Genomic DNA, 71871 nt, shown 5'->3' with positions numbered 1-71871 from the left:
AAACCAAGAGACTCAGAACCCAAAGTCCAGGTGACAAACAAGCTGTTGTCTATTTTTTGTTGTTGTCAGTATCCAAAAGTGCTCTTCTGTCAGCAAGGTAGCTGTGATTTATTTAGGGGACAGAACAGGGTATCTACAAACCATTTCCTGATACGGGCAGATAAGATGAAAGAACACAATGGGTCAGGTCAAGGTTGTTAGGAGGGCGAGGTCTGGGGTGAATGGCTGCCCCGAGCCCCACCTACGTCTTTACCAGCCACTGCAGCGCTGGGGAACCTGGGTCTGTAGAAAACCATGGTCAGACTGTTTCCTCAAGGAAAGGCAGAAGTTCAGATATTTACATGAAACCTTCTGCTCTGGTTAATAGTGGACACAAACTTAAAGGTCATTGCCTGAGCCAACAGGTCTACAAACTGGATCCCACCCACAAGCTTCCTGTCTGAAGCCTCCGAGCCCCCACCCCTAAGTCCTCAAGGACAGAGTTGTCAAGGATTTCTCCAAGGGAGAATCAGCTTACACGTTTGATTCTTATCTCCAGACTTGGGGAAAGTCGACAGTGCCGGACTGATCCTGATCGAGAGTGCAGCGAGCCACACCTCCTTCCTCTCTCCCTGCCAGGTAGAAGGTTAGTCCCGTGAAATGCCTCCCCCACACCCACCATTTCCAGCCCCCGCTCTGCTTATTTTGTGGGACACGGCATGAGTAAGAGGACCCTCTCTGCCACTTTCGCTGACCTGGAGCAGGTGACTTCCGGCATGGTGCTGTGAAATGCATTCTTCCCTCTCACCCCCATCCTATAACATGTCCAGTATGGAACAGACTGCAACTGTGCAACCAAAATGCAGAGTACTGGCCCTTCCCAGCCCTCCCAGACTTGGAGCCAAGCCTGGGGACGTGCAGCTGTATTTACTCTTCTTAGCTGTCCTGCAGGGAGGGAGGGACCAGAGGACCACACAAAATCCACAACCTCACAAAACTGCAAGCATTCCTGCAGTCCACAACCCACACAGGAAGCGTGGATTCTTATTTTCAGAGTCATCATTGCACACTGGGATGGCATTTCAGGGAGGTGAAACGCAACCAAACCTACACACCAGTTCAGACGGTAAGGAAGAATGCTTTTCCTGAAAATGGGGCACACTGTCCCGGAGAACACCGACATCCTAAACCCCGAGGCTTCCTTCCTGCCCAGGCTCAGATCTGAATGGCCGCTGGCTGCCTCGCAGTGGAGATTAAATTCAACCTTGGCAGCTGAAGAGAAATCTCTACCGCTGACCTTGCCAGGACCTCCAAGGAGCCACGGGGTCATGCAGCAAGGACCTCCTCCAGGGAGAGACCTCAGCACAGGACCTGCCCCCTCCTCATCTACTGTTTGTTTTAACATGGGGGTGGATTTTCCAACTTTGTCTTCTGGGAAACCATAGACCTATTCCCAATCAACAGTCAGGTTATGTCAACCCCAGCTCTTCCAGGGACACCCACCACCCACTTCAGAGATAAAAATCCGCACACACCACACTCTGCCAAGCTGGTCTACCATGAATGACAGCTGCCTGAACATGTGTGGCTCCCCTACCCCCCACTCCAGTGCAGGCTGTGGGCCAGTCCCCTAGCAGTTTAGCTGTGTTTCCTGACAACACAGGACAGGGAAATGCACCCTCACGCCCTAGCCTTGCCAGCCCCTCCCTGTTAACAGCACAGGGCCTTTGAAACTTCAACCCACACTCGGAGCCCAAGCCCTGTCCCACGGTGTTTTGTTCTTGTTTTCATTAGGCAGACTTCAGCGTTCTTCCATTTGTTGTGGCTTAAAACATTTTTTAAAGCTTTGCTTTCATTTAGACTTTAATGTCCCTGGCTTGTGAGAGCATTTGACAATTATTCGTGTTCTTCAAAGGGGAATTTCTTAAAGTTTAGAGGAATGAGGAGCATGGAGAGAAAGAATGACTAACTTGTTCTAGTTAATTATCTTCTCTCCAAACACATTCCTCGATTGATCGATCGATCAACTGCTGATCTGGGCTCTTTTGCCTGTGGGTGAATCATCTCTCTCCTTACCGATTCCCCTTCCCTTTGCTGACAGCATCTTTTTAAACAAGAAAATCCTTGAATATTTTAAGAGATGACAGAGAGGACTGGCACTGTGGCATAGTGGGCCAAGCCTGCGCCCGCAGCACCAACATCCCATATGGGCACCGTGTCCCAGCTGCTCTTCCAATCCAGCTCTCTGCAATGGGCTGAGACAGCAGCGGAGGATGGCCCAAGTGCTTGGGCCGCTGTACCTGTGTGGGAGACCCAGAAAAGGCTCCTGGCTTGAGACCATTTGGGGAGTGCACCAGCAAAGGAAGACCTTTTTGTCTGTCCCCCTGTCAAGTAAGTAAAATCTTTAAATTAAAAAAAAAAAAAAAAAAGAGCTCTCCCACTCTCTGGTTCGTTCCCCAAATACCCGAGCTGAAGCCAGGAGATCGAAGCCTGGATCTCAGTACAGGTCTCCTACATGAGTAGCAGGCATCCAACCACTTGGGCCATCACCTTCTGCCTCCCAGGGTACATATTAGCAGGAAGTGGGATGGGAAGCAGAAGTGGAATGGGGAATTAAACTCAAGGACTCTTAGGGTGATGTGGGCATCTTAACCACTGCACCAAATGCCTGTCTCCCTGCATCTGCTATTTCTGCCACAGGTGGTTTTGCCTGTCACCAAACATCTGTTATTTCTGCCACAGGTTCTCTGAGTGGAGGGGGAAAAACTCAAATTGGTTCTCCAATTATGCTGAAGAGTGGTTGTAGGGCCCGCTCTGAGAGCAAACACTGGGGTCAGCTGTCTCCTCTTCTGGGATCGTGAGGCCTCGTGGAGGGCTCCCTGAGCACTTTCCTGAGCAAACTTCCACACAGGGACTCCCCGCTGCAGTGAGCAGGACCCCACGGCCGGAGGCCAGGGGGAACTCAGCAAGCCCGAACAATTCTTTAAAGGACACAGAACCATAGCTCGGTGTGGGGACCCGTTCCAGCAGGGGAGAGATCAATGCAACTCTGTTATTCAGGAACAGGGAAGACAAGTGGCCGCTTTGGAGGAGCAGGAGGGCCTGGCTGGACACACGGGGTCGATGAGCATTTCTTGAACTTGGTGGAGCACGAGCTGCCCCGGGTCTGGGTGTGGAGGAGTGAGGTGGAAGGGACCAGGCCGAATTCTAACAGACGCCCCACTGATGCCTGTGCTGCCGCTTTAACGCTGGCTAACCACTCTTTGCGAAGCCTGAAGCTGTCTCTGGGGTCTAGGGAAGCTTAGGGATAAGACCAGGAACGGGGAGGGAGAGTCAGAACAGTGTGTGTGCAGGCCACTGTCGAGGGCACAGAGGGGACAGTCTTCCAGGGAGGAAGCTGGAAGCAGAACAAGGCTCCCCAGTGGCCAACAGATCTGGGCTCACATCCCAGCTCAGCCACTAACTTGCTGTGTAACCGTACGGAGGTCGACGCCGAGCCTCAATTCCCTGATCTGTAACATCAGAGATAAAAAAACCTACCTTAGCCATTTCACACGGTTACTCTTGGAAATTATGTGAGATTGATGTGGGGAGGTTTTCTGACGCTGCCAACCCCTTTGCAAATGTAACCCGTGATTCGGTCAGGGAGGTCCTGCCCGGTAGCCCTGCGAAGCACCACCCTCTGCGTAATGGCAACTTGCCCGTCCCCAGGGCTCAGCAAGCGTGGGATCATTGCCTCTGCCTGCCAGGCTCCTGCAGCTGCAGTCCTTGTCCCGCGGACAGACGGACGGGCAGGCACGGCTCTCCCTCTCGCTCCACATCAGTCTGCAGGATGATGATTCCTGAGGAGAGGAGGGCTTTGTTCCTGCGGATGGAAACCCTGGTTTCCATTCTGGGCTGGCTCACATTTCACTTACACTCTGGGGCAGGAAAGAGTGGATTTTCCTGTTTGACGTTGCAACAGGAGGCCCTTTATTTAGGAAAGTGCACGTGGAGGGGCAGCAGATACAGCCCACAGCGGGTGTGACTGCCTCTCTCCCACCAGAGGCCGTGCATTCTCAGCTGCACACGCCCAGCACAAGGCCCGCACACCCCTGGGCAGCCCTCAGCACCGAGACCTCCCTGCGGAAGTGGGCAAAGGACTCTGGGGAACCGAGTGCACTGTTTAACTCACTGTTCTAGCTGGAAAACATGGGTTTTTCTGGTTCTTCTACTAAGAAGCTCTCCAACACAAAGCTCTCCAACATACAAGGTATCCATTCAGGAGTTAAGGGAGTATCTTTTGAAGGTAAGGATTTGCAACATCCGAGTCCCAGAGCTAAAGATCAGGACTGTGTACACAGCGATGTCAAGGTGCAGGTGACTGCAAACTGGCTCCAGACCGAATTTTCTTTTCATTAAAACCTCAGTTGTCCTCCTTCTCTTACGAATCACACGGATGAGTCAATCTTGACAAAATTCACGCAGAAGGCATATTTTGAAAAACTATGCATGAATCTCAAAGCATTTTGGGCCAAAATAAACTTATCTCAAATTCTATTTTCCCACCAACTTTCAAAGGTTCTTTCACAGCACATGTTGCGTAGACAGGTAGGAAGCATGTTTAAGCAACATTCCCTTACTTAATCCTCAAACCAATCAGGCCCTGTAGAATAGGTATGTTATCTCAGTGTTATCAGTAAAGAACCAGGCTTACAGAAAGGAGATCAAAGGTGACACAGCCCGCGAGTGGCTGAGGAGGGATTTGCAGCTGAGCCGAGGGGTGCTGGCTCCCCCAGTGTCATACTCTACCTCCCAGAGCCAGTGCCTGTGGTCCCCACCTGGCAAAGCGGACTCTCAGATGTGATTAATTTAAGAACCCTGAGATGGACAGATTATCCTGTGTAATCCCAAGGCACTTAAAAGGGAAAGCCTCGGGCAAGAGAGCCAGGGGAGACAATGCCAAGATGCTGGTAGGGAGGTGGAGGGGACGCAGGGCCACAAGGTGGGAAGGCAGCCTCTTAGACCTGCAACAGTCAAGGACGGGGATCTCAGAGGTCTCATCCCTCATCCTGTCCCCTAATACACCTGTGTTAAGAAGTGACCACAAACTCATTGGCTTAACATTGCCATAGGAAACTATTAGAGCTCCTCATGTAAGGTGTAGCGGAAAGAAAAAAAGTCCGCATGGCCTGTCTTGTTGTGCAGGTTAAGCCACAGCCTGTGACACCAGCAACCCATTTGGAGACCTGTTTGGGTCTCGGAAGTTTCACCTCTGATCCAGCTATATGCTAATGGCCTGGGAAAAGCAGCAGAAGATGGCCCAAGTATTTGGGCCTCTGCCACCCACCTGGGAGAACCGGAGGAAGCTCCTGGGCTCAGTATGGCCCAGGTCTGGCCATTGCAAAGCAAACCAGCAAACGGCAGATCTCTTCTCCCTCTCTTCTCCCTCCCCCCCTCCCCCCTCCTCTCCTTGTAACTCTACCTCTCAAAGTAAAATCTTAAAAAAAAAATAGCTACATCAAGACTTTTTTTTTTTTGCATTGTAAATTACTGATGAGGCTGGTTGACTATTGACTTTCCAGAAGAGTAAAGGCCAAGGGCTGGCTTACAGGGGTGCAGGGGGGTACCAGACGAGAAGGACTAATACAGCTTGCACCAAGATGGGGGGACTCCAAGCTAACAGAGAAGCCCTCCGAGCTGCAGCTTTACGAGCAGGTATCTGCCGCACGTGGGCAAGAGAAGGAACCCTAGACAAAGTCATCCTGCCCCTCATCTTGCAGATGGGAGACCTGGTTCTGGGGAGGAGGACTGACTGGACCAAAGCACAGGGCGAGTCCCCAGCTAGGACCAGAGCTCAGACGCACACCCAAGCCCCCACTCCTCACCCGGCCCCTTCCTCATCTTGCTCTTGATGTCGCTTTCTGTGCACTAACTGGACCTTTCACAACAACAAGGTCACGGGTTGCTGAGAGGGAGGTATTTGTGGACACTCAGATTGCCAAGTGATACCCAAGCTTCGCCAAATGGTCCTATTAATCCAGGTTAATGAACGCCACACTGTTGCAGTAAGTTTATTTCAGGGACACTCGTGTTATACTACCAAGTTTTTCTGTTCTAACACGTATTTGGCACGTTTGGTGCTGGCAGGGGTTAAGTTTAACTATCTGCCGGGTGTATCACATCGACTCACCCATATTTTGACACAAGATAGTAGAAACCAGGCCAAGGTGCATGCTTCCACCTATGCCCCAAGCTGTTTACACCCCAAACAAGCAAACATGGCATTAATAAACACAGAAACCCAGGACCTCCATGACGGGACTGTGGATTTCAATCCTGCCCCCTGCATATGTATACCACCCACCCACACCCACACCCACACACAACTACCTCCAGATAAACATGTGTAACTCATTGCCACACTGTCCACAATCTTTTCAACTTTGCTTTCCCAAATCTGAACTCCTTTTCATTCAATTGAGTATCTTCTATGCACAAGGCATTGACCTAAGTGCTGAGGATCCAAAATTGAATAGGCCTTGTCCCTGACCTGGTGGAGCTCCACTCCCAGCTGGCAGTTAACTGGAGATCCTCACAGCCTCGGAGAATGTCCAGCAGTTTATTCCTCAAGCAACTTGACAATGAGCGACCAGCACCAGAGCATGGACGGCACGGAGAGTCCACGGCCTGCTGCTTCAGAGCATACGGCAGCCCAGTCCCAGTCCTGCCCTCTGCCTGCGTCCTCGCTGTAGGCTCAGAGAACCAATGAGGAGCCATGTTCCCTCCCTGGAGGACCCCAGAGTTTAGGAACAGCAAGTTCATTCACAAACCCATGGGGAGGGAACGCCCGAAGCCCTCCCCTAACTACTCCCTCTCTTAGGGACTTGGCCCTGCCTCCACTGTGCTGATAGCAAGCCAGGCCTCTAGGGTGTTTGGCATCTGTGGACACCACAATCTGGTGATCTGCTTGTTCTCTTTGCTGTCTGCTAGGAAGCTCCCACAGCAGAGGCTCAGGCTTCAGCAATTACAGCCCCTTAGGGCACGCATTTCGGGGATGACCGGCTACATTTCATTTTCCTGCCATCGTTTTTGTTTTAAATGTTCTTTTAGTTTATTCTGACATGCTGTAAGTGAATAAATTACACCACGTGAAGGCTTACCAGCAACACGCTTTTCTTTCTCTTGGGTCGAAAAGACAATGCATTAGCAAGAGGAAGTGCGTGCACTGAGATGATTTATAGACATGAACAGGGGCAAGGACGTGGGGATCCTGTGCACCCGACACAGGGGGACCCTCTCCAAGGAGGTCTGCCATGCACCGCACCCTGGCGCCAGGCCGAGTCTCCTCTTAGAGCTGGTTCCCAAGGATTTGAAAGAAACATCCTTCTACAGTCACCACCTTTCATGCTTTCATTCTTAATCAAAATCCTCCCACTGTTAAGTCTGGGACAGCAGGAGTTAAATACCCAGGCCTGGCAATTGCAGTTCTAGGTACTGTTTGTCCCTGTGAGTCATTGAAAAAAGGAAAACGGAAGAAAGCCATTCTCCTTCTCCATTCCTCCTCCTCCTCCCCAGCTTGCACAAATTTATTTTAAAACAAAAAACTTGAAAGTTATAACATTATCTACAAAATTATTTACACAAGAATATCACTGAACTAATAGCTCAAAATAGTCTATTAAAAAGTGGGGGAATATTTTGATTTCATAGTGAGCCTCAAGTAATTTTCTTGCTAAGAAAAATTTTGCATTTTTTAACATCAACTTAGTTTTCTATTACCTTATAGTTGAAAAGCTCCAATTTCAAAGTAAAAACTGAATCTCAGGTCATAGAGATGTTGACACTCATTGTGTTTGTCAGCAACATACCTCCATGTTCAGCTCTAAGATATTAAATAAATTTCTGTGGCCAATGTGCTTTCTCCTAAAATACAAAGAACATTACAGAGAATACAGAATCCTAAGGGTACTCTAGTAGTCATTAAGGTTTTCTTAAGTTTTTACTTTAGATATTATTTCTAGCCTAAGTAAGCAGGTGAGTTTTCATGTTCAACACCAGAATCACTGGTCGCTATCATAACAGCTAAGAAGCCAAGCAAGGGCAAGGCAGTGAGCCTAGTGATTAAGACGCCTGTGTCCCCGGGGCACTGTGGCATAGAAGGCTAAGCCTCCGCCTGAGGCGCTGGCATCCATATGGGTGCTGGCTCACGTCCCAGATCTTTGCTATAGCCTGGGAAAGCAGAAGATTGCCCAAGCCCATGGGCCCCTGCACCTGCGTGGGAAACCAGGAAGAAGCTCCTGGCTTTGAATTCTTCTCTCTGCCTCTGCCATTGTAACTCTGCTTTTCAAATAAATAAGTCAGCCGGCGCCGTAGTTCAATAGGCTAATCCTCTGCCTGCGGCACCAGCACACCGGGTTCTAGTCCCGGTCGGGGAGCCAGATTCTGTCCCAGTTGCCCCTCTTCCAGGCCAGCTCTCTGCTATGGCCCGGGAGTGCAGTGGAGGATGGCCCAAGTCCTTGGGCCCTGCACTCGCATGGGAGACCAGGAGAAGCACCTGGCTCTTGCCTTCAGATCAGCGCAGTGCGCCGGCCGCAGCGGCCATTGGAGGGTGAACCAATGGCAAAAAGGAAGACCTTTCTCTCTGTCTCTCTCTTTCTCACTATCCACTCTGCCTGTCCAAAAAAAAAAAAAAAGACAAAACAAATAAAAATTAAAATAAGATGCTGTGTCCTCCATCAGAGTACCTGGGTTCAGTTTGTGACTCTCACATTCTACTATTGCAGATCTTCAGAGGCAGTAGTGACGGCCCAAATAAGTGGGTTCCTGCCACCAACATGAGAAAATTGGATTGCATTCCAGGCTCCTGGCTTTGGCCCAGCCCAGCACCAGCCATTGCGCATATTTGGAGAGTTAATGAATTCTCTCAATAACCAGATTTTTTTAAAAAGCCAATCATTTTAAGTTAAGTGAACAACCTGCAAATCTCCACGATATCTTTTTATTTTGCATTCGTTGCAATAAGCCATCTCAAATCGGCTTTTTGAAGTCAGAAGCTATAGGAAAATTAATACCACCAACAGAAGGGATTCCTTTCATCCAGATGATATACTACTTCATGTTTTTCTAAGTGAGATGAAGATCTTTTCCTCTGTCAAGGCTACAGGGCTATACACTTGTCAGTTCTTTCTACAAGGGTAGGGGGAAAAAAACCTTTTGTTCTAACCTTTAACTTCAGTACCTGAGCCTAAGAATTCAACTGATGAATAACAGGCTAGCTGGGTGGTGCTGTGGTGTACCAGGCTAAGCCTCTGCCTGTGCACTGGCATCCCATAAACATGCCTGTTCAAGTCCCAGCTGCTCCACTTCCAATCCCAGCCCCTGCTAATGTGCCTGGGAAAGCAGTGGAAGACGGCCCAAGTGTCTGGGTCCCTGCATGCATGTGGGAGACCCGGAGGATGCTGCTGGCTTCGGACTGGCCCAGCTCTACCCGTTGCAGCCATTTTGGGAGTGAACCAACAGGTGGAAGATTTCAACTCTTCCTCTCAAATAAAAACAATCTTAAAGAGATTAACAGGATAAAAAGAATCCATGTTATGGATATTTTTGGATATTTTCATATACTACAAGAGCTTCACAGAAAAGTGAAAATCCAAAAAAGCAATTAGACTTGGGAGCTTATAGGTTCTTTCAAGCAAGGGTAAGAAATTATGGAGCAACAACTGAACAAAGGCAAACGAGTTTGGCTTTTAAGAGTAAGTTGCAGGAAAAAGACTAGGAAACGTGTGGGGAAGGAAATGGAAAGCCCGTCACTTTAGGAAAGTCAGTTCATCTCAGTTATGTTAGAGAAGTCAGACCTCCCTCTGGTGATGAAGCTTCCTTTCCTCATCCTAGCACAGAGGACGGGGGAGGTTTATGTCACCCTCACAAGGGGAATCAGGTCCTGCTTTAGGCAGAGAGATGGGACAGAGTTCCCATGCCTGCTATCCGGCACTTGCAGTCAGCTCAATGTAATCAATATGCCAAAGTCACACACATGGGGGTGGCATATCCTGTCCCCCTCAGCCTGTCACTTATCTTTCCTCCTGCCCCGTGGCTAAGCTCACAGATGCCCAGGCTTCCTGTGCTTCTAGAATAGCCATACTCGACCTGTAGGGAGCTATGCTTTGCTGGTTAAGAAACAGCCACTTAGATAGGGTTCAACCAGTTCCACGGTCTGCATTCCTAAATATTGTTCAGTCCTGAAAAACAAGGGTCACAAAACCCAGGGCAGCCAGGCAAGGGTCCTAAACAGCAGCTTTGTGCTCATCCTCCTGCTCCCCCTGCCCAGTTCTCCAGGAAGTGGTTCTCAAACTGGAGTCCAAGAACCACCTGGTGGGCCAGTGCTGTGGCACGGGGGTTAGCTGCCACCTGTAACTGAGGCATCCTATATGAGCACCGTTGGAGTCCCAATTGCTCCACTTCCTGCTGATGTGCCTGGGAAGGCAAGAGAGGACGGCCCAGTGACTGGGTGCCTGCCACCCATGTGGGAAACCCAGCACTTCCTGGAAGTGAACCAGCAGATGGAAGATTGAACTCTGCCTTGCAAATTTTTTTTTAGAAGAATCACCTGCCAGGGCTGGTGCTGTGGCATAGTGGATAAAGCTGCTGCTTGCAGTGCCAGCATCGCATACGGGTGCCAGTTCATGTCCTGGCGGCTCCTCTTCTGATCCACCACTCTACTGATGGCCTGGGAAGGCAGTGGAGGATGGCCCAAGTGCTGGGACTTCTGCACCTGTGAGGGGGACCCGGAGGAAGCTCCTGGCTCTGGATTGGCTCAGCTCCAGCTGTTGAGGCCATTTGGGGAATGAACCAATAGATGAAGACCTCGTTCTGCCTCTGTGACTCTGCCTCTCAAGCAAATAATTTTGTTTTTTTGACAGATTGGACAGTGAGAGAGAGAGAGACAGAGAGAAAGGTCTTCCTTTACAATTGGTTCACCCTCCAATGGCTGCTGTGGCTGGCGCGCTGTGCTGGGCACACTGAGCCTATCCGAAGCCAGGAGCCAGGTGCTTATCCTGGTCTCTCATGTGGGTGCAGGGCCCAAGCACTTGGGCCATCCTCCACTGCACTCCTGGGCCACAGCAGAGAGCTGGCCTGGAAGAGGGGCAACTGGGACAGAATGCGGCGCCCCGACCGGGACTAGAACCTGGTGTGCCGGCGCTGCCAGGTGGAGGATTAGCCTAGTGAGCTGTGGCGCTGGCTAGCAAAGTTTTTAAAAAGTCACCTGGAAGGCTTATGAAAACACAGATGTCAGGGCTTTGCCTCTAGATTTCCAGATTTAGATGATCTAAGATGCCCAGCCATTTGCATTTTTTAAAAATTTTTTTGGAAAGTAGAGATGAAAGAGAAATATGATTATCTTCCATCCGCTGGTTCCCTCTCCAATACCCACAGCATCTAAGGCTGAACTAGACCAAAGCCAGGAGCCAGGAATTCAGTCTGTCTCTCTCGGGCGGTTGGGACCAAGTACTTGAGCTATCACCTGCTGCCTCCCAGGGTGCACAGTAGCAGAACACTGGACTGGAAGCAGAGCAGGAATTCAAACCCACTTGCTCCTACTGTATGCCAGTGCCCTAAGCTGGGCCTTTGACTCAGGAGCAAATGCCTACCCCAGCAATCTGCATTTCTAACAAGCTCCCAAGGGATGACTGTGCTGTGAGTCAGGGGACCACGCAGAACAGAACTGCACCAGAGTCAGGACAATGTGTCCTTCAGGCAGGCTGACTGGGGCCGGGGGGAGGAGAGGAGGCCACGCTTATGTCTGTTTCTAGGTGCTAGGAAGAGAACAGCTAGAATTTTCCATCAACTATCCGGATTAGTCAGAATTCTGAGGAGGAAACAGATGGTGCATTTAAAAGTGGGGTAAAAAAGACTTTAAGGAAGGGACTATTGACAAAGGTATGGGCAGGGGATACAGCACATAGGCTGACATTGATGGGTACCTATCGCCATCCTGAGGCCTAAGGGAATGAGGAGAGAGCGCCCCCAAGACAATAGCTGTAGCTCTGGAGAAGCCACACTCTTTGAACCTGTGGCCTCTTGTAGATGGAGCCAAGCCAATGCCAAGCCAATGCCAACCCATTAGGTAGAAGCCAGCCTGCAGGATCAATAGTCAATTCTTGCTGTTCACCGTAGTTACCTTCTGTAGGGTTGCTGTAAATGCTGAATTAGTGATTACTGAACCACTGCTCCTAGGGGAAGTACAAGGTTAGGGCCCCGGGAGTCTCTGGTCACATGCTCAACCTATGAATACACAACCTGTGTCACGTGTGTTTTTGCTTTAAGACACCTTACTTAATGTATACCGCTAATTCATGGCCAACAACACTGTAACACATGCTTGACTGAAGCTTAGGTAACACAAGTTATTTTCTCCCTACAGCACATCACAGCCTTTTCGGGATTAGGAACCTGAGGTAGCACTTCATTAATTTCATTCCTACTCCTGGGGGGCATTTTCAACATCAAAATCACTGTTGAAAAGCACAACGTGTGAAAAATAGGACGCTAAATAGACCATGCAAAGAACATTTCTCAGTGTGAGAGCTGAAACAAGGCGGCAGAGTATCACCTTGTCCAGTTGCAGCTAGGGGCACATGCACATCACGTGACATTTCTCTTCTCGACGTGTCGGTGAATGACCACAAATGTGTCATTGGTTTCAAGGTTACAAATGGATTTTAGCAAGTAGACCAATTTGCAAATACAGGATCCCCTAATAATGAGGAGCAACAGTTTGACTTCACTCTACTCTCTCCCTCTACTGGTGACTCCATGGATTGCATCCAACCAGAGGGCAAACTAACCTGTCACGCCAGTCTGTCAAGGGTCAGCCTTCTGAATACTAAACAGTGTGTGCATGGGTAGAGAGCATGCCTGCAGCCAGGGGATCTAGAAGATACTCAGCACATCATCCCTTGATTTTGTAGTCTTGACTGAGACCAGTCCATCTGACAAGACATGCACTTCATTATTCATCAAGCATTCACTGAGCACCTAGCGCTAGCCTACACATTGTGATACGTGCAGCAGAGGGTTCAAGAACTTCGCAGTTACAGTCCCCATCCCCAAGGGGCTCAGTGTCTAGAAAGGAGAACTTACCGTTAGCCAGCAGACGTTTGAGCACCTCCACATTCTCGCTCTGGCTTTAGATGCCTGGGACACAGCAGGAGCCCAGACAAGTCCGCCCCGGCAGAACTGACCGACTAAGCAGAAGGCAGAGGACCGAAGGACCGCACTGCAGGTGGCCAAAGTGCCTGTGCTCACAGGTGCATCCACCTGCCAGGGATCAGGGCAGCAGACCCTGGGTTGGTCAACGGGAGTTTTCCAGAGGCAGCAAAGAGTGTGACACAGAGGTCTCTGAGTCAGTGCCTGGAGCCCAAACCGGAGGCGTAAGAATAACAAGAGGTGAAGGCTCGTCTGTACACAGGTGTGACTCGAACTCAAGTCCCAGAGCTGACCAGTGCAGCAAAAGAGGAGTGGATGAAGCCCCGCAGGGCCTCCCAGGAGGGTAGGATGTTGAGGTGGCCCGACAAGGATGAGTAGGGCTTGGGCATGCAGAAAGAAGGCCGACAGAACATTCCAGAGCCCCTGGCTCACTGATAGGAACCTCAACGGCGCTTTTCACGCCTCCCAGCCTTTTGCCCTGTGCCCGGCACACCTGCACGCACTGTTGCTCACTCTTCGGCCCACAGCTGCCTGTAAGCACAGGGAAGCCCCACCCCAGAGCTGAAGAATCAGACTTGCAAGCAGAAATACCTGCAAGACTCCAAGCTAAATGGGCTAGAACTTGGGGGCAAGTTGGGCTCTGGGGAGCAGCTCACATCTCGTCATGCACTGTGGCCCTCTTTCCTCTCGTGGGGGCCTCAAGGTCATAGAAACGTTCAGCAACACGGCACACACTTCCTGCTCAGCCCTGAGTGGGCATGCGCTGTAGAGATGGACGAGAAGAGCGAATCCCAGTTCTCTGTGCCGTGGAAGACACGGCCGGCTCCAAGCTGTGGAGCCCACTAAGTCCCTACTCGGGCCTGGCCGCGCACTCGGCTCTCTTGCAGGCATAAACTCCCTCCACACTTTCAGTGGCCCCCCAGGCGGACTTGGTCTGCCCTGTTGGCCGTGTGCCGCCCAGTTTACTAACACGTCCCCAACTCTGACTGCCAAGAGGCAGGAGCGAGACTCGAATGCACTGCCTCTGACGCCAAGCCGCGTCCTCCCACTTCGCTTCCTTTTCTCTCTTCCTGCTCTTTACTCCTAAGAAGAAAGTCCTTTCGACATAGGCTCTTCTCTGCTCTGAACAGCCAAGCACACTACTTTCTCTGTTGGGAACCCTGGGAAGGCTTGCTACCGCCTTGGAGGGCCCTGGCTTTATTTCAACATTCAAACCAGCTCCCCCTATAGCTGTGTGGGTCAGGGGAAGCCACGAGCCTCCTATTACAGATGTGTAAACAGAGGCACAGAGGAATTGAACGACTTACCTGGAAGTCCTGCAGCCGTTCCTCGAGACAAAGTAGAAAGAAGCTCTAATCCCCTGGCGGGGAAGTGGCAAACAGGCCACGTCTTATACCGAGAGGATTCTGGGGCTGCGTGCAGGCTCAATGGGAAACACCTATGATCAGTCTGCAGTGTCTGCTGCGGCTGGGGAGAGAGGCAAGTGGAGGCACCTGCGCTTGGCATTTGCTGCCTACCTGACAGAACTATCTCAAAGCCTTCCACGGCCTCTCGCTTTAATGAAGAAATATGTTCATTCTCTAACAAGCAAGGCCTGCCGATGGCTGATGCTCAGTACAGAGAGGCACAGTAACTTATTGAGTGGCTACTACTTATCAGCTTGACACCAGACTACACAGCTACATGTATACTTATGCATGTTGGTCATAAATAAACATTCAGACCCAGCTAAATGTAAATGTGGCCTTAGAAATGCCCTGGGAACATCATAAACCCTTTGTACACGGGTCTGAATACCATACTACTTAAAACCTGGGGAAAGACTTCTTAGATGTTAAATAAGCTCAAATTAAGTTTATAAAGACAGCACTTAGACATGGGGTAAAAGCACCATTAGTATTTTAGGCATGAAGTTCACCGGCAGTGAGCACACAGTCAGGGGCTCTGTGCCAGGCCTCCTTAGGGCTCCCACGCTGGGCCAGCTGTACCTTAAGATAGAATGAATGAGGGACGCATGAAGCTGGGAGCCACTGCTGCACGTCCTCCCTCTGGTGGCCGCAGACGTTGGGAGACGAGTCTAGCACCACAGATCCACAGTTTTTATGATAGGCCCATTGGACTTCTCAGTGGTAACTGTTTTCTGTGTGTGTATCTGTGGGTACATGAAAACACCTTAACAATACCAATCGGGCAAATAGCCACAAGCAACTGTGGGTACCAAATGTATGTGTTGATGGTGAGCCCAGCTTACTCAGAGTATCCAAATGACTACGACAACACCTTTCCTGCAGGGTAGCAGGCTGCTCCAGATAGCATGTGAGGTCCTAACCTTTGACCTAATTCTCTTTCTCCTGAGAGCAGTTTCATGGGGAAAAACTAATACAAGAAAAAAATCTGTAGTTACTAAGATGTTGCAACACAATTGACCAACCATCCAGAAATGAGACAGTAAATTACGGTACATCTGCTAGATTAAAAATGATGCAGTCACTAAAAATGATTGGCAGGACAAAGAAAATATTTCTTTATATAAAGATAAAAGAAAAATTATATACACATTTATGCATATACACAATGCTGCCAAATTATACTTCAAAATGCATATGCAAATAAGTTTAGAAGAAAATACAATAGAAAATTAGCAAGTATTATATCTGGGTTCTGAAGTTAGTAATGAGTTAAATTTTCTTCCTTACTCTTTGCATTTTCCAAGTTTTAATTATATTTTTTTAATTTGAGAAGCAGAGAGAGAGAGAGGCAGAGAGTTTCCATCTGATAGTTCACTTTCCAAATGCTTGCAACAGCAGGGCTGGGGCAGGGCTGAAGCTGAGATCTAGCAACGCAATCTAGGTCTCCCACATGGGTGGCAGGAACCCAATTACTTGAGCCATCACCTCTGCCTCCCAGGGTCTGCATTAGCTGGAAGCTGGAGTCAGGTGCTGGAGCTGGGAATTGAACTTGGGTACCCTGATACGGGATGTGGGTGTCTTAAGTGCAGGGCTGAATGTCCTATTTCCCAAGTTTTTGGCAGTAAACATGTGTTGCTTCTAGAATAATTTTTTTTAGTAGAAGAAATTATGGACATTTTTATCATGTGATTGTTATATGATAACATATAAATGAATAAAAACAGTCTTCAAAAATGTAGCCATGCTATTACACACAGGCATATGCTATGATTTCAATGTCACTTGACCTATAGGATTCCTGTGTTGGAAGCTTGGTCCCCAGTGTGGCAATGTTAGGGGGTGGGGCCAGTGGGAGTTCCCCAGGTCTTTGGGGACATGCCCTTAGAGGGGCTAAAGCAGTTCTCAGGGGAGCCCTTGGTGCTGGTGAGAGGTTTGCTTGGCCAGTCCCTAGCCCCTTTGTCTCTCTGGTGACATGACCTCTTCTTCCCACCTGTGCTCCTACCATTGTGCATCCACCATCAACAGAACTGGCTATGGAAGTGAGAAATGCCTTATGTAGCATATTTGCTACATATAGAAAAGACTGTAAAGGAATTCATGAAAATGAAAGCCCTACAGATTTGGGGGTTTGATTATGGGTGAATCTTTCTTTCGTACCTTTTTGTAGCAGAGACTGTGCTGTTATAGGCTGATCTCAGGTACCACTTTGATTTTCAGACTGAACAGAATCTATTAGATGTGGGTGATCAAGGTTCTACTCCGTAGCTTCTCAGAGTTGCTCCTCAAGGCTGGGCAAGAATGCTCTGTGAAAAGATGGTGACATGATGACAGTCTGGAGTGCCAGATGCCTAGATGCCCTCAAGGTCATTTGCATAAAGCTTATTCCACCTCTCTCTCTCTCTGTCTCTGTCTCTGTCTCTCACTCTAAAAGGCTGATTTAGGTCAGGGCTGGTGGAATTTGTAATTTCTTAGAACTGGAGACATGGAAAATAAGGAAACCTACCTTGCAAATTGGGTATTTAAGCCTGAAACACTTGATTTGAATTAGTAGAGTTATTCAAGTTGTTTTTCCCACCACAAATGTGACTGGTGCTGAGCAAGTCAGGAGACGAGATGACTAGATGTGGGAGGAGAGGGCGGAGACCAGGAACAGCAGGGCAGGCATGTCCGTGCTGCATCTCCTGCTCTTGTTCCAGCCCTAGGCCCTTCAGCAAGTTGAACAAGTTGCCCGAGCCTCATTGCCCTCATCTGTAAAATGGGTTACAAGAATGGACTGAGAGCCGAGTGAGTTAATTTGTAGGTACATACGCTTAAGTGCAGTGTGTCCTTTAAATGTTCCATATATATGTGTATATATGTATATATATATATATACATATATACACACACACACTCTGCAGTTTCCCCAGGAGTTACTATCCTCACCTGACCTCTTCTGCCAGGCTTAGGAGGAAGACCGGTGAGCGAAATCTGTGTCACGGGGAGGCAGCAGAGCACAGTGGTCAATGCCCTGTGCTGACTGGCGTCAGTTCAGCTGGGTTTGCAGCCCCAGCCCTCCACGTCCCAGCACGTGCACTTGGGCACGTTACTCAGCCCCTTATGCCTCAGTTTCCCCATCTGCCAAAAAGCAATGATGACAAGGAGGAAGGGCCTGCCTCTCAAGGTTGTTCTGAATGTTAAACGAGTTTGTATATAAGAATCACTTAGGATTGCGTCTGGCATGTAGCGAGGTTAGCTTTTGTGATTAGTCATGTTCTCTGGAGTGACTGACCCAGAGAATTTTCATCAGCAAAGGCACCTGCGCTTGCGTGTTTCCTCCCTGTGTCGTGGTTTACACACGCAGATAAAAGCACAGAGCTCGGAGGAGAGGCCTGTGCGGGTCATGTGCTCAGACAGCAGCAGGCAGGCCAACAGCCTGTCCCCTCCATCCCAGGCCCTCTGTGTTCCCTGTGCGGCCACGCTCATGATTTTGGGCCGAGACTGTGATGAGACATCAGCTCCCTGGTTTCTGTGTTACAGCAGAGGGACTGCAAGAATCTATAAGCTCCCTGCCTTGGCTGGGGAAAAAAAAGTGGAATAAAGCAAGTAGAAGGAGCAGCAGGGTTACCTCAGGTAGTCTGGGGACTGCAAAGAAGCACACGGGAAAGGTTGGCTGCCAGTGTGGCTGCCAAAGCCGACAGGCAGCTGAAGAACCGACCCTGCCCCCCAGGGGGGTACAGCTGCCCCCAGCCAGCCAGGCCCAGCTACACTCCAGGGCGGCGGGTGACCAGAGCAGTGCTCTGCAGGGAGTGATGCTGTACCTGTGCCTCAGTGAGTGCAAACAGGAGCACCACACACTGATAAAATGTGATGGTCCTTTATTGCCGGCGGTGGAGAGTGGGCTCCTGCCCTAAAGAACTCTCGACCCCAAAGCCCAAAGCAACACAAAAACAGGAGTGGGAGTACACAGTGATTGGGGTCAAGCTGACCTAAAGCCTATGCAAAACTACTATCAAGTATAGTCTTCACATTATCAGTTACAGTCTTAACAATTTCAATTATAATCTTGGCATTAATCCAGGTATTGGCCTAAATCATATGTAGGACATAGACAAATTACAATAGTATCATTGACCCAGGCGCAGCCTGTTTTTAAGCTTGAGCGATCATGCTAGGGGGTTTCTATGCTTTGCCAAGTGTGATGTAGTGGACTGCTATTGTCCAAGTGTTTTAGATCATAGTTTCAGACCAGAGTCTCACAGTGCCGGGCAGGGCGTGCTTTCTCAAGATGGAGTCTCAGGTGCTCCAAACTGAAGTCCCCACTGTCAGGGTGTTACTTCAATGACATGGCAGAAAACGGGGCCTCATGATCACTGCTGGTCTCGCGACCACCCGGGAAAGACTGAGGGCAAAAAGACTAAAGACTGACAGCAGAGATAGAAACCTGATTTTCTGATGCTCAAATATGCTCAAATATAACAACAAACTGAGAAAATTAAAATGTGTTCATTACAAACTTAGGAAATACAGAAAAACATAATGAAGAAACTCAAAGGATCACTTTGATGTGTTCTTGGGGTAGCATTTTATTTTATATACTCACTGCACAGCATCCTGGTGGAGACCTGGACCATGCTTTTTGAATCATTATTAGACATTCAGGTTATTTCCAATTTTTTTACAGCTATAGTAATGAAGTCATGCACTTTAATTTTTAAAGATTATTATTATTTGAGAGGCAGAGAGATACACACACATATACACACACTGAGAGAGAGAAAGAGAGAGAGAGAAAGAGAGAGAGAGAGGAGAGATAACATTCTAATCCACAGATTCACTCTTCAAATACCCACAACAGCTGGGGCTGGGCCAGACTGAAGCCAGGAGCCCGGAACTCCATCCATATCTGTCACATGGGTGGCAGGAATCCAATTACTTAAGCCATCACCACTGCCTACAAGGAACTGCACCAGAAGGAAGCTGGAATCTAGAGCCAGAGCAGGATGCAAACCCAGGGTCTCCGATACAGGATGCGGACATCTTAACTCTCGGCCAAATGCACCTTTTGTACTTACTATGTGTTTTCACCTCTGTCCTGAGGTTGAAATCCTAAACAGACCTGTTACTGAGTTTCTATATTCTCCTCCACTAGGGAGAACTCAAAGCTCCCCTTCCAGGGCTCCTTGGGAGTGAAGAGGAGGAGGAGGGGTAGGGCAGCGGGAGCGATTCAGGCAAAATCGTCATCAGGACATGGGGCTCAACAGTGAGGCTGTCAGTGGGGAGAGGCTGAAAGCACTGTTTCCCGTGGGGCTTTCTCTGCGCTATGGTAGATCCTGTGCCGAGGCTGCTCGCCTGCCCTGTTAGAGACCCATCTCTTATGACTTGAAGCAAAAGGATGAGTCAGCCGGCGGAAGAGTGGCGCCTCTTCTGTATCCAGAGGAGCACAGGTAAGCGGACTACAGGAGGGCAGGGCTGCAGTGGGGTTCCGAGGGGAATAGGGCCTAGAAAGCTGAGTGACGTCAGGTCCTCACCATGGACCAACCAACCAACCACCCCAGGAAGGCAGGTTCTATCAGAATACAAACACTCCCACAACAGCTCAAAGTTGGGAGGTGGGTTCTCAGGAGAAAGGGATGCTATCCCTGGAGGAAGGGAGGGCTTTTTGGGTCTCTCTTCTAAGAACCTGAGATGGCAAGATGGACCTGAGGCTACCTCCCATCAGAAGGCTACCTGGAAAAATCTAGGAATCAGGAGCTTAGTCTCAGTTTTGCTCAACGCCTTAGGGAGGAACTTTATTTTCTCTTTGAAGTTCCCTCTCCTGACTCTGGTCTGCCATGAAGTATGGGCACAGCTCTCAACAGGTCTGGAAATTTCAAAGAGGATTTTTGGGGGCCAGCATTGTGGCATAGCTGGTAAAGCTGTCGCCTGCAGTGCAGGCATCCCATATGGGCACCGGTTCAAGACCTAGCTGCTCCACTTCTGATCCAGCTCTTGCTATGGCCTGGGAAAGCAGTAGAAGATGGCCCAAGCCCTAGGGCCCCTGCATCCACATGGGAGACCTGGAGGAAGCTCCTGGCTCCTGGCTTCAGATCAGCACAGCTCCAGCCATTGCGGCCAACTGGGGAGTGAACCAGCGGATTGAAGACTTCTCTCTCTCTTTCTCTCTCTGCCTCTCTTTCTGTGTAACTCTGACTTTCAAATAAATAAATAAACCTTTAAAAAAAAAAGGGTTTTGAGCCAAAAGCTAGCCAACAGCAAATGCTATGCTTTTGCCAGGAGTGTCCCCAATGCCTGTGTCCCTCTGGTACCCATGTGTGCAGAAAGCTAGGGATTTGGGGACTAGAAGCTCTAACCAAATATCTGTCCATCTCTTCATCACTAACCCAAAAGGAGGCACATTTTTTAAGGCTTTTGACACATATGGCCCAATCACTCTCTTGAAAATTGGGAAATTGGGCTAATTCACACTCTGGTAGCAAGTGTTTGAGTCCAGCCTAGGGAGACCTTCCTAGTCCTGGACTCAGCATGGTCTCAGTCAGCTCCAGAGGGCCAGCACTGTGGCATAGTGGGTTAATCCTCCACTTCTGGCACATCCCATAGGGGCATCCCATAGGGGCCGCCAGTTCAAGCCCTGGCTGTTCCTCTTCCAGTCCAGCTCCATGCTGGTGGCCTGGGAAAACAGTAGAAGATGGCCCAAGTCCTTGGGCCCCTGCACCCATGTAGGAGACCCGGATGAAGCTCCTGGCTCTTGGCTTCAGTCTGAGAATTGAACCAGTGCATGGAAGACCTCTCTCTCTGGCACTCTCTCTCTCTGGCTCTGCCTCTTGAATAAACGATAAATCTTTTTTTAAAAAAATCAGCTCCAAATAGCAGAGCAGTGTCTGTACAGGATAGGGCTCTCCTCAGAATCAGTCAGATATGATAGTCGCATTCACACCATGCTGCTTGACAAACATCCCACTGCTTCCTTCTATGCAAGGTTCTTACTGCTCTCTCATTTTTAAGAACTTGTTAAGAGGAATGGAGAGCTTTCAAATGGTATAGAGTTCAGAAGGTATTCTTGAAGATATTTATTTTTAAGACTTATTTATTTGAAAGTCAGAGTTACAGAGAAAGAGGGACACACACACAGAAAGAGAGAGAGAGAGAGAGAGAGAGAGAGAGATATCTTCCATCTGCTCCCCAAATGGCTGCAATGGCCAGGGCTGGGCCAAGCCAAAGCCAGGAGCCAGGAGCTTCTTCTGGGTCTCCCATGTGGGTGCAGGGGCTCAAGCACTTGGGCCATGTTCCCTTGCTTGCCCAGGTACATTAGCAGAGAGCTGTATTACACGGAAGTGGAGTAGCTGGGACTTGAATCAGCATCCACTTGGGATGCCGGCACTGCAGGCTGAGGCTTGATCTGCTATGCCACAGCCCAGTCCCATCTTTGGGAAACACTGGTCGTGCTTTTTGCTCTCATCGATGTTTCCTTCTTGAGTGCAGGCGTGAGTATTAGGGCTGCAGGCTTTCTGCTTTGTCAGGCTGGGACCCATGTTTTGGAGACCGGCCGAATGTGGTAGATACTGCATGGCAAGTGCTGCCTACCATGACTTCTCTAAGGAACAACACATTGTGATTGGCACTGGCCTTGAGGGCATGTGAAGGGCTCACAGCAGTAACCACAGATTAGTATTTGCTGGACATGGAGCCCTATTAGGCTTTGTGTAGGTGCAGGATTGAATCACAGGTGTTAGACCTGGGAGGCCCCTTGGAGATCGCTCTTTCCAGCTGTCCCCACCAGAATCTACCCACCTTGCAGGTGAAGCAACTGAGACCTCGGGAGAGAAATGTGTTAGCCGTGGTTACTCGTGCAGAATAATCAGGATCGGTAATAAGGTGAAATATTTCAAGTGTTACAACATGAGAATCATCAGCTTCGAACCTGTAGCTGGTGAATGTGAGGAGAGCCTTGTTGTTTCCAGTCTGGTGTGCAGGGAGTTGGGAGTGATCAGCCCAGCCCGATGACAAGTAAAAAGCTGCACAACCTGAAAAGTCCACAAGCCGTCCTCGCTCTTTGCGAGAGTGACGTCTCAGGGGGAACCGCTGCTCTCTGAATGACAGAGTGGGGTGATCCGCAGAATCACAGCTCAGCGGAGCAGAGACCTCTGCAGGAGCCAGCCAGGAGCAGCCTCAGCCGGAACTGACAGGTGTGGTGTTGGTAAATCTGAGCGTAAAAACCTCCAGGGGGTCCACTGACTTTATCTCCAGGAGCTCTCCCAGGTCCTCACAGTGAAAGGTGGGAAAACAGCCTCTGTGCCCTGGAGGAAGCGGAGGGGGAAGAGTCATTTCGAAATACTCCAGAGCATTCTGTTCCTCAGACCAAGGTCTGCCCTAAAGAGAAGCTGTTTCCCCGGAGCCCAGCCTCTTGGGGCTTTATCAGAGCCCCACTGGCCCGGGAGGAGAGTGTCCCGCTCCAACCCCTTTACCACCCCATCCGCTCCAACCCCTTTACCACCCGATTTCATGCTAGGAGGGAAGGACTATGCAGCCTCTATGAAGTTTACAGTCCAGGACAGGATCACTAACACCTTGAGGCCTACGGTGCTATCAGACTCCTCCCTGGAAGGCCTCTTACTACCGAATCCCTAAAGGCCTATTTGTAGCAGTTGCTTCTACCCAGGACATCCTGCCTGCCTTTACTTTAAAAATTTTTTTTTCAGTGAAATTAAAAAAAAAAAGAAAACATTTATTTGTTGCTTAGGTTCATTTACCTGAAAGGCAGAGTGACACAGAAAGACACAGGGAGAAAGGGTGGAGGGATCCTCCATCTGCTGGTTCACTCTCTAAATGCCCACAACAACCAGGGCGGGGCCAGACTGAAGCCTGGAGCCGAGAACTCCATTGGGGTCAGTGTCAGGAACCCAAGTACTTGGGCCATCATCTGCTGCCTAATAGACACATTAGCAAGAAGCTGGATCAGAAGCAGAGCAGCCAGAACCCGAACTGACACTCCTGTATGGATGCAAGCATCCCAAGCAGCAGTCTAACCCACTAAGCCTGTTCCCATGTCTGCCTTTCAACAAAAATTACAAGGCCCATTAAGATGCAAAAAATAGTTTGAAGAGACAGAGCAAGTATCAGAACCAAAGTCAGATATGGCACGAATGTTGGCATTATCAGATGAGGAATTTAAAACAACTATGAGTAATAAGCTAAAGACTCTTGAAAATGAAAAAAAAAACAAAAAACAAAAAACAACCTGGCATTAAATTAATCAATTTTTTAAAAGTATCATGTAGGATCTCTGTCTTTAATGTGCTGTATACTGTTATTTAATGCTATAACTAGTACTCCAACAGTATTTTTTCACTTTGTGTTGCTATGTGGGGGCAAACTGTTGAAATCTTTACTTAATATATACTAAACTGATCTTCTGTATATAAAGAGAATTGAAAATGAATCTTGGTGTGAATGGAAGGGGAGAGGGAGCGGGAAAGGGGAGGGTTGCGGGTGGGAGGGAAGTTATGGGGAGGGGGGAAGCCATTGTAATCCATAAGCTGTACTTTGGAAATTTATATTCATTAAATAAAAGTTAAAAAAAAATAGGCCAGTGCCGCAGCTCACTAGGCTAATCCTCCGCCTTGCGGCGCTGGCACACCAGGTTCTAATCCCGGTCGGGGCACCGGATTCTGTCCCGGTTGCCCCTCTTCCAGGCCAGCTCTCTGCTATGGCCCGGGAGTGCAGTGGAGGATGGCCCAAGTGCTTGGGCCCTGCACCCCATGGGAGACCAGGATAAGCCCCTGGCTCCTGCCATCGGATCAGCGCGGTGCGCCGGCCACAGCGCGCCAGCCGCGGCAGCCATTGGAGGGTGAACCAACGGCAAAAGGAAGACCTTTCTCTCTGTCTCTCTCTCTCACTGTCCATTCTGCCTGTCAAAAAAAAAAAAAGTTAAAAAAATAAACAGAGAAATGGGAATTCTAAGAAATCATCAGAAATTAGTGTTAGAGATCCAGAATACATCACAGAAGTGGATGCCTTGGATGGACTAGACAAGGCTGAAGAAAGGTTCTGAGCCTGAGGATATGTCACTGGAAATTTCCACAAGTGAAGCAAGGGGTAGGGGTAAAGGACCGAAAAGAAGAGGATGTACTACAGAGGAGCTCCAGGGCAGCCACCAAAGGTGGAGCACTCCTGTCTTGGGAAACCAGAAGGCAAGGAAAGCAATAAGGGAGAAATGGCTAAGAGTTTCCCCAAATTAATGTCAGACGGCAAACCACAGATCCGGGAAGCTCAGAGAACATCAGGCAGGATAAATGCAATAAACAACCAATCAAGCAAAAAAAAATAAAAATCCCATCTAGGCATACTATATGCAAACCACAGAAAACTTGAAGATAGAGAAAGAAACTTCTTTAAAAGATTTACATATTTATTTATTTAAAAAGCAAAGAGAGAGAGAGAGAGAAATATGAATTATCTTCCATTTGCTGGTTCACTCTCCAGATGGCTACAACAGTCAGGTCTGGACCAGAACAAAAGAGGGATCAGGGAGTCCATCCTGTTCTCCCAGATGAGTGGCAGGGGCCCAAGAACTTGGGCCATCTTCTGCTGCCTTCCCAGGCACATTAGCAGGAAGCTGGATTGGAAGGGGAACAGCCAAGACTTGAATAGGTGCTCCAAAAAGGAATGCTGGCATCACAACCTGCAACTTAACCCATAATACTGCCCTAATACTGGCTCCCCAAAAGTCTTAAAATAAACCAGGATGAGGGCCAGCACTGCGGTGTAGTGGGCTGTCTCCACCTGCAGTGCTGTCATCCCATTTAAGCACCGGTTTGTGTCCTGGCTGCTCTTCTTCAGATACAACCCTCTACTTATGGCCCGAGAAAGCAGTGGAAGATGGCCCAAGTGCTTGGGCCCCTGCCACTCATCTGGGAGACCTGAAAGAAGTTCCTGGCTCTTGGCTTCAGATCTGCCCCACTTCAGCCGTTGTGGCCGTTTGGGGAGTGAACCAACGGATGGAAGACCTTTCTCTCTGTCTCTCCCTCTCTCTCTGTAACTCTGCCTCTCAAAGAAGAAGAAGAAAAAAAAAAAAACAATTCAGAGTGGGGGAAGGTGTTTCATGCAGCAGTTAAGCCACCACTTGGGATGCCTGCACTCCATATTGGAGGCCTGGGCTTGAGTCATGGCTCTGATATGAGTTTCTTGCTAAAGCACACTCTGGGAGGCAGCAAACGATAGCTTAAGTACCTTGTTCTCCGCTGCCCATGTGGGTGACAAGGTTAAATTCTGGCCCAGGTCCAACTGTTTTGGGCATTTGGGGAAAGTGATGAACCAGCAGATGGGAGATCTCGCTCTGTCTCTCTGCCTTTCAAAAAACAAACAAACAAACAAACAAACAAACAAACAAAACACCACAAAACACTCCTCACTATATGGAGCAAAGATAAGAATTACATCTGATTTCTCTTCATAAACCATGCAACAAAAAGGATAATGAAGTGAAATATTTAAAATATTGAGGCAAAAAACCCTCACCAACCAAGAATTCTGCAACCTGTATAATCCTTCATAAGTGAAGGACAAATTAATATTTTCTCAGACAACAATTAAGAGAATTTGTCCCTAGTAGACCTGGATTATAAGAAACATTTAAAGGTCTTCAGAGAGAAGGAAAAAGAGGCAGGTATGGTACACAGAGCCACATATAAACATAGGAGAAGGAATAAGTTAGGAAAAACTTCACATTCCTGCAGTAAAACACCAAACCAAAAGCAAAGCACCCACAAAACCCAAATCATCTGCCTTTGGACCGAGAGTGAGTTGTTGGGAGGAGAGATGGGTGACTCAGAGTCCTGCAGGAAGGACAAGGGACACAGGGAGTCTCCGCGGCTAAGGGCAGGAGCACAGTGACTCGGCCAGACCTGGGTGCAGGGAACTGGGGGCCAGAACTGGCCTGCATGGACAGAGGAGAAAGAGGAGCGCCAAGCCAGTTGCCAGAGGTCCGTGATGAGCCAAGGTCATTAAATGGCAACTCATCCAGCCAGGAGGGACGTGTGAATCCCAGGATAGCAGTTCTTCTCTTGACTGGAGGGAAGGAAAGAAAAACAAACAAACAAACAAACAAGAGATTTCCCGTGAGGTAGACCTGGACCAAAGCAGCGGATGCAGAGGCAATGAGCCTATAGCCGACTGGAGACCCCATGCGGACTGGGGAACGTGGGCCAGGACCTGTGCTGTTCTGCAGAGACTGTGGGTGGGCCTACCATAGGGGTTTCCTCCATCAGCTTGCACTTCTGTTTAGGTCAGAGATTGCTCTCACACTTGGCCTCGTGTTAGAGTCACCTGCGGGGCTTATGGAACCCAGATGGCTGCATGCCATCCCCAGAGTTTCTGGTTCAGTCGGTCTGCAGCGGGGCCTGAGTGTGGTTCTCTAACTGGTCCCTGGGGCTGCTGATGCCACTCGTGGAGGACTATGCTTTGAGAACCACTGAACTACAGGAAGACAAGTTTATGTCACGTGGACACCTGGCAGGCACTGTGATCCATCATCTCATGCAAGGCTCACCTTTGTCTCTTCCCTCTCCTGGTTTTGCTGTCACATGGCCGTTCCACTTTCTGTGTGGGTCCACCATGGCTCCATAGCCCACGCTGATCTTCACAGTCCTTTTCCTCTTTGCCTTCCAGTTTGGAAAGTTTCCACTGAACATCCTGGGAAGAATATGGACAGTTTGTGAAACTTTCTTTAATGGTTTGATTTATGTTCTCCTGAAAATATATTAATGGCCTAATCCTCAGTAGCTTATAATGCAACTTTATTTGGAAATAGAGTAGCTGTAGATGTCATTAATTGAGATGAAGTCTGGGGCTGGCATTGTAGCGCAGCGGGTAAAGCCACTACCTGAGATGCCAGCATCACATATGGGGGCCAGTTCATGTGTGGGCTGCTACACTTCTGATCCAGCTCCCTGTTAATGGCCTCAGAGAGGCAGCAGAGGATGTTTGGGCCCATGCACCCGTATGAGAGACCCGGATGAAGTTCCTGGCTCATGGCTTCAGCCTGGCCCAGCCCTGGCCATTGTGGCTATCTGGGGAGAGAACAAGCAGAGGAAAATCTTTCTGTCTCTCCTTGTCTCTCTGAATCTCTTTCATATAAATAAATATATCTTTTTGTTTTTAAAGAGGTGAGGTCCTATTAGAGTAGGCTAGACTTTTAATGCAATATGACTGGTATCTTTATCATAAGACAAAGGAAAACACCACATGAAGACGGAGATGCACAGGGAGAAGGTGGATATGTGGCCTGGAGGTAGAGTACAGGGAAGCACCCACACACCCAGGAAGGCCAAGGACTGTCAGTGCACCCGAGAAGCTCAAGAGGTAAGGATGGATTCCACCCTACAGATTTCAGAGAGGGCATGGCCATGGCCCTGCTGACACTTTGGTTGTGAACTTGTGCCCTCTAGAACTTTGGGACAATACATCTCTACTGTTTTAAGCCACCCCGTTTGCTGACTGTGTTACAGCAGCCCTAGAAACTAATACACCTGCAAAGCGCAGGCAGCCTTGGGCTGTCTCTCCAGATGACTGCTGCTCCTTGAGCCCCGTGACTCTGATTGGGGGAACCAGGAAACCCTTCCTGAGCCAAAGAGAGCCATGGACATGAGATGGCCTGGTAGAAAACCATTGCCCAGCAGCAGCACTGCATTCTGGAGAGTGACAAGTCAGCCCAATGAGGATGTCCGAGAAGTCTCGGCAGGAGCCGTGGGCACCTTTCCTGATGAGTTCTTTGCAGCTGCAGTCACCTCCTGGAAGAAGACAGGCCCGCCCCAGTTAGCAGTGAAACCGGAAATGGCCCGTTCTGAACAATTCACTTCTCTATCTCAGCTCAAGCCACTTGTGTATATCTCTTCTTTGCAACCTGGAAAGACTTAAATAATTTTACTTAAGTAAAATAATGCTATTCTGATTTCACAATTGATCTGAGACTCAGAAAGGTTAGATAACCTATCCAGGGTCACACGGCGAATAAATGGCAGAGATTTTATGTCTCGAACCCTTGGCTTCTCTTTTACTACTGCATTCATCTAATGTTTCATGGGATAAGAGCAAGCCGAGAATCTTGGGGCGAGGTGGGTTCTGTTACCATCCCACAGTTTAGTCTATGTCCTTTAGGGAGCACAAAACAGCCACCACGGGGCTGGGAAGAGTGTTCAGCAGGCAGTGACCTTGACAAGCCGTTAAGAAGGTGGTCACTCCCTTTCCATCTTTGGAACTCAGAAGTGGCCCCACTGCATGTCTGCGTGACTCATCCAATAAGCATTATATTAGGTACCCATTTCACAGCTTCTCAATGAGTTCATACAATTCTTTAATTTGAGGAGTTATCCTTCCAAACCTTAACCACTAGCCCAGTGTCCCCCTCCCTAAGCAACCAATATGATTTTTGATTGTAGAGAAATTCATTCAAGAAAGAGATTTATGCCTAAGTTTGTCAATACTTTGGAAAATCATATATGACATAGAACAGAAGAGGTGCAGAAAGGGCTTTAAAAGCAACTCAACATGTTTTGGTGACTGCTGAACTCAATCTTGGCCCATTGTAGGTGCTCAACAAACGTTTACGAATGAGGTCAGGGAATCTGGGTAATGTTTCTATTTATCACCAGAAACAGTTGCATATTTATCTCTTCATTTATTATTTCACTCAAGAAATACCTGTTGCACCCTTACTGTATGCCGGCAACTGACAATGAACAGGGTAATGGGACAGAGCCCAGCCCTTGAGAAGGGCAAGGAATAATGGACATGGAGGGTCCCTGGAACCAATGTTGCTAAGTAAATAACTGATCCTGGCCAGTCCTTAAAGATGCCTTATGCTGCGCTGTGTTTAGTTCCTGGAAAGTGTTGCCCCAGGGGAAGCACCATGTTTAAGAATGAGAGCCGGGTTATTTGCCAGTTACCATCTGTATGTCCTTGAGTTAGTTATCTAAGGCTCATGCGCCCCAGTCTCCTCTTCTCTAAAGTGGGAATAACGATGACACTCATCATTATTATTATTATATGGTATATGATATATTAATATTGTATCATATTATATCATTATATCATTATTATATGATGCTGCTGCTGTGGGATCCAGGGAGGAAATTAAATAGTCCACATTCATAATCACTGCACTCGGAAGAACACACACATTAATACTTACGGACTGAATTCTTTATGGAAAGGGACTGCTCTTTAGGCTCTTTGTTAACTATTTCATGGAACAGGCCAATCACACAAGGAATAGCACCTAGAACAACTCCTCATAGTGGTGCGGCCCAAAGTGTGCTGGAGCACTGAGGCCAGAGAGAGCTTCCTTGCTGATAAAATGCTTGGAGAAACTCTACTGGGAAGTGACTTCTCTTGAAGATTCACAGTGTGCATCCATGTATCAAGGAAGTTAGGAAATTGCAATGAAGAAATGACTGAACTTTAGTTCAGTGTTTCCAGCCGCATGGGACCAATGATCCACCACAGGAAAACCCAAACTCCCGAAGTCTAGATTTGGCAGGAAGTTCTGGCCAGAGAGATGGCTGATCCCAGAGTTCCCTGCTCCTGTGGGTTTTCCCTCCCTTTCACAGCTCCCACTGTACTTCCTGCTTCTGCCTTTCCCTGGTGTCGAGGGCTGGTCCCGTGCCTCGTTACGGTGCTGTGCCTCCTCATAGTAGAGCTGACGCGGGCTGACATGTCACGAGGACTTTACCAAACATCAGAGGGATCCCTGGGAAATCACAAAGCAACGTCAGGAAAATCTCAGAGCCTGATGTGGGTCCCTGGCCCCACCACAGCCAGCCACTCTTGGGCACTGTGCCCTTGATACTCTGGCTGGGCTGCCTCCTTTTGATCCCCAAAGAGATGGCATAAACTTACAGGCGCAGCAAGTGGCAAAAAGAAACATGCTAGTTCTCTTGATCAAATCCATCCCTAATCCCCGAGGCCGGCAGCCCTGCCGCTGGTCCTCTCAGGAACCTTCCCCTTGGGGATCTCCCACGTTGGTCTTGGAGGGTCACCATTACCTCTTTAAGACTAGGAGTCAAGGGGCCAGCATTGTGATGTAGCAAGTTAGGCTGCTGTCTACAACACCAGCATCCTATGTGAGCACCACTTTGAATCCTGGCAACTCCACTTCTGATCCAGCTTCCTGCTGGTATACCTGGAAAAGCAGCAGAAGATGGCCCAGGTGCTTGAGCCCCTGCACCCACATGGGACATCTGAATGGAGTTTTGGGCACCTGTCTTTGGTCTGGCCCAGCCCTGGCCACTGTAGTCATCTGGGGAGTGAATCATTAGACAGAGGATCTCTCTCTCTTTCTCTATCTCTCCCTCTCTCTGTAACTCTGCTTTTCAAATAAAATGAAAAAAAAAAAATAGGAGTTAAGCCTTTACCTATGAAGCTTCCCATAATTGGCTCACAAGCAGATGATGGGCTGGACCAACTAAATAAGCTCAGGGACAAAACACCGGAAGGCTGCTCAGAGATCCAGCCACCAGGCCACTTCCCTCCCGTGGCCAGCCTCTCCGGGTTCCTGTGTGTTTTCCAGCAAATTGTCAGAGATGATGGATTTATCCAACCCATGACAGTGATTCTCAAAAATCATAGCTTGGATCTCCTTGTCACTGGATAAGCTGTCAATTAGATTCTTTTTTTAAAAATGATATTTCAAAGAGTTATTTATCTGAAAGTCAGAGTTACAGAGAGAGAGAGAAGCAGAGAAAGAGAGATCCTCCATCCACTGGGTCACTTCCAGATGGCTGAGTTGGCTAGGTCTGGGCCAGGCCTAAGCCAGGAGCTTCATCTGGGTCTCCCACATGGGTGGCAGGGGCTCAAACACTTGGGCCATCTCCTTCTGCTTTCCCAGACCATTAGCAGGGAGCTGGATTGGAAGTGGAGCAGCCAGGACACGAACCAGCACCCATATGGGATGCTGGTGTCACAGGCAGTTGGCTTTACCTGCTACTGCACCACAACACCAGCCGCAACTGGATTATTTTTTAATGTAACAAATCAAAGACACTATATGGAACTTTCTTAGGACAAAACACAACACAACACTGGGATTGAATTCTCTGATTTACAAAATCTGACTTAACCAATCCAGTTTCCCCCTACAGATGTAGACGGAAAGAAATCATAAAGCATGCCTCTGACTTTGGACAATTTCAATTTCTGCCTCTTCTTCTTCTCCCAACATTACTCTTAAAATCCTAAGATTTCACCTTTGGTGGGGAGATGGCCTAACTCCCCTTCCAGGGACAAGGAGCAATGTTAAAGGGCTACTTTGTTATTTCCACCCACATGGAAAGCCTGTTTTTTTGCCTACAAGTAGTTTTTTGTTTTTTTTTTTTGTTTTTGTTTTTTTTTGACAGGCAGAGTGGACAGTAAGAGAGAGAGACAGAGAGAAAGGTCTTCCTTTTGCCGTTGGTTCACCCTCCAATGGCCACCGCGGCTGGCGCGCTGTGGCCGGCGCACCGCGCTGATCCGATGGCAGGAGCCAGGGGCTTATCCTGGTCTCCCATGGGGTGCAGGGCCCAAGCACTTGGGCCATCCTCCACTGCACTCCCTGGCCACAGCAGAGAGCTGGCCTGGAAGAGGGGCAACCGGGACAGAATCCGGTGCCCCGACCGGGACTAGAACCCGGTGTGCCGGCGCCGCAAGGCGGAGGATTAGCCTAGTGAGCCGTGGCGCCGGCCCCTACAAGTAGTTTTTATCTGCTTAAGGTCTGGGGGCTTTTTTCAGGTATTTTAGGGTGCCCGCAGCAAGGCAAAACTCAGCAGAGCTTTATGGGAGATCCAAATGCTCCTGTTTTACCTAAACAGAATCAAAGGACTCAGATAAAATTGCCACTCTCCCTAGATACAAAAGTTGCAGGAATCTTAAAACATCAGCCCTTGGAAACCAAAGCTTTGTGCAAATTTAGACTTGTCCACTGTGGAGGGAGGGCTGGAAAACATGCCTCCAGACACACAGGGGAGATCGGGGGCAGCCTGCTGTTGAGAACCCCGATTACTGACAAAAGCGTTCCGAACCTCTTCAGTTCTTTGTTGCCTAGAGACTGCGGCGTGCCTGCAGGTGCCACTATTAGGACCCACGCAACTCTCAGGGCTGCACCCCCGAGTCTTCCTCCCTCTCCGTGCTGCACTGGAGCTCGATTGGAGCTGCTGAAGTGCGGTGAGCAGTGAGTAAGTCCTTTCCCATCCTGATCCCCCACTGAGTCTTCAGAGCAATACTTGCTGAGAGAGAGAGAGAGTCTTCGGGTGATGGTGGTTGGGCAGGGAGAGGAGGATTTCTTTCAAAATGGAAAACAGGAAAATATACTGAAGCCAACAATTATCCTTATGCCGAAATATCATCCCACTTTCTCTGATAATGCTGCTTCTTATAAAGTCACTATAATAAATCTCTTTTTTTAAAGAGATAATGGGGCTGGCATTGTGGCATAGAGGGTAAAACCTCTGCCAGTGATGCCAGCATCCCACATAGGTGCTGGTTTGAGTTGTGGTTGTTCTACTGCTGATCTAGCTCCCTGCTAATGCTCCTAGGAAAGCAGCGCAAAATGGGAAAGTGTTTGGGCCCCTGCCATGCATGTGGGAGATCCAGACAAAGCTCCTGGCTCCTGGTTTTGGCCTGGCCCAACTCTGGCCATTGTAGCCATCTGGGGAGTATACCAGTGGATGGAAGATCTCTGTGTGTCTCTCCCGCTTTCTCCGTAACTCTTTCAAATAACTAACATTTTTTTTAAGTCACTGAGCAACAGTTGAGGCCACTGAGTTTCTACCATGTACCAGCCATGGTTCAAGGCAAGGAGAGACAGAAATGTAACCGCCATCTTCCTGGAACTCCAGGACCTGTGGGTGTAGCAGACATGACCCTAACATCAGGGCATGGGTAAGTGGTAGGAGCTTCCCCATGTAAGTGAGCAGGGAGCTCCTGGCAGCCTTCCGCAATCTCCAGCAGGAGTCCTGGAGAACACAGCACTGCCCCTCTCCCAGCCCTGCTTCAGAAACTGCAACAACTAGGAAGACTTCTCAGCCTGCTGAACAACCACCTCTTCCTACAAAAGGCCAGCAGCACGAAGCCCTGTTTGTAGTAACGTCTTTAGGGCGTCTGAGAAAGCAAAGGCTCATCATTTTCAGTGCCTCAGGAGGATGAGGAAACAGGATTCTGGCCCTGAGTTTTGAAAAAAATCAGAGCCATCCCCAGGATGCAGGCCTGTGTTACAAGGGACCACTTCCCACTAGGTGGCAGAAGAGAACCAGTCAGTGGCTGGCAAGGTGTAGCAGGTGCCAAGTTCAGACTCAGGGGCAAGAGCAAGGGCAGGGAAAGGGGCTGCAGCACCTCTGGGCTGGGCCAAAGGGATAGTGGGAAACAGCTTCCTAGCTATGGTCCACACTGTTGTTGCCAAGCATGCTCTGCACTCAATGCCACATCAATCAATTCACAAGCATTATATCCTCCCACAGCCAACCTAGGAGGCCGACACTACAAGGCCTCTCTTTTAGATGCAGGTACCGAGGCTTACCCAAGGCCACATAGATTGAACAGATAAACCGCTGGCAGTTTGGACTAGAGCTCCTCCTGTTAGCCTGAGGCTAGGGAAGGAAAGGCAGTCACGGGGAGGACCTGGCTCTGGGGTGGCCATTGAAGGACAATGACTAGCCAGAGGGAAATTCTAGAAGGCTCCCAGGAAATCAGATGTGAGATTTTCAGGTTGAGATTCCCACGAAGCCTTATTTGATGAAGCTACACCCAGCTTATCCCAGCCACCTCAGAAGCTGCAAACCGCTCAGCCACCTGAAGAGAGGCCTGTATGGGATCTACCTGGGACTCACACCTTAAGTTTCAAAGGACAAACAAGCTCGAGAGTGTGTGCCCAGAGAGGTTGCGGTGTCCCCAGCATGCTGGGTCTGGTCTTGAGTTACTGAGGCCCCCAGCTCAGCTCAGCCTCGAGCGAGGCCCAGGCACCTGACTTCGCCCTGAGGTGCAGGCCAGCTCCACTCACCCTCTCTGTGGTCTTGCTATCATCCAGAGCCATAGTATGTATAGAAGGCAGCTTAGTACAAACCATGGGCTTCTCAACTCAGAACCACAGCCTTCGGTGGACACCAGCACTCACCACTAGGGCTTTCTGGGAGTTACCTGGCATAATCCTGATTTTCGGGATGGAGTTGCGCTGGATGCGACATGACACCAGGGCCTTGTGTCCTTCCCAGCCTTTGCACAAAATCTCTGAGCCATCCTCAGTTCTGGGAACCCTGACCAAGTCACGCTCTACTGTTCGGCCTCAAGGCCTTGCACTGGTTGTTTCTGTATCTGAAATGTTCTTCCTCTGCCTCCTCACAGCCAACTCCTTGTCATTCAGATCTCAGTTTACATTTTCCCTCCTTTTCATGAAGGCTCTCTCGGTTTCACCTGATAAGACCCAACGCGTCTTTCTCTGTTTTGTTTCTCCTGTTTCCACTGATGACTGTCCAACTTCTGTTGGTTGATCAGAGTCAGCATCTGAAAGGAATGGAGCCCATGGACGTTATGGGGAAGGAGATCTTCGTGGTCATTTAGTCTAAGTCCTCAGTGGTTGAGGACTCTCACTCAGACTCCCGAATTCTGGAGGATTTTTGCTTTACTTTGCTTGCCCACAATGGTTAGGGTGAGCTGTGACGCAAAGGTGACCACGGTGCCTCACTGCCGTGCTTCTGGGCTGTACACCTTTGATACCCAAGGTAGCTTACAATGCTAAGTAAAGCCAGCCCTGGTTTCAGTTAGACTGTAAGTAGGTCGTACTCAACCTTCAAGAAGAAAATTTCACTGGCCCCTTACAAATGTGTGAAAACTCACGGTCCCTAGTGGGTAACACAAAGAACTCAGGGAGCTAAGTTTATGAGGTTTTAGGAATCTTCCGTTGCCTCTTTGTGGTCATGAGAATGCGGGACTAGGCAATCTCTGTATCTGAGCCCCAGGGTTCTTCTACCCCTTGAGGTGAAGATGAGGAAGAACGTTGAGCACCCAGCTAACTCTGGGTTTCAGACAAATGAAACAAATATATATAAATATGTTCATGTAAGGGTGTCTCATGCATTTTTAGCACAAAAATATTGCACGGGACATAGTTATACTGCATTCATTGTTTATCTGAAATTCAAATTTAGCTGGCCATTCTGTATTTAATACAGCAGCTCTGTGCAGGAGCGACCAGCATTTAAAATAAATGACTTCCCTAGGATAAAGCTCTGGGATTATGGTAAACAGAGGCCATAGTGAGCTGTGCCTCCCCCCACCCCCGGAGGAATGAATTTGGTTTCTTTCATGCCAATTAAGCAATCACAGTCAACTCTGTCGGGAATCCAAACCCATGACTATCACGGGACTTGAGACCACGAAAAAGCAAAGAAGATTAAGAGGCAGAGAAGCAGTCTTCACAGACACGGGCGGCTGGCGGAAGAGCACTGGCTCATCCAGGAAGGTAAGGGTGTGCGTCGCCTTCTCACCAGGAGTGTAGTCCTGTAGATCCAGAGCAGGGGTGGGGAAGTCTGGTGGACCCTGCCGCACTTCCTCATGGCCTCTCTGATACTCGATTGTCAACAGAATTCCCCTGTGACGTTTGTCATCCTCCAACTTCTAACCCTCTCTGGGTCCTCTGGGACCGCCAAGAAGCATAGCAGTTATTCAGGGTGGCAGGCAGCTGGTGAGAAGATTCCTGCTGGAGTTCGGCACACTCTCCCGTGGCTGCTGCTCTTGCTTTGAGTGTAACAAGGCGCATTTGCTGTCTCTGTATCATCTGCCAGGGCTCTGAGCTTATAGATGGACAAAAACAATTTAATGCATAACCGAGTTTCCTGTCTGTAATTTTGGACACAGAGCTCACTCTTAGAGAATGTACTTGAGATTATCAGTGAGTTCAACTATGCTTTCTTTTTTACAACTAGGAAGGACAAACTGCATGTCAAAACATGCCTCCACCCCCACCCCCAGTGGAAAGGAGTTGCCTGGTGAAATCCCCACTCTGCTCTTCCACTCCTCCCTGGGGTTTGAAACTGAAGTTGGTGATGGAGCTCCATGGGGCTCAGACCTTCGAAATCCACTGGCGTGATGGGGCTTTCATGGTTGGCTTTCAATGAGTACACGTTAATCGCAGCCACTGCAGTTTATGAACTTTTGTTTTGTCCATTTGCGTATATTTAGTTAATTACAAAATCATAGCCGTGAAACTTGAAGTATAGAGCAGAACTTGATCAAAGTGGGAGGGAAAACAAATTGTCAGGCACAAGCAGGTCCTAGGCTTCTGGAACTGATTTTGGGTGAAATACTCATGAACAAGCCGAGGCACCTGCCTGGCGCTGCTTTCTTTGTTGAAAAGTGGGATTGGAAGATGCTGTGCTTGGCCGCCTGGCTCACGCACCCATGGTGAGATTCAAGCAGAAGGTGCTCTGGGAAACACACATTATGCTATCATAGGCCTCTGTTTGTTCCGAGATAAATATCAAATGATAACTTTGGAGAGAAATAACTTCTCTTATTTTGTTAACCACTGCCCTGGGTCAGAGAAGGAAGAGAATGAATAAAAAACAGTGTATCACTTGTTGTTCTACAAGTTTATGGTATAGAGTCAAACTGAAGGTAAATGAATATTTGCCCCAAATAATAACTCAATTTGAAAGTCCTGTGTTTTCATTCGTAGTTTCTTCTTTAAGTTTAATTTTCATTAGTGGGAAAGGTAAGAAACGCAAGCTGTTTCTGAAGCTTGTGCTAGCAAGGAATGAAGCAGGTGCAAATCCTTTTGTAGAGGAACCTGAGTGTGGTTGTCCCCTGGTGAGAATGTTATTGGTGGGTCTCTATGATATGGCCGGCAAGAACGCTTTGGTGAGAATGTTATTGGTGGGTCTCTATGATATGGCCGGCAAGAACGCTTTGGTGAGAATGTTATTGGTGGGTCTCTATGATATGGCCGGCAAGAACGCTTTGGTGAGAATGTTATTGGTGGGTCTCTATGAGATGGCCGGCAAGAACGCTTTGGATGCACTAAATAATGCTCATGTGCCCCTTCTGATAGGTGTCCTGTGCCCTGACCTTTCATGATGCCAAGAAAAGAGGCTCACTTCATCTACGGTTACCCCAAGAAGGGGCATGGCCACTCCTACATCACAGTGGAAGAGTAAGTTCAACCCAGACCCAGAGGGGTTCTCAGTTTGCTGTTTGCTGACACAGCCTGCTGACTTCCCCCAGCACATGACTATCTAGCAAGTCTCCCTAGTGTTTTGTCTCCATAGACAGCAAAAGACCTGGCAACATGGTAAGGAGGCCCCAGGGGCTCACTCAGGCTCCTCGGAGGCCAAACAAGCAAGAAGATAAGAATGGTAAAAAGTTGGATCTTACCCTTTTTGTCCGCATTCTTAGCTTCTGGGTCTTTGTTGTAGGTTCTTAATCTGGAAAATAGCTGACGTCTCTTTACTCAAGCCTTGTCCTGTCTATTCTGCTCAGGCTCCTAAAGGAGATTTGCAGACAAGGAAATGTGTTGCCAAAGAACCACTGAGGATGAAGGGCAGATGAGAGTGACTCCCTCTGCAGACTGACGCCAGGATGAAGATGGTGTTCGGAATTTTATCTGAAAACAAAAAACAAAAACAAAAAAAAAAAACAACCCAGCAGTTTGATATTACGAGTTAATTAGAAATTAGCATTTGCATGATGAAGCATTTCTAAGTGCTAAGTGTTGTATACTGGTCCAAGACATGATCCAGAGGGAAAATCAGGCCTGAGGATAATCCCAGGGGATGTAATTGCTATAATGGGAACACCAAGGGTGCAGGGGCACACTCCGCATGTCCTCTCCACCCTCTGAGTGTGAACCCCAATAGGACAGCAAGGAACTGTCTTTTGGAACATCTTGTCTGTGCTCTGTTCAGAACTTGCTGAAAACCTGCTCTCCCTTTGGAAAGAGTTGGTGAGAAATCTTATAGGAAGTGAGAAGCAGGGACAGATAAGATGTGGAACCCACCAAAGGTGCTGAGGAGGACATCATGCTGGGAGCATTTGCTCAGAGGACCCCAGGGGACTCTCTAATACCTTGTGTGGTCAGTGGGGTTGGGGGTGGCCGATGCCTTCTGGCAAAATGCCACAAGAGCAAAGATGTGCTGTGTGTACGGTGCACTGTCTCAGCTTCTGTGTGGTGGCTCAACACACCCTTTACATTTAATTATACTTATCTCTCATGTAATTGTTTAAAACGTCCAAGGGCTCATCAGTCGCCTTCTGTTCATTACTGCTCTTGGATATTGCCTTTGTCTACATGGTTGAAGGTGATGTGCCATCACCTTCATGCCCCACCAACAGAAGAAGGGGAGATGAGAGAGAGGCTAGACCATTCATTTCAAGGGACGCACATCACTTCTCTTACCTATCACATAATGACACTCACCCTGGTGGGTTCATCCTTGCTGTGCTGTGAGTAAAGGCTTTGAGAAATCAGGCACTGTGTGGTTGGCTTTGGTGGTGCTGGACTTCAAATCCAGATCTGGTTGCCTTCAGGGTCCATGCTGCAGGACAATAGAGGCCAGTATTTGCACAGACCTATCCCATGAGAGGCTAGGGCAGAGATATCTCAGCATGAAGCTGGGGTCTGAACCATTCCCTGCTGGAGGCTGGAGGTTGTCTGCTTCATAGGCTGAAAACTGGGCTGTTCTTTGCTATTCAAGTGTCATCCCTACCAGCTGTGGAATCTAGCAGCCAGGTTCCATTCATAGCCTAAACAGAGTTCCCTTCAGGGCCTAGTCAGGAAGACAGAAACAAGCGAGGTGCTTGAACTTCAATACAAGGAATTGATTCAACAGGCTTTGGGACTGAGGAGGTAAAGAAGACAAAGCAGTTAGTAACTGAGAGATGTGGCTTCCACCCCTGGGGGGTGGGAGAGTATAAACAGAAGGGTGGGGGTCATCAGAACCTGGCTCAGATCCCCGAGGAGGGGTTTCTGCTCGGCTGGTTCTGGAGCCTGACAGACCTCTGAGGTGAGGTGGAGGCACTGGTGGGCTGGTGAGAGGAAGGATGCAACTGGTTTTTAGAGTGCAGGAGCAAGGACTGGTGATTAGGATTGAGTGATGGTGGGAAGGCTGTGGCTTGAGTGATGCTGACCCAAACAGGAGGTGGACCATAAAGAGCAGCTCCCTCTCTCTCCGCTGGTCTCTCAGTCCGCCTCTGGGGCACTCCAGTGGGTGCTAAAGGGCAAACGAGATGTGAGGCTTGTAGAGAGTGCAGGGAAAAATAACCCCTTCAACCTGTGTGCAGGAGTAGCTGGCCTTCTATAAGCAGAAATTTTGCTGTCTGCAGGACAATCAGATGACCATAGCCCACAGAGATGCTCTTCACTTCAGTCTGTGAGAGAAGGAATGAGTATGTAGAACATCATGATCTTGTGCAAAGTAGTAAAAGATGAATCCAGAAAATATCTGTGCAAAAGGCCATTAATTTGTTCTTCTCACAAAAGCTCTATGCTCAGATGAAATGCAGGCTGTGGGGTGGGCATGTTTGCTTCCAGTTAAGATGCCACTACCCCATACTGGAACGTCTGGGCTCAAGTCCTGCGTCTGGCTCCTGACTCAAGCTTCTTGCTTATGTGCACATTGGGAGACAGCAGGTGATAACACAAGTAGATGGTTTCCTGCCATTCATGTAAGAGACCTGGACTGAGTTCCCAGCATCTAGCTTCAGACTGGCCCAGCACTAGCCATTATGGGAGTAAGGGGATAGAACCGACAGATGGGAGCTCTTCTTAAAAAATAGATTTGTTTTATTTGAAAGGCAGAGTGACAGAGAAAGCAAGCGAGTGAGAGAGCACAAGAGAGACAGATATTTCACTGGTTCACTTCACAAATGTCTGCAGTAGACAGAGCAAGGCCAGGCTGAAGCCAGGAGCCAGGAACTCCATCTGTGGGTGGCAGGAACCCAAGTACTTGGGCCATCCACTATCTCCCAGACACATTAGCAGGGAGTTGGATCAGAAGCATGGAGTAGTCACAACTTGAACCAGATGCCTCAAGATGGGATGTAGGTATTCCAAATGGTGGTTTAACCCACTGTGCCACAATGCCTGTCCCCAGGTCGTGGCTCTATGTGTCTGTCTAAAGCTGCCTCTGCCTCTCAAATCTAAAGAGTGCAGATTCCCAGGTGCCGATTTCATAGGTCAGAGTGATTCAGGATGGGCACTCTAACCTGCACTGAGATGGTCCTGCTACAGGTGGTGTGTGGGTGAACTCTGAGGAGCTCTGCTGTGCTAGGTCAGACAGTGTGTTCTTGTGGTGTGTCTGGCATATCCTCGTGTTTTCCACTCTCAGTCACTTGAATGGTTGTGAGTGCAACGTGACTGCCTATAAAGAGCTGGATCAGAGCTCTATCTGTGTCAAGATGTTCAAGCACAGACCACAGAGGAAAATTATAGCAGAGGCACCGTGGGAATGCAATCAGCTGCCTTCAGTCACGAGAGTCTATTGAACATCTTTGATCTCTGTGGCAGCTTTACTGCAGGAAAGAGTGATTCTGAAGGCAAAGCACTGCCCTGGGGCATGGGAGACCCGGGTCTGGCACAAATTTTAGTGCTCACTTGCTGGTATCTAGTTATTGCCCATTGCTGTGAATGTGATTCTGTCATTTACTGGTTGTGAAAACAGGAATTTTAACAGCATCCTGTCAACTGTAACATGAACTCTGTACCTACCTACATAAGAGGATTATAATGAAGATGAAATAAAACATATATGTGGCGTAGGCATTGTGTCACAGTGGGTTAAGACACCACTTGGGATGTCCACATCCCATATGAGAGTGATGATTTGAGTCCCATTTGCTCTGCTTCTCATTCAGGTTTCTGCAGATGCTTCCTGGGAAGAGCAGATGATGGCTCAGTAACTGGGTGCCTGCCACCCAAATGGGAGCCCCGGCTGGAGCTCCAGGCATGGAATGGCCCAGCTCTGGCTATTGCAAGCATTTGAAGAGTGAACTGGTGGACAGATCTCTTTCTCTCTATCATTCTGCCTTTAAAGTAGATGAAGAAAAAAAATAAAAGATATAAATAAATAGTAAATAATTGTATATTTTTAAAAGCATATAGAAGTGCCTAGCACAGTACATGGTACAACTTGGCACTCTGAATTGCCGGTATGGTAGTGGTGATGCTGACACATCTTGATAGATTTCAGCTTCATGTTCTATAAAATGGGCAGATTGGTCTACATCATTGGCTCTGATGCTGTCGTCTCATGGTTCTCTCCTTCCTGCTTGGGGATAGATGGGTAAGGCTTGATGTTTTAGCAGCCATATAGGGAGGCAGTCTGGTAGATGGTCCAGGGAAAAATTATCTTTAGAATAAGCCTTAGCTCAACCCTGCTTCTCCTGTAGCTGCACAGTCTCTTATAAGTCACCAAGCTCCTCTGACCTCAGAATCAGCCCTTAAGGCGTTCAGATGTGGCTGAAAAGCCCATGAGAGCGATGCAGACATGGACAGCCAAGACACTATGGCAAAAATGTCCTACATGAAGGATCTCTATGAATGAGACCCAGTGGAAAGAAGGGGTCGTCAAAGAAGGATGTACTTTTCTCTGAAGGGAGGAGAGAACTTCCACTTTGATTACAGCCTTGTCTAAATACTGACAGAGTTTGTGGTCACAAAAGGCTTCCATAGCCTTGGAAGCTCATGGCAAGAGCCTCTGGTAATCACTGAGGACATAAAAAAGAGTGTCAATTGTTAATGACAGAAGTCACTGTGCACTTATTCCCCTTGTAGGACCTCCGTCCTTAATGAGTTATACTATGAGAATTAGCTGCAAAACTTATTCTCAAGCAGTACTTTTTACATTGTGTGTGGGTATGTGTGCAAACTGTTGAAATCTTTACTTAGTATAGAGTTGGTCTTCTGTATATAAAGTTAATTAAAAATGAATCTTCAAGAAGAATGGGATGAGAGAGGGAGGTGGTATAGGAGTGGGGGTGGGAGGGTGGATTTGGGGAGAAAAAGCACTATATTCCCAAGTTGCACCTATGAAAATTGTACTCATTAAATAAAAGCTTTTTAAAAAAAGTCCCCAAGCTCTGCAGAGCCTGTCTTAGAAAGCTGACAGTCACAGTTAACAGATTCAGTACTCCCAACTTAGATCATGCTGTGATGCAGAAGGTCAGGCAGATATTAACTAATTGACAATGTTATGGAGGGGTCCACAGCCCCAGGCTGTAGTTCCAGGGACATTGGGGTAACTGCAACACTTCCCTAGTATAACTGAATACTTTTTACTACCTTAACAAAAATACAAAAGAGGAACTTCTTGGGAAAGAAAAGATTTACTTTAGCTTACAGTTTGGTGGTTAAAGTTCAAGATTGGGTGGCCTTGCAGTGTGGCATCTTGGGGGCTGGTCATGGCAGGTGCAGACAAATGATCACATGACAATCTAGAAAGCAGAAAGAACAGAACTTGAACTCAATCAGCCCTCTCATGATTACCACCCTCTGAGGGCATGTCCCCGGTGATCTCAAGACCTCCCACTAGGGTGGCGCCAGGGCTCAATAGGCTAATCCTCCACCTAGCGGCGCCGGCACACCAGGTTCTAGTCTCGGTCAGGGCACTGGATCCTGTCCCAGTTGCTCCTCTTCCAGGCCAGCTCTCTGCTGTGGCCCAGGAAGGCAGTGGAGGATGGCCCAAGTGCTTGGGCCCTGCACCCCATGGGAGACCAGGAGAAGCACCTGGCTCCTGCCTTCGGATCAGCATGGTGTGCCAGCCACAGCGGCCATTGGAGGGTGAACCAACGGTAAAGGAGGACCTTTCACTCTGTCTCTCACTGTCCACTCTGCCTGTCAAAAAAAAAAAAAAGAGTATTTGAGGAAAAAATAGAAAAAAAGAAAAAATTAAAAAAAAAAAAGACCTCCCACCAGACCATCCATAATTTGATTAAATAGCCATTCTTTATCAGTCTTTAACATAAATACTTCAGACTTTAAACACCTGCACAAGTTTTGGGGAGACAATTCCTATCCAACTTTTAACACCAGAGTTCATTGGAAACAGGGCCCAAGAGGCTTGTTTGGGTCTCCAGGTTGGTGTCTTGCTGCTTAGGACTAGGTCGTTCTCAGTAAGGGTTGCTAAAACTCTTCTCTAGGTTCAGTTCAGATACTTCTCCCTAGAGAAAAATGAGTAAAGGAGGAGTTTGGGGCAGAGAGCACAGATACAATTGAAATGGACTACGGTTCAAATCCTAGCTCTGTCTTGTATTAGTTCTGTATGACCATCAGCAAGTTATGTAACCTCTGCATCTATTTCCTCTTCTGTTAAATGGAGTTATAAATAGTGCTTAACTTACAGGGTTGCTGTGAGAATTAACTAAGCCAATGCATGTAGAATGTTCAGCACAGCACCTGGGTTATCATAGATATTCAATTAATGTTAATTTCCATTTCCTTTTTGTGCACTAAGTAGGGGGAAATGCTTTTAACCATTTACTAATTAGAAGAAAAGATAATGCAGCCTCAATAGATACACTGTGCACATAAAGATCAGTTTCTATGGCAATTCTTGTGGCTGGAACGTGGGTGCTTGGCAATGCTGGTTAGCAGTGCTTCTGTGGGTACGTCCCTGAGAAGTTCCTAGACAAGGACCTGTCTCTGCTTACAGGAGCTGGAAGCTGGTGAGGTGCCCCATGAGGAGGGCGGGGACTGACAGGGACTCTGGGCCAGCACAGTCCAGATGAAGAGAGAACATTGACTTATGCTTCTTCACAATCTGGAACAATGTATGCCAACTTAGCTTTGTCTGTCTCTTGGGCCAGAGCTGCAGGAATTGGCATCCTGACAGTGATCCTGGGAGTTTTACTGCTCATTGGCTGCTGGTATTGCAGAAGACGAAGTGGATACAGAACCTTGACGGTTGGTAGAGTTCCCACTGTTGGACCAGATCCAAGGTTTCCTTTTCATTCTTTGCTCTGAATTTCTAGGGATTGGGATACAGTTCTCTCCATCTCCTCTAGCTCTGATTCCTGCTTCTGATGAATCTTTCACTTCTTCATACTTGTAGCTCTTCCTTTCCCTCTGCCAGGTGTGAACCCCAATGAGGAACTTGCCCTGTCTCGTTGGTTATACTCCCAGCAAACTTGAGCACCCATCTGACTGTTGTGTGTAGTTGAGCACTGATGGTTCGTGGGGCCCAGGGGAAGGGCTTGTGGTTTCTTGCACAGCAAACAGCAATGCAGTAGACAACTCAGGACTTACCAACTCTTTGGGCAATTCTTGCTAGTTCTGTTATCCACTTGGTCTGCTCCTCCTGCCTTGCATTTTCATCCCTTTCCTCCAGGTTACCTGGGAATTCCAAGTTCTTGTACCTGTGGTGAACTAAGCAGCTCGGGATATTCACGACCCCTCTAGACATTGGTGTAATGAAAAAACCCTCCTTCCATCAGCAGCACAAAAGATTACTGTTTTTTATTTTTATTTAATTGCTTTTCATTTTATTTGAAAGGCAAACACACACACAGAGAAAGAGAGAGAGAGAGAGGGAGGGAGGGAGGAAGAGGGGTGGTGGGAGGGAAGGATGAAGGGAGAGAAAAAGAGAGAAAGAACATGCATTTCATCCACCAGTTTATTCCAAATGCCCACAACAGCCAGGACTGGGCCAGACCTAATCTAGGTGCTGGGAACTCTATCCAGGTCTCCTCTGTGAGGGCTCAGAGACCTGAGCACTTGAGCCATCACTGCCTTCCAGGGTACACAGGAAGCTGGATTAGAAGCAGAGGGGCTGGGACTTGAACCAGGCACTCTGATACGGGATGTGAGTGTCCCAAGCAGTGACTTCCCCTCTGTACAAAACACCTAAACTATCACAGGCTCCATCTTCTTCAGGTGGCCAATGTGGTGCTGGTAATGTTGTTCATTGTCCACATATGCTGCTAATCCAATGACGGTCCAGTCTTCTGGTATCAGGATTTCTCATGAATGGGATGCATCTGTTGAGTCCGTAATACTATAAAGAGTTCAGGTTTCAGTATCCTTGCTTCAAGCCAAGTAGCACTTTAGCACCTGAGCACCCAAAGTTGCTGTCCACAGTGAGCAATGGAAGGAAAGGAGAGTTGCAATTTTTCTCTCATTCTCATTACTGATCTGAAAGCTTTTCAAGTTGATGAAAGGTGGGGGAAATGGTCATCTCAAAGGGTATAAAGTCCTAGTCCAAATTCAACAAGGACTTCAGCAGGGCAGGGGGCAATTTGCAGGGGTTGGTTGGCTGTTGAGGAACAGGGCAAAGTGAGAAAGGCAACTTTGAGTTCTTTCATTCCTTGGCAGGAAAAGCAGGCAATCTCATGTCTCCTCCCTGATGCCTGTTTTGCCAGAGCATCCCAAATACAAACCATGAAAGGTTGGCCAAATTTGGGGGCTGCCATATCCACCGAGCAGACCTCTGTTGTGGGTCGACATTTGCTGGAAGGGAGGAGAAGTTGCTGAGCCTTGAGTTATAAAGGTAGGAAGAAACTCCTATACATGATGCCTCTCCCTGGCAGCCACAATAAGTTAGGAAGGGAGACGTTTTGCTGTCTGTCACAAAACTCCATTTGTACCTCTGGCAGGGGGAACACTTTATAATTGGTTTATAATTGATTACATACTTTTTATCTCTTCTACCCCTTTTTCTCTCATTCATGAACTGGGACAGAGACTGTTTTTTATCCATCTTTGTATCTTCGATGCGTAGGACTATGCCTGGCACAAAGAAGTTATTCAGTCATATGTCATGAGGATTTGGTTTCATTGTATGCCACTGACTTGCTTGGCAAGTTCAGATTTTAACTTCTCCAAGTCTCATTATCTCTATTCTACTCCAAGACATGGTGAAAAACACATGTAATGTAAGAGTGGATATGAGTTTTTATTTAGCATATATTTTAAAATTTATTTTGGCATATAATTGTGTATCAAAACACAATTTAGTCTTTCAAGGAGTCGAAGTTATGGAAACTCATTATGTTGGTACCCATTTCTTAGCAGTCTGCAATTATTAGGTTGATGCTATTGGACAAAAATACAAGGATGTTTGTCCTTTCTGCCTAATGTTCTCAACTTATATTCATTCAACTGAAGAATAACAGAATCTTCATATCGTGTGTTCAGACACTGTAAATATTTTGCTTGGTAAGGTTTATTTATTTATTTATTTATTTTTATTTTTGACAGGCAGAGTGGACAGTGAGAGAGACAGAGAGAAAGGTCTTGCTTTACCGTTGGTTCACCCTCCAATGGCTGCTGCGGCCAGTGCACTGTGGCTGGCGCACAGTGCTGATCCGAAGGCAGGAGCCAGGTGCTTCTCCTGGTCTCCCATGCGAGTGCAGGGCCCAAGGACTTGGGCCATCCTCCACTCACTCCCGGGCTACAGCAGAGAGCTGGCCTGGAAGAGGGGCAACTGGGACAGAATCTGGCGCCCCGACTGGGACCAGAACCCAGTGTGCTGGCGCCACAAGGTGGAGGATTAGCCTATTGAGCTGTGGTGCTGGCCTGGTAAGGTTCAAGTTCAACGCTACCATGTTCTCATTCCTCTAGGCCTAGATCAGTGATGTTTAGAGTTCCTGGAATTTTTATGAAACAGAACTGTGTTTAAATTCTCTGGTTTCCCTAGTGTTTCAAAATGCTCTTGGTCATATGTATTTTTCAAAATTAATATTAAAAATCATCATTTTGGGACATTCACTATCTCCAGAAAAGCCAGGTTAGAAATCAGTGGCACAAAAAATGTAGGCAAATATATGTAAAATAGTGTATTAATACCAAATTTAATTACATAATGAATTCCCTTTCTCTCTCTGGTGATTCCATTTTCATTTCAAAGTGGAACATAAATGACAATAACACAGACTCTGGTACTTGAATTCCTCTACAAAGCCTTCAGATGTTTACTTTTCACCTTCATTGACAGCAGAATGCTAGGGAGTTGGTTGGAATTTAGATTTCCTAAAATTTCTCCCCTGGCTAACAATTCCCTTGCATTCTGAAAACATCTTTTTAGAGGAAAAATTGCTTTTTGAAGGAGCATGTTTCTACATCAGGGAGTGGTGAATGATATGCAAAGAACTGGATAATGGTGTTTCAATTGATCAGTTTCCCACCTTCACTTGGAAGCATGATACATTTGATTCTTGAATAAGAATTTCAAGGTCTCTGCTAATAACTCTGTTGACACTCATGTCTCAAGGTATTGGGTTTCTTATGCAGGATCAGGCCTATCTGTACTGGAATCACTTGTAATGTATAAATATGCCACAAATTTTTACGTGTTGATTTTTTATTCTGTAACGTTATGGAATCCATTTATCAGTTTGAATAGTCTCTTGGTAGAATCTTCAGGTTTCTCTTTATAGAATCATGTCATCTACAAACAAACTGAATTTTACTTCTTCCTTTCCTATTTGTAATGCCTTTCATTTCTTTCTCTTGCCTAATGACGCTGGCTGGAACTTCCAAGATTAGATTGAATGAGTGGTGAGAGTGGACATCCTTGTCTAGTTTTAGGAAATGCTATTAGCTTTTCCCCCTTCAATCTGATATTTAATGTATCTGTCATACATAGCCTTTATAATGCTAAGGTATGTTCCCCCTATACCTAATTGGTTCAGAGTTTTTTTTTTTTTTTATCATGAATGGGTATTGTATTTTATTGAATGGTTCTTCTTTGTCTTTTTTTTTTTTTAAGATTCAGTGATTTATTTGAAAGGTAGAGTTACAAAGAGGCAGGAGCAGAGAGAGAAAGAGAGAGAGAGAGAGAGAAAGGTCTTTCATCTGCTGGTTCTCTCCCCAGTTGGCCACAACAGCTGGACCTGTGCTGATCCAAAGCCAGGAGCAGGAGCTTCTTCTGGGTCTCTCATGTGGGTGCAGGGGTCCAAGTAGTTGGGCCATCTTCTACTGCTTTCCCAGGCCATAGCAGAGAGCTGGATTGGAAGTGGAGTAGCTGGACTCGAATCTGCGCCCATACGAGATGCCGGCACCACAGGTGTTGGCTTTACCTGCTACACCACAGCACCAGCTGCTTTTTTTTTTTTTTTTTTGTCTTTTGAGATGATCAGATAATAAACTTCATTCTGTTGATGTGAGATATTATACTTATGGATATGCATATGATGACCATCCCTGCATCTCTGGGATAAGTCCCACTTGGTTATGATGCATCATCTTTTTGATATGTTCTTGGATTTGACTTGCAAGTATTTTGCTGAAAAATCTTTACATCTATGTTCATCAGCCAATATCAGGGATATTGGCTTATAGTTTTCTTTTTGTTATGTCCTTGTCTGGGTTTGGAATCAAGGTAATGCTGGCATTATAGAATGAATTTGGGAGGGTTCCATTCTTTTCAATATTTGGAGAAAGAAGATTGAGAAAAATTGGAGGAAAATTGGTGTTAGTTCTTCAAAGAGAAACCTTCTTGTCCTGGGCTTCTCTTTCTTGGGAGACTTTTGATCACTTACTCAATCTCATTATCCCTACAAATCTATTCAAGTTTTCTGTGTCTTCATGGTTAAATTTTTGTAAGTTATTTGTATCTAGAAGTTGAACATTTTTCCTAAGTTTTCCAAGTTCATAATAATCCCTAATGATCCTTTATATTTTTGTGGTATCATTTTTATTATCTCCTTTTTCATGTATGCAGTATCATTTGTATTATCTTTTTTCATCTCTGATTTTATGAGCTGTCTCTCCTTTTTTCTTAAGTCTAGCTAAAAGTTTATCATCTTTTTGCAAAAACAATTCTTTATTTCATTTGCCTTTTGTATTTTTAGTTTTCAGTTTCTATTTTCTTTATTTCTGCTGTTCTCACTAGTATTCCCTTCCTTACCTTAACTTTGTGTTTGGCTTGTTCTTGCTTTTTTAGGTCTTTGGGATGCATCATTAAGTTGTTTATTTGATATCTTTCTTCTTTTTTTAAATGTAGGCACTTACTGTTATTAGCTTCCCTTTTAGTACTACTTTTGTTGTATCCCATAAATTTGGAAATGTGTTTCCATTTTCATTAGTTTCAAGGATGTTTTAAATTTCCATTCTGATTCCTTCAGCAATCCGTTTTTTTGTTTGTTTGTTTGTTTGTTTTTTAAAGGAAAGAGTTTATAGGGGGAAATCCAACAGACCGGATGGAAGGGGAGAGAAGGAAAAAAGAGAGAAGGAGAGTGTAAGAGAGATCCAGAGAGAGAGATCAAGAGACAGAGAGACAGAGAGATCAGGAGATGGAAAGAGCCACGTGTTTAGGAGCAGGTCCTTTTAAAACTTTGCCGGGGGGCAGGCAGGGAAGTAGGATCAATGAATCCCATTATTGTGGGGGGTTGGGCCATTTGGCCACCTGGCTTCCAGCAATAGTGGCAAGGGCTAGAGCCTGGGATGTTGGGGTGTAACTCACACCACAGATAAGACTGCACCATTTTACTAACATTCCCCCGTTTTGTTTTTTATAAAGCAAGAGTTGTATGGGATTACATTAGTCTCAGAAGTCCAGGAGGGGTAGAAGGATGATGATCTGTCTTTAGAGCTACTTCCTGCTGACATGGGACGATGAGGTCCTCTTCACTGGAATGGGGTGATATCTCAAGCCGCTGTCTGTCTCCTGCAATCCATCCTTCATTAAGGAACATATTGTTCCATCTCCATGTATTTGCATGATTACAGTTTCTTTAGTTAAAATTTTTTTTCAATGTGGTCAAAAAAGATACATAATACAATTTTGATTATTTTGAATTTGTTGAGATGCTTTTGGTGGATTAATACATGGTTTATCCTAGGGAATTTCCATGTGCTTATGAGAAGAGTATGTATGGAGCTGTTAGATGAAATGTTCTGTAAATGTCTTTTAGGTCCACTTAGTATATAGTTTAATTTTGATGTTTCTTTGCTGATTTTTGTCTGGATAATTTGTCTATCTGATGAATGTAGGGTTTTAAAGCCACCCCCCATTATTGTATTTGGTCTTATAATTCTATTTAGATACAATGTTTTATAAAACTGGATGCACTGGCATTAGGTATGCCTACCTTTATAATTGTCATGTCTTCTTGTTGAATTGAGCCCTTGATCATTTATAGTGACCTTCTTTGTCTCTCACTTTTTGTCTTAAAGTCTAATTTTTCTGATATAAGTTACTCCTTTGGGTTCTGTTTGCATGGAATATCTTTTTTCATCTTTTCACTTCCAGTCTATGTATGTCTTTACTGGTGAAATGAGTTTCTTGTATAAAGCATGTCATTAGGTCTTTTTAAAAATTTATCCATTCATCCAGTCTGTGCTTTTAATTGATAAATTTAGTTCATTTACATTTAAAGTAAGTTTTTTTAGATGATTTATTTATTTGAAAGGCAGAGCAACTGAGAGAGAGTAAAGGGAAAGAGAGAGAGAGGAGAGGGATAGAGAGAAGGAAGGAGGGAGGAAAGGGGAAGGTGTGGAAGAGCTAAAGAGGGAGAGGGGGAGGGAGAGAGAGAGAGAAAGAGAGGGAGGGAGAGAGAGAGAGAAAGAGAGAGAGAGAGAGATGGATTTTCCATCTGTTGGGTCACTCCTCAAATGACTACAACAGCCAGATCTGGGCCACGCTGAAACTAGAAGTGAGGAACTCCACCTTGATCTTCATATAGTTGTCAGGGTCCCTAGCACTTGGACCATCTTCTGCTGTTTTCTCAACCACAATAGCAGGAAGCCAAATCGGAAGCAGACCAGCCAGGATTAAAATTGGTGCTACTTAATGGAATGTAGGCATCATAAGCAGTGGCTTAACCCTCTTGGCCATAGCACTGGCCCTTTTTCAAGATTATTATTGCTAATAAGTCACTTATTCTCATCACTCAAAAATTTCTTCTACTTATTTTTAATATTCTTTTCTTAAAGATTTATTTTATTTATTTATTTGAAAGACAGAGTTACAGAGAGAGGTAGAGACAGAGAGAGAGGTCTTCCATCCGCTGGTTCACTCCCCAGATGGCTGTAACGGCCAGAGCTGTGCTGATCTGAAGCCAGGAGCCAGGAGCTTCTTCCAGCTCTCCATGTGGGTGCAGAGGCCCAAGGACTTGGGCCATCTTCCACTGCTTTCCCAGGCCATAGCAGAGAGCTGGATCAGAAGAGGAGCAGCCGGGACTCAAACCGGCATCCATATGGGATGCCGACGCTTCAGGGCCAGGGTTTTAACCCGCTGCACCACAGCACCAGCCCCATTTTTAATATTCTTATGTTCATTTTATAGTGGTTTTTATACTTTTCATGATGGCTGTTATCTTTCTTTTGCTTCTGCATGTAAAACTCCTTTAAGCATCTTGGCGTAGCTGATCTGGTGGTGATGAATTCCCTCAACTTTTGTGAAACGTAACTTTTCTGGGTAAGGTATTCTTGGTTGGCCAATATTTTCTTTCAGAACTTGTATCATTCAATTTCCTCTAGGCTGCTAAAATTTCTGAACAATATGCTGTTAATCTACTGGGGTTTCCCTTAGAAGTGAGTGATGCTTTTCTCTTAAATTTTTAGAATTCTTTGTGTTGTACTTTTGAAAGTTTGTAATATATCATGGTGAAGATATTTTCTGATCATGTTCATTGGTGTCCCATGGACCTCCTGTACTTTAATGTCCACATTTTTCTCCAGGTTAAGGAAAATTTCAGCTTTTATGTCATTGAATGGGTATTTCTAAGCCTCTACTCTCTTCACCCTGAGCAATTCCTACAATTCAAATATTTTTTTAATGGTGTCCCAAAGGCCCAGAAGGTGCCTTCTTTCTTTTCTTAAAATCTGTTTTTTTGTTTGATTAGAATATTTCAAATGACCTTTCAAGTTCAGATGCTTTTTGTTTTGATTGATCAAGTCTGGTGTTGAAGTTTTCCATTGTATTGCTTATTTGACTTGAGTGCTTCATTTCCAAAATTGGTTTATTTTTTCTAAAGATTTATTTATTTGAAAGGCAGAGTTTCAGAAAGAGAGAGAGGGAGAGGGAGAGGGAGAGGGAGAGGGAGAGAGAGAGAGAGAGAGAGAGAGAGAGAATCTTCCATCCACTGGTTCATTCCCCAAATGACTGCAATGGCTGGGACCATTGCATTGGGACTGCAATGGCTGCCAGGGCAAAGCCAGGAGCCTACAGCTTCTTCCAGGTCTATGAAGCGGGTGCAGGGGCCCAAATACTTGATCCATCTTCTGCTTTCCCAGGCTTCTTAGCAGGGAGCCAGATCAGAAGTGGAACAGCCAGATCTTGAACCCACACCTATATGGGATGCAGCACTGTAGGTGGCAGCTTAACCGGCTATACCATGACACTGGCCCCTTCGATTATTTTACAGGATCTCTCTCTTTGCTGAATTTCTCATTCATATCATTTACTGTTTTCCTGATTTCATTTAATTCTATTTTATCTCCTTCAGTGTTCTAATAATTATTCTTTCGAATTCTTTATCAGGCATTTTGTCAATCTCCTCTTTGGAGTCTGTTACTAAAGAATTATTGTGCTCTTTTGGGGCCATGATACTGCCTTGCCTTTTCACATTCCTATTTCCATACATTGATACTCATGCATCTTGTGGATCAATTAATTTTTTTTAAAGATTTATTTATTTATATAGAAGGCAGAGCTACAGTGAGGCAGAGAGGCAGAGAGGCAGAGAGGCAGAGAGAGAGAGAGAGAGAGAGGGAGAGAGAATCTTCCACCCAATGGTTCACTCCCCAAATGATGACAACGGCTGGAGCTGGTCAATCTGAAGCCAAGAGCCAGGAGCTTCTTCCCAGTCTCCTGTGTGGGTGCAGGGGCCCAAGGACTTAGGCCGTCTTCTGCTGCTTTCCAAGACACATTAGCAGGGAGCTAGATAGGAAGTGGAGCAGCCAGGACTTAAACCTGTGCCCACTTTGGATGCCAGCACTGCAAGTGGAGGATTTATCTGCTATGACACAGTGCCAGCTCCCAGATTAGTTATTTCTATCACACTTAACAAGTGACTTTCATGGTAAAACACTTTTTCTTAAAGATATATATCTACTTAGTAGTAGGTCATTTTGTCTTTATTTCCAGTTGGATCCTGTAGGGTAGTCTCCTCATTTCTTTTTCCATGCAGTTATCACTGTGGCAGAGGAGGCATGAGGCATCAGCCCAAAATCCAGCAGCATGTACATATCTCCATGGTGATAGGTTTCTATGCAATGCCTTGGAATCCACCTACCTTTTCCTCCCCAAGACGACAATTACTCTCTCCATATTATTCTGCCTGGGGTTGAGGAGGAAAGGTGTGAGCAGTATTGGGTTGTCTACACCACAATGCTAGATTACAACCAAAGTCCACAGCTTTCCAAGTCCAGCAGAGCATGAAACGGAGCCAAAGCCAATTTGCTGGGGACTGTCTGCTGCTGAGTTGGGCTTGCAGCTTGAGGCTGCCTTCAGCCAATCACAGGTAATGCTGGCCAGGATGTAAGTCCAATTGACTGGGGCCATGGGACAATTCACTTGGGACTGTGGAAGGTTCAGGGGCTTCACCTAGAGGCACCGGCTTGGGGACAGACAGCATTAGTATCTGCCCAGTGATGGTTTTACCATATTCAGGACACAGTCTGTGCTTACCTTGGTGCTCTGTTTTCCGGTGACTGGAGTCTTGCTACTTGTTTTCAGCCCACAGTTGTGGGGAGGGTTGGTGAAGGTAGTCCTTTGTTCACCCAGCCTGACATAAAATGGATTGCACCTGACTTACACAGCTGTAGGACCTTACCCTGTCTTGGGGATGCATGATTAGCCCATGAGAGACTGAGAATAATGCAGGCTGAAACACTCATCTATTTTACCAGGATGAAGGTCTTCACCTGATGGCAGGGCAGGACTAGAGCCTCATTGAGTACTGACCTGGGAGAAGGTCTCTGATTCAAATCTGGTACTGGTTATCACCACAGTGGAAGTGGCACTGAGCTTCAAGCTAAAACTATGAACTTACTTTCCTGCCCTACACCCGAGGTTGAAGTATTTGCTTTCTGCCTGATGTTGGGGTAGGAGTGGTGAAGGCAGTTCCTTGGCTGCCCAGGTTGGCATTAAGCTAGGTTGAACTGGATTCTCAATGTCACTGGGCCCTGTGTACTCAGTGTATGCCAAGCATGCATGATGCTGGGAAAGATCTAGAGATGGTATCTGTGACAGCTGACCTGGCACTGAGCTTCAAAGTAGAGTCTTGTTTGTTCCCATTCTACTCTCCAGTGGCTGGAATCTTGCTCAGCTGTCTTTTGGAGGCTATCGGAGGGATGGTGGAAGCGGTCTCTTGGCAGCCTGGTTAAAGAGGATCCAAAGGCTCTGGAACTGGCCTATGGGCAGAAGCTGTGGGACTCTATCTGACTTTAGGTTTCACCATAGCAGGCCTGGTATTAGGTTTCAAGTCTAAGGTCTGGACCCTGTTCTCTCTCCCTCTACCAAGTGGTAAGCATCTCTCCATGCTGCACTACTTGGAGCTGGTGGTATGTGTGTGACAATTTCCTTCTGACCCTCTTCAATGTGTCTTATCACACTTTAACTGGGCATTAAGTTCTCTCACCTAGCTTCTGTAGCTCCTTGTGAAGAGGACTTGATGCATGAACAGCTGTTCCAATTGCTCTCTGTGGGGAGACAATTGCCACAGCATCTTATTCCGTAACCACCTTGCTATGCCTCCCCTCTTCTTTTCTAATATATGCATTCAATGTTAAGATTTCCCTGTAGGTGAAGCTTTTGTTGTATCTCACAAATTTCAGTAAGTTGTATTTTCAATTTCACTTAGTTAAAATATTTCAAGGTTTTTCTTCAGATTTCTTCTTTGACCCATGTGTTATATAGAAGTTCAATCTTCAAATATTTTGGAATTTTCTAGTTATCATTTCTTTACTGGGTTCTACTTTAATTCAGTTGTAGTCTGATAGCATAGTGTTTTTATTTAAAAAGATTTTTAAGATATGTTTTATGTTCTGGAATGTGGTTAATGTTCCATGAGCTAAGGAAGAATTCTGTATCCTGCTGTTGTGGATGAAGTAGCTATAGTTGCTTATTAAATCTAGTTAATTCATGGTTTTGTTGAGTTGAACTATGGCTTTACTGATTTTTTGCCTGCTAGATAGTCTACTTCCGACAAAGGAGTATTGAAGTCTCCAGCTACATCTTTAACCAAATAGCAGATTCAACCATTTCTCCTAACAGATCTATCACTTTTTGTCTTAGACATTTTTGATGCTCTGGAACTAGGTGCATACAAGCTAAGTATTATGACTTCTTAGAGAATAGATCTTTTTATTATTATGTAAGGCTTTGTCTATCTCTGATGACATTTCTTATTTTGAAGTCTGCTTCCTGAAATTAATATAGAAATGCCCACTTTATTTTGATTACTAATATAGCATGGCATCTCTTTATCTCTGAGGGGACTTCAACAGCAAGTTCATAGAGTGGTGGGCAATTGATGTAGTGCTTAAGATGCCAGTTGGGATGCCACATCCCATGTTGGAGTACCTGGATCCTCTCCTGACTCCTCTGCTTCCAATTCAGCTTCCACTAACGCACATCCTGAAAGGCAGAAGATAATGGCCCAAGTAGTCAGGTCACTGCCACCACACAGGAGAAACAGATGGAGTTATGGGCTCTTGGGTTCTGGGCCCAGCCCTGGCTATTGTGGGCATTTGGTATCCATCACATTGAAGATCCTTCTCTAACTCTCCCTTTCAAATAAAGTAGAAATAAATAAAATGTAAAAATTTACAGAAAAATGGAATTATAAGATAAAAATGAAAAATATAAACTTTCTCAACATAAGTTGTAAAAGGTTCAAGACACTTTTGTAAGCCATACACTAGCCACCTAGTCTAGGACTAAAGAACTAAGGGCCTTGGGAATTTAACCATATCAAGGCAGTATTTGTTACATTATTAACTGACAATAAACGGACCCCTTTAATTATTTTTTTTCCTTTTTTTTTTTTTTTTGACAGGCAGAGTGGACAGTGAGAGAGAGAGACAGAGAGAAAGGTCTTCCTTTTGCCATTGGTTCACCCTCCAATGGCCGCAGCGGCCAGTACGCTGCGGCCGGTGCACCGCGCTGATCCGAAGGCAGGAGCCAGGTGCTTCTCCTGGTCTCCCATGGGGTGCAGGGCCCAAGCACTTGAGCCATCCTCCACTGCCCACCCAGGCCACAGCAGAGAGCTGACCTGGAAGAGGGGCAACTGGGACAGAATCCGGTGCCCCGACCAGGACTAGAACCCAGTGTGCCAGCGCTGCAAGGCGGAGGATTAGCCTATTGAGCCACGGTGCCGGCCGACCCTTTAATGATTTTTTAACATGACAAAACAAAAAGAAGTTGAAAGGAGGCAAATCATGATGGGAAGATGGAGACCTAATAATTTTCTGTTGAATCCTCATAAAATTACCCTTGCTTTATGAGAGGAATAAGCAGTACTATTAGGGGCTGGCGCCGTGGCTCACTTGGTTAATTCTCCACCTGTAGCGCTGGCATCCCATATGGGCACCAGGTTCTAGTCCCGGTTGCTCCTCTTCCAGTCCAGCTCTCCGCTGTGGCCTGGGAAGGCAGTGGAGGATGGCCCAGGTCCTTGGGCCCTGCACCCGCATGGGACACCAGGAGGAAGCAACTGGCTCCTAGCTTCAGATTGGTGCAGAGCCGGCTGTGGCAGCCATTTGGGGAGTGAACCAACAGATGAAAGACCTTTCTCTCTGTCTCTCTCTCTCACTGTTTATAACTCTACTTGTCAAATTAAAAAAAAAAAAAAAGCTGTTTCTAAGCAGTAGTATTGTCATGGTGGAGGAAGTTTCTTTGGTGAAGCTTTTCTGGATGTTTTTCCTCTAAAGCTTCATGTAATTTTCTCAAAACACTGTCCTAATAAGCAAATATTATTTTCTTTGGCCCTCCAAAGAAAATAAAAAGAGCCAATAAGCAACATGCCTTGAGTATTCCCCAAAACTATTGCCATGCCCTTTGTTCTGGACCACTTCCACCTCTTGGTAGCCCTTGCTTTGCCTTCAAGATTGTACTAATAAAGCTGTGTTTTATATCCTGCTCAAAGTTTTCAAAGGAATGCTTGAGTCTCTTGATTGCACTTATTTAAAATTTTTGTTGAAAGCTCTGCTCCTGTCTGGAGCTGATCAGGATGCAACAGTTTTAGCAGCCATCCAGCACAGTTTGCTCCACGTTAACTTTTCAGTTAGAATTCTGTAAACTGAACCAGCTGAGATGGCTATGGTGTTGGCTATTGTTTCTGCTGTTAAATCCCTGCAGTGATTCCATAGTTCACATTTTCCACGACCTTTTGAAGACTCCTCCTATTTACTCTTAGTGTAGACTTATCTTTTAAAATGAATTTCTTGTAGGCAACACATAATTCTTATTTCTTGATCCACTCTGACAATCATTCCTGTTCAGTATCATTATTGATATATTTGTATTGTTATAATCATATTTGCTATTTTGTTATCTTTTTTCTTCCTATTCTTTTTCTTCTACTTTTTCTGCCTTTTGTGGTCTTAACATTTTATGATATGATTTGTTCTCCTTTCTTAGCATACTGGCTATACACCTTTTTCAATGTCTTAAGTGGCTTCCCCAGAGTTTTCAAAATTACATGTATAACTCATCCAAACCCACTTTCAAATAACATGGTGTCACTTCATAAGTAGTATGAGTACCTTATAATGACAATCCTAATCCCTTTCTCCTTCATTGAACAAACTGTACATGTTAGATTAAGAAAAAATAAGTTTCTATTTCACCTTCATTTATGCACTTCTCTATGTAGATCTAGTTTCTGATCTGATGTTATTTTCCTTCTAATAACTACCATTAGTATTTCTTGCAACCCAGGTCTCCCGGCAACAAATTCCCTCAATATTTGTCTAAGACAATCTTCATTTGTCCTTCATATTTGAAGGACAATTTCACAAGAGGTTCATTTTGTTGATGGAATTCTCCTCCCTTCACAATATTCACTGACTAACTACAGATGCTAGGTACTGCACTAGTGCTTTACCAGTAGTTAATTCCCACAAGTCTCAGAGGTATGTAGTATCATCTTCCTGTTACAGAAGCAAAATCTGGAATTGAGAGAAAAAGTGACTAGGCTGAAGACACACAGGAGGTAAATGGAAGAACCTAGATTAAAACCCCATTCATAAAAATTTGGCTTCATTTTCTTTTCTTTACTGGACTCAGTTATTTCTTCTCACCCACTCGCTTTTATGAACTTACGTTTCAGGACAAAAGTCTTCAAGCTGGAATACAAAGTACTTTAACAGGGAGAGGTCCACAAGAGCAGCTTGGTCATCAGGACAGCAACCTGTACTTTCAAGAGAAAAACTGTGAACTTCTGGTAGGTTGAGAATGTGCATGTAGATGTTTTTATGTATGGCTGCTTTAAACTCAACTGAATAAAATTATCTCCATTTAAAAAGCAAGGATAATGTGACTGTACTTAATGTCACAGAACTATGTACCTAAAAATGGTCAAATAGCAAATTTTATGTTACATATACTTTGTCACAATAAAAGGCAAATATTAAAAATCAAAAAGCAGGGAAAGCACAAACATTTTCTTGAATTATGTACTCTCACACTCAGATGGGAATTCCAGGGTCCATAATGAGCATCCTATTCATGAGCTCTGAAGGAAGAACTTGGTTCTGGATACAATACCCTCTTATGTTTCTAAGTTACTTTTTAAAATTAGCATAGATATAAATAGGTGAGGAAAAATGTTATGAATTGTTATGAATTGTAGAGCTGTGCTCTCCAATAGGGTAGTCACTAGACACACTGCTCATGTACACTTGAAATACAGTAGTATAAATTAAGATGTACTGTAGCCAATACTATATTTAAAAGACATAGTCTATAGAAAATATAACTAACTCATTAGTAATTTTCATATTATGTTAAAATGATTGTATCTTGAAATATTGGGTAAAATAAAATATTTTATTAATTTTACCTGTTTCTTTTTGGTTTTTAAGTGTAGCTACCAGAAATTTAAAAAAATCTTCAAAAATTTCATTCATTTCATTATAGAGAGAGCATGCTCCCCCATCTGCTGGTTCATCCTCCAAATAGCTGGTTCACTTGCAATACTGAGGGATCAAAACCAGGATCCAGGGACTCAATACAGGTGTCCCACATATGTGACAGGAACACAGACACTTGAGCCATCACTTCCGCTTCCACGGTGTTCATCAGCAAAACATTGAGGCAGGCATCAAACACAGACACTCAAATATGGGACATGGCAGCCTAATGGCCAGGCCAAACACTTGTACCCCAAATTTTAAAATTATGTGTCTTATGTTACATTTCTATTGGACAGGGCTAGTGCAGATGCATAATGGTGGAGTACCCTAACTCAAGTCAAATTCCTGTGTTTGATTCTTAGCTCCTAAGTTACTAGTTGTGCATGACTGTAGGCAAGTGATTTTTCTGTGTCACTTTGTAACATAGAAACAGAAAATATTCTTGGAACTGAAAGGATTAAATGTAGGCTTGACAGACTGATAGTATCATTTTGTCTTTAGAAACAACTACAAGGATCTGTGCGGCAAAGAGGCAATATTTAGGGGCCGGTGCTGTGGTGCAGCAGGTTAAGCCACCACCTGCAGCACTGCATCCCATATGGGCACCGGTTCATGTCCTGGCAGCTCCGCTTCTGATCCAGCTCATGCTAATGTGCCTAGGAAAGCAGTGAAAGACGGCCCAAGTCCCTGGATCCCTGCCGCCCCCATGGGAGACTAAGAAGCTGCTCCTGTTGTGGTCTTTTGGGGAGTAAACCAGCAAATGGAAGCTTTCTCTGTGTTTCTGCCTCTCTCTAACTTTGACTTTCAAATAAATAAGTAAAAAAAAAAAAAAGCAATGTATATTACTATCTCTAACTTGCATTCTAGAATCTATCAGGGATTGGGATTTCTGACATGGATAAGGCAGAGATAAATAAGCTTTTGAGATTTGGGGAAACCTCTTAGCCCTATTTTTTCTCTACCCTTTCCCCCAACAAAGATTCAACATAAAAATTTATGAAATTTAACAATTACCTCATTGGGTGGAAAGTAGATATGAACATTCAGAACTTTAAGTCCATGGCAAAAGTATAAACATGATGCAATTTTTACTTAATCCCTCCTCAAAAATATATACACTGTTGCGAAGCCTATATTCTTCCTTTCTCATCTTCACAGGTTCCCAATGCTCCACCTGCCTATGAGAAAGTCTCTGCAGAACAGTCACCACCACCTTATTCACCTTAAGAGCCAGCAACTCACCTGAGAAATGCTGAAATGATTTCCCTCACACTTTTGCTTGAATATAGACATCTAATGTTTTGCTTTATAATGCTATAAGAACATACACCTCTAATTATAAGCCAATGTTAAATTCTTAGGGCAATTAGTAGAACCAATCAAATAATTAAATGATAAGAAATATAAAAATTAAGTGTCAATAAACACTGCAACAAACAATGCTATCTGTGTCAACAGTATTGCTAATATATCTATGGTGTTATTTCCTGAGACATAGAATTGGGTGTTCTAGCACCATCTAAGTTTTAGTTAAAATTTGGTTAATAAAGGAACAAGCTACTATATGGATTCTTGAAGAAGCAGCCTCTAGATCAACATGAACTGTACACAGAATTGTTGCAGGTGAGTCTGTGTTGTGGAGAGTTCAGAGGACACCTTTACGGGTTCAAGACAAAAAGCTAACTGACCTGTTTATCTGATCAGGAAAATGTCAGCAATGTCCCTCTCTGTTCTAAAATTACATGATACTACAATAATACACTATAAACATCTTTTCTGTAAGTAATACACATATGAGGGGTCTTCAAAAAGTTTGTAGAAAATATGTATTATGAAAAAACTGTGCATAGATTTCAAAACTTTTAAATCTTTTAATTCCATTTTCCTGCAAAACTTTTTTTTTTTTACTTGACAGATAGAGTTAGAGAGAGAGAGAGAGAGAGAGAGAGAGAGAGAGAGGTCTTTTTTCCATTGGTTCACTCCCCAAATGGCCACAACAGCCAGTATAACGCTGATCCGAAGCCAGGAGCCAGGTGCTTCTTCCTGGTCTCCCATGCGGGTGCAGGACCCAAGCACTTGGGCCATCCTCCACTGCCCTCCTGGGCCACAGCAGAGAGCTGGACTGGAAGAGGAGCAAGCGGGACTAGAACCCGGTGCCCATATAGGATGCCGGTGCCGCATGCAAGTGAACCATGGTGCCGGCCCCCCTGCAAACATTTTGAAATACTCCCATAATACAATTTTTTTTTTTTGACAGGCAGAATGGACAGTGAGAGAGAGAGACAGAGAGAAAGGTCTTCCTTTTGCTGTTGGTTCACCCTCCAATGGCCGCCACGGCTGGCACACTGCGCTGTCCCGAAGGCAGGAGCCAGGTGCTTCTCCTGGTCTCCCATGGGGTGCAGGGCCCAAGCACTTGGGCCATCCTCCACTGCCTTCCCGGGCCACAGCAGAGAGCTGGCCTGGAAGTGGGGCAACCGGGACAGAATCCGGCGCCCCGGCTGGGACTAGAACCTGGTGTGCTGGTGCCGCAGGTGGAGGATTGGCCTAGTAAGCCGTGGCGCCAGCTCCATAATACAATTTTAATTACACTTCACTGCAAGAATACTATCATAATGATAAGAATTTTGTTAAACCAGAATGTGGTGTTACGATTTAAATAAGTAAAAGCTACTGCAGTTTGGCTGTTTGCCTATGTATTGCTTTAAATGTTTCTATAGCAATTTAGCTCCTTTGGATTCCAAAATCCTTCTAACAAGAACATACTTAAGAAATGAAAAAGGACCAGAGGTTCTAGAATGATATCAGTATTTGCATAGCAACATTGCACATACATATACACATACAAACACACACAGGCTACATCCACTTATCACCTGCACTATTATTTTTTAACATTTTCTTCTGATGATCTCATTTAGAGTATTTTCCTGGTTTAAATTTCTATCACACTAAATGGAAAGCCAGTATCATTTTCCATAAGGTAATGAAAGCAAATTATTTTTGTTAAAACCTGGGAAGATATTCATGATAACAAAAGGTTGTCAACCTGAGACCTGTTCTCTTTGTTAAAAAGGAAGATTAGCAAGAATCAGAGAAAATGTAAAAGGTTGTCTTCAAAGCTCTTTCAACAGTTTAAAGAAATGATTTTCTATGTGATTCATTTATAACTTAATGTTTAGTCGCTAAATCACTTAAAATCACTTAAAACCATCCCATGTCATCAGAAACACCAGTGCAACACGGCCTATTTCTTACCAAAGACAAGCTTGAAGAGATTAAAAAACAGGCTACGTATTACATACATGGAAAGAATGACATTCAACAACATACTAATGTACATCCTAACCTTCCTGATTTTATTAACACTTGAAATATTCTACACCTTCCCCACTTCAAAGGCTCTTGCCTCTTTTTCAAATATGAAAATGAGTTCTAAACAAAAACATCAGACCTTTGGCCAACTCCTTCCCTCCTCTCACCACAGGTCTCAGCAGAGTATCAATCCTCTGTATCTAAGGAGGGACCCATGACTTGAGCCCTAGGTCTTCCAAGGCCATCCAGTTAGTCATCCACTGAGGGCTCTCTCCTCTTCTTGTGGGACTCTCCTCAGTCTCTCAGTGTCCATGGTAAGACAACGAGTCTTGGCCTGAATCTGCCAGAGGAACTAGGAGAGTTTGTTAAAAAAAATAGAAGGTGTCAGATTCGGTAAGGGCCTGTTCTCCTCCCAGAGGCAGATATACTTCTGAAGAGGACTCCTTAGATCGAGAAACAATTGCACGATAACCTTTGGAGCCATGTGCTATATGGAAGGGTCACATGCTATAAGGAGTCTGATCACTATGTCACCACTGGGGGACAGTACTTTCCATCCAGGAACACTTGATTGAGGATAGTGACACACTGGTCTCAGAAAAATCCATGAAATGTTAACGCATTGCCTTGCTGATACTGAAATCCAAACCTGCTAATACATTTGTTGAGGCCCTTTAGTGCTCTCTGTCCCTGCCACCCAGATTGACCAAAGACAAAAGAGGACATCCATACTACTGAAAGCAATTTACAGAGTCAATACTATCCCAATCAAAATACCCATGACATTCTTCTCAGATCTAGAAAAAATGATGCTAAAATTCATATTGAACCACAAGAGACCCCAAATAGCTAAACCAAAATCTTACACAACAAAAATAAAGCAGCAGGCATCATGATACCAGATTTCAAGACATATCACAGGGCAGTTATAATCAAAATAGCCTTGTACTGACATAGAAATAGGCACGTAGGCCAATGGAGGAGAATAGAACCCTCAAAAATAAATCCACACATCTACAGCCAACTAATCTTTGACAAAGGAGCTAAAATCAATCCCTGGAGAAGGGACAGTCTCTTCAAGAAATGATGCTGGGAAAATTGGATCTCTGTGTGCAGAAGTGTGAAACAAGACCTTTATCTTACACCTTACACAAAAATCAACTCAAAATGGATTGAGGATCAAAATCTATGACCTGATATCAAATTTTTGGAAAAGAACATTGGGGAAACTTTGCAAGATATTAGCATAGGCAAAGACTTCTCAGAAAAGACTCAGAAGCACAGTCGATTGAAGCCAAAATAGACAAACTGGATTACATTAAGCTGAGAAGTTTCTGCACTGTAAAGGAAACACTCAGAAAAGTGAAGAGGCAACTGATAGGATGGGCGAAAATATCTGTAAACTACACAAAGTATAAAAGATTCATATCAAGAATTTATAGGCCAGCACTGCAGCTCACTAGGCTAATCCTCTGCCTGCGGTGCTGGCACTCCGGGTTCTAGTCCCAGTTGCTCCTCTTCCAGTCCACAGTCTCTGCTGTGGCCCGGGAAGGCAGTGGAGGATGGCCCAAGTGCTTGGACCCTGTACCCGCATGGGAGACCAGGAGGAAGCACCTGGCTCCTGGCTCCTGGCTTTGGATCGGCGCAGCGTGCTGACTGTAGCGGCCATTTGGGGGGTTAATCAAAGGAAAAGAAGACCTTTCTCTCTAACTCTGCCTGTCAAAAAAAAAAAAAAAAAAAAAAAAAGAATCTATAAAGAGCTCAAGAAACTCAACAACAACAAAACAAACAATCCAGTTAAGAAATGGGCAAAGGACTTAAACAGGCATTTTTCAAAAGAGGAAATTCAAATGGCCAACAAACACAAGAAAAAATGCTCAGGATCACTAGCCATTAGGGAAATGAAATCAAAACCAAAATGAGGTTTCACCTCACCCCAGTTAGAATGGCTCCCATAAAGAAATCAACAAAAAGTAAATGCTGGCAAGGATGTGAAGAAAAAGGTACCCTAACCCACTGTTAGGGTGGGAATGTAAACATTAAAGCCATTGTGAAAGACAGAATAGAGATAACTCAGAAAACTGAAAATAGATATGACTCTGCTATCCCATTCATGGGAACTTACCCAAACAAAATGAAATCAGCATATGAAAGAGTTACTTGTACCCTCAGGTTTATTGCAGCCTTATTCACAATAGCTAAAATATGGAATCAACCCAGATGTCCATCAACTGATGACTGGATAAAAAATTATGGTTTATACACTATGGAATACTACTCAGCCATCAAAAATAATGAAATTCTGTCTTTTGCAACAAAATGGATGCAACTGGAGACCATTATACTTTGTGAAAAAGTTAGCCCCAAAACAACAAATACCATGACCTGCAGTAACTGAGAGTACTAAGAATGTAATGTATTGGAGTGAAATTGACATTTTGAGATTGGATAGTTTATAGCCTTTGTTCCTACTGTTGAGGAACAGTGTTTTTTTCCATTTGTTGAACACTTTAGTGTAGAGTTAATCTTATGAAAATAAAGTAAAGTGAAAGTAGATCATTGTAAAAATTAGGAGAGAGAATAAGAGAGAAAGGAGGAGGAAGGTTGGGAGTGTGGGCAGGGTGGAAAGTACCATTATGTTCCTAAGACTGCATATATGAAATACATGAGATTTATTTACTTTAAATTAAGAAAAAAATTTCAGCTCCAACTTCAAATACTGCCTGAATCACATCAAGAACATGTAATGCTAATTTTCAGAAAACCAAGCATGGGAAATTTACTGCTTAGAAGTCAAGAAGAAGCTGCCCCAAATCTATGAAAACATCAGAAGTACAACTCCTACTGAGAAAGTCTGGAAAAGAACCACTTCCATTACGGCTGATCATCTTCCATGAGAATTCAAAGAAGTTGGCTGGCAGTTTAGCTGAGAAAGCGTATCAAGGTGGGAGGAAAAAATTCTCACACAAAATTGGTCCAGTTTAAACTGCAGATTTTCTCAAGTGGCACCCATTGTTCCACAGACAGCCTTGGGCAGAAGTCCAAGTCTCAGGGAATGCCCTGGATGATTAAGTCCCCAAAGAAGGGAAACAGATTGTGAGAGCTCAGGCATCACCTGGAGGATTGATTCAGGTTTAAGGGTAATCAGCTGTTAAATATGCAACTGACTGATGAATTGATATTGATAATTTAATAGCTTTAATTTAACTGCTTTTTCTTTGTTGGTGCTACATTTGCTCAAATTGAAGTTTGACATAATTGTTAATCTGTAAGATAGTTTTCTATATTTATATTTTATATTTATATTTAAATAGCTTTAATAAGGTTCTTACAGTTATTAGACCATTAGGCCCATAGAATTAATCTATATAATGTTATTTAGGTTGAATAACATAGTCTACTATTATGTAAACCATACTTCAGTTTTTCTTTAATAAAGACCATTTATATATGCTATATACAGTTGTAAAAAAAAAATCCTGTAAAGACAACTTACTATTTTTCTTTTTTATTTGACAGGTGGAGTTATAGACTGTGAGAGAGACAGAGAGAAAGGTCTTCCTTCTGTTGGTTCACTCCCCAAATGGCTGCCACAGCTGGCGCAGTGCCGATCCGAAGCCAGGAGCCAGGTGCTTCTTCCTGGTCTCCCATGTGGGTACAGGGGCCCAAGCACTTGGGCCATCTTCCACTGCCCTCCCAGGCCACAACAGAGAGCTGTACTGGAAGAGGAGCAACTGGGATTAGAACCTGGCGCCCATTTGGGATGCTGGTGCCGCAGGTGGAGGATTAACCAAGTGATTCATGGTGCTGGCCCTGACAACCTACTATTTACTTCAATAAATTGTGGCTTAAAAAACAAAATACAAAATCTCCAACTAAATCTATTAGCATTTTTACCAGTTTGACACTAAATTCATATAAAAGGAAATCAAGATTGCTCATTACAGCCATTGCTGCTGAAACATTTCTAAAATTTATGCAAATTGTTTTTCTTTACAGAATAATCCCTTTCTCTACCCTTCTCAATCTGAAGAGTTTTTTTTTTTTCCCCCTCATTTCTCTATTGCTACCATTGATGTCAGATGTCTTCACACCACCTGCCTGGGCCATCTAATAATATCTTAACTCACCTATCTCTAGTCTGGTGAATGAGCACACCATATTAATATTCACTATGTATTAGGCAGTGGGCCAAGTATTTTCACAAATTATCTCACCTAATTTTCAGCATTCTGCAAGGTAATTTAATTTGTATTCTTTATCCAAAATCCCAAAAATCCAAATGACCTATAAACTGGAGGCAAAGGAATTTGCCTCTTGCAGTCACAAATCCTTTAATTTAGTCAAATTTATATCTTAAAATGGAATTTTTAGTTTTAAAAGTAAACTAAATCTTAATAAAAGTTAGCTAGATTTTTCACTCAACAAACACACACACACAGAATACTTTTAACTAGTTGCTGGAGTGATAATGGTGATGACTGACAAGGTCTTCATTTTAAATAAAGATGACAAGCATTAAATAATTTCAAACAAATAATTACAGTTTTTAAGGAGTACCAGGTCTTTCTCAATCTATGTATTGGCCTCAATCTATGACTGACTACAATAATTGATGCTGGCTGGGATAACACAAGTACTTATGCAGCATGGAATTAGAATCTGTAATGAAACATTAAGTCAGAGAGGATATTTAGAGAAGACACCGATGTGACCCAACTTTCTAGAAACTAAAAGAAAAGTAGATTACTCTGAACAAGGGGAACAACAGAGCGAAGACACTGGAAGGCAGGAACAGACTTGAAGAATGGTCTAAGGTGTAAGTGGAGACTTCACTCTAAAGGTTCATCACACAGAACTTGTTAGGATTCTGGATTTAGAAGAGATTTAGTGGTTAGTTTATGTCCTGAACTTAAAGTTAAAGGTAATTGAGTAAATTAGTTTCTGGAAGTTGCACAGGGAATTCTTTTTGAGACAAAAGGTTAATAGTCTGGGTTTATTTTGTTCTAAAAGCTGAGTATATAAATTCATTTATTGGAGACTCCTATGTGTGAAGCACACACTTCAAACATAATCCACTTCTGAAACCTAAGGGTTTTCTATACTGATAGAGAAAGAGGGGGGCTGAGTAGAACACAGAGATAAGGTAAAGCCTTAAGAGCATAAACAGGAAATTCTGAGAGCCTTTATTAACTTTTTGGGTATTTGCCCGCTTCTCCCTTCACTTTGCCAACTAATACATTTCAATGTGTTTTCAAAGGAAATCTTTAGGCCTACTCTTCCCTATTATTTAAAAAAAAATTTTATTTGAAAGGCAGAGTGACAGAGGGACAGAGAAAGGAGAGAGAGAGAGAGAGAGAGAGAGAGAGAGAGAGAGAGAGAGAAATATCCTTCATCTTATGGGTCATTCTTCAAATGGCCACAAAGGTCATGGCTGGGCCAAGCCAAAGCCCAGAGCCAAGAACTCTATCTGGGTCTCCAACTTAGCTGGCAGGAGCCCAAGACATTGGGTCATCTTCTATCACCTTCCCCAGCACACTAGCAGGGAGCTGCATCAGAAGCAGTGCAGCTGGGACTGATCCTGGATGCAAGTGTCACAGGTTTTGGCTTAACCAGCAACTAAACCACACAGAGTCCTCCCCATTACCCATCTCTATCATTTCAATCCAACTGATAGCTCTGTGTGATGAGGCTTAACAATATCATTATTAAGAGAATGCAGACGAGTATAAGTCAGTATATCAAATAAGGTAGGGGAAATAAAAATCTATCTTTTATTTAAATGAGGTATATTCTGAAATACTACAAAGTCAAATGCTGAGAATTCAGTTGAGTCATAAAATCTGCTTTACAACGGAATTTAAATAATATTTCTGCAATTGGGAAAATGCAGAGAGCTTGTAATTAAAGTAAAAAAATTCATCCTATTAATTTCAAAAATCAGTTACTATGAACTAATCTTTTTTTTTTTTTTTTTTTGGACAGGCAGAGTGGATAGTGAGAGAGAGAGACAGAGAGAAAGGTCTTCCTTTTTGCCATTGGTTCACAATCCAATGGCCGTCGTGGCCGGCGAATCTTGCTGATCTGAAGCCAGGAGCCAGGTGCTTCTCCTGGTCTCCCATGCGGGTGCAGGGCCCAAGCACTTGGGCCATCCTCCACTGCCTTCCTGGGCCATAGCAGAGAGCTGGCCTGGAAGAGGGGCAACCGGGATAGAATCCGGCACCCCGACCAGGACTAGAACCCGGTGTGCCGGCGCTGCAAGGCGGAGGATTAGCCTGTTAAGCCACGGCGCCGGCCCACTATGAACTAATCTTAAATTTAAAAATAAACCTATTTGGGGGGAGCAATTTGAAAGGTATATGAGACCACTCTTGACTATCTTTGCAATTTCCCATGAATCTGAAATTAGTTAAAAATCTGAAGTTTTTATAAGCATATTTAAGATATATAAACAGAGACCAATCATTGATTTGAAAAGCAATCACTTGTTTTGGTTGATGTAGAATTTGGTGGTGGATTAAAAAATGTTGAGATAATGAAATTTTGCAACAGAAGTAATACAGAATTATGGAAATAGAATTTAAAGCATCAGATTAAATTACTGGCTCTACCACCTGGAAAGCCTTGAACATATCGTTTAACCTATCAAGAATATTCTGAAAATCAAATTTTATGTGTAAGGAAAATGTGTCCACTTTGAAGCCTAAACAATGATATTAATTTAAATTTCCTAGCCTTCCTTTTTGTAAAGGATTGTCTTCATTTATTTCATGCATTCTTTCAGTGGAACAAGATCACACTTCAAAAATGGTATTCAAACAAAGAAATACAGCAACTAAGTTTATTACATGCAGATTTTTCTGCATTGTTGCTAACAGTTCACTGGTCCAAAATTACTAAAATACTTAAAAAACTATACATTATGTAAACAAAACATAAATAAGACAGCATAGTTCTTTGTACATATATTTAGTACAGGTTGTTAAGGATTTAGGAATATGTACAATTTACACCATGGACTGCATTTCACAATGCATAAATATATATATATTTTTACAGAAAAAAATAAGGTTTCACTAATGACACAGAATACCATATTGTAGATACGCTGTAATAGTCCAAATTCAAGAAGAAACATGTCAATGTAAGTGTGCAAAAGGCTAGCTTACTCTAAACTAGTCAAAATTGACACTATTCAATATGTTACACAGGCAGGTAAATCCTGACTGTGTACTTTAAACAAAGAACCTCTGAAAACATATTCATACCAACAAGTGAAATGGAACAGATTTTTCCCCTAAGAAAACAAAGCCTTGTCATACAAGCTAATGAAGACACATTAAAACACACACACACACACACACTCACACTCACACTATGTATTTTATGTTTTCAACAATATAATAAACAGTTTAATTTGTATGGGATTCAAAACAATGCCCCATTATTTAAAAACTGGCTCGTTTAATCTAAATTCAAGATGCAGCTGTGTCAGGCTTCTCTAAACCAGATGATTGAAAAGCAGGGAAGACAGAGGCAGGATTTCGACTGGCAGACACAATTTGAGAGAAAGACGACGACAGTGAAGAAACCTTAGATGCCGGAGTATTTATGGTATTTAAAATGGCTCCTTCTGGGCTAACCAACAATTTTTTGACAGATGTGTCCAAATGAAATACTGAAGTATTACTTGGCAGTGGAGGATTACTGGAGGAAATGGCAGATACCAAAGATGTCTTAGCCAAAAGAGTAGCTGGAGAAGACTTAATTACTGATGATGTTGTTGCAGGAGGTGGAACTTTAGCAGTTGTGTTTAAAATCTGTGGTGTTGTATGTACTACAGGGAGAGAAGTTGTATTTCCAAAAGAGTTTACAATTTTTGTAGAGCTCTTTAGACAATGTTTTATAGGTTGTTCACTTAAAAAATTACTTGATGCTAGTGTGATCTTCTGGGCAGGGTTATCTACTTGTATAGGCTGAATGCCTTGGCCACTGTTAAGAACTAAGGGAGGTCCATATTTTGGATTTGTGGATATAAGGAGAATGTGGCTGCCAGCTCCAAGACCTTGTGGTGGAACAATAAACCGGGTTCCATTAATCATGATCTGAGTACCAGGTGCCAAAGGTGTACTGGTGTTGATGACTATTTTTTGCTGAATACAAGGTTCACTTAACTGACCCCCTACCAAACTAGTTATATTTGATGGTGCTGTAGCAGTGTGAATGGCAGAGCCACCTGAAGCAGAGCTGTAACTGGGGTTTGATTTTACTAAAGCAGGGGACATTTGCTGGTTTGGCAGAGAAGTAAAATTGGAAATATTAATTATTTTACTTGGACTTTGTGAAAGGGATGACAATTCAGTTTGAGGTTTGTTTGTGTTTACATTCGTTGGCACTGTAGTTGAAATCCCTGGTGAGTGAAACTGGAGAGAAGTCCGAGACTGTCTTTTGGAAAGGGATGCAGGACGTGTGGCTCCTGGTACTGTAGTTGAATGTGGAACTGTGCTGATTATTTTAGGGGATGCAGTCACAGGTGTGGGCAAGGCAACGGTAACAGGGATTTGTAAAGCTGATGTTAAACATTTAGGAGACACTGTTGGTTGTGTAGTTGAAATAAGAACAGATGATGCAAGATGTCCTGTTTTCACAGTTGATATAGCCACAGTGTTTCCGAAATTTGAAGTGCAAAGTCTATTTGACAAAATAGGCATGATTCTTGAAGAGGTATCACTTCCACTGACTAAAACAGGAGGTCGTGTCCCAATTGAAGTGGAGGTTGAGGTCACTGAAAGGGAACCCAGAGATACATTTGTTCCTGTTACTGAAAACAAGTTTACTGCTCTTGCTGCAGAAACTGCTGATTCATTAACAGGAGTAATATTTTGATTCACAAAATTTGAGCTTACTGGAATTGAACTGCTACTTGAAGACAATGGCAAAACAAAGTCTTTGCCACTTTTATCTTCTCCTTTTGGG

General features: G+C 45.2%; 2 protein-coding genes across 2 annotated transcripts in view; one reads left to right on the top strand and one right to left on the bottom strand.

Moving 5' to 3' along the window:
- Nucleotides 1–35947: 35947 nt before the first annotated feature.
- MLANA (melan-A) lies at nucleotides 35948–60970 on the top strand. Its single transcript, XM_062207049.1, has 5 exons — nucleotides 35948–36036; nucleotides 37624–37725; nucleotides 44373–44469; nucleotides 58779–58892; nucleotides 60742–60970. Exons 2-5 carry the CDS (start codon nucleotides 37646–37648, stop codon nucleotides 60808–60810), a joined length of 360 nt encoding a protein of 119 aa, XP_062063033.1. The 5' UTR covers nucleotides 35948–36036; nucleotides 37624–37645; the 3' UTR covers nucleotides 60811–60970.
- Nucleotides 60971–69722: 8752 nt separating this feature from the next.
- BRD10 (bromodomain containing 10) overlaps nucleotides 69723–71871 on the bottom strand; it is a 118083-nt gene continuing 115934 nt past the window's right edge. Inside the window, exon 8 of the mRNA XM_062208285.1 lies at nucleotides 69723–71871. This exon is cut by the window's right edge and continues 2098 nt beyond it. Within this exon, the coding sequence (XP_062064269.1) occupies nucleotides 70371–71871 (1501 nt within the window). The 3' untranslated portion in view covers nucleotides 69723–70370.

The sequence above is a fragment of the Lepus europaeus genome, chromosome 12 (genome assembly GCF_033115175.1).
Source record: "Lepus europaeus isolate LE1 chromosome 12, mLepTim1.pri, whole genome shotgun sequence".
NCBI lineage: Eukaryota > Metazoa > Chordata > Mammalia > Lagomorpha > Leporidae > Lepus > Lepus europaeus.
The sequence above is the reverse complement of the archived record's forward strand: the minus strand, read 5'-3'. Positions and strand labels throughout refer to the sequence as shown.

Bases quoted from the DNA above. Each gene is read 5' to 3' on its own strand.
- MLANA (XM_062207049.1), top strand. From the start codon at position 37,646: ATGATGCCAAGAAAAGAGGCTCACTTCATCTACGGTTACCCCAAGAAG. The intron at 37,726-44,372 runs GTAAGTTCAACC...CTCTTGGGCCAG, and splicing joins TCCTACATCACAGTGGAAGA to AGCTGCAGGAATTGGCATCC. The intron at 44,470-58,778 runs GTTGGTAGAGTT...CTTACGTTTCAG, and splicing joins GTGGATACAGAACCTTGACG to GACAAAAGTCTTCAAGCTGG.